Here is a 72,089-nt window from a genome sequence, read left to right on the forward strand (position 1 = left end):
TCCGATGCTCGAACGGGTTTCGCCATGTCAATCTAGATGTTTCCACGGCCCTTTGGAGAAAAGTTAATATTTTTGAGATTTTTGGAGTCCGACACACAAATTGAGAGTGGACAAAACACAATATCTACACCAGCTTTCTTAGCGGTAGAGAAACTCTTTCAAATAGCCATTGATTATTAATTAACTACACATTTAATAGCAATTTTTAACGAAATTGGACAAAAGACCTGAATTGAATAAAGGACAAAGTTTGGCTACAACTTCCACTAAAAATCTAAGGCTATGTTTGGTAACAATTTGTATTTTCTATTTTCAAAAACTTATTTTTGGGAATATAAAGAAAAAACAATTTTCTTGTATTTTTGAAATCAAAAACATGTTTGGTTAGTTGAAATTAAAAGATAGTTTTTTGAAGAAAAAAAAATAGAAAATACTAAAATATGTTGTTACTAAGATTTGAATTCTAATACTAACTCATTAAATGAGACAGATTCATTAAATTAAATGTCTTTATTCATTGACTTTTGAAAATTACAAACTAAAAATAGCATTTTGCATGTTTTCAGTTTCCTTCACAAATTAAGTTTTGAGAACAGTTTTTGTTTTCTGTCCATTTTTTATTGCCAAACAAGTTTTTTAGTCTCAAAAATAGAAAATTGTTTTTGAAAACAGAAAATAAGGGGAAAAAACAATTACCAAACATACCCTAACCATTTAATTGTAAGTTCTTTATATTCTTGACACACATGACAATTTTATGTCAATCGAATATAATTTACTATTTGATCTATAAAATTATTGAAGACATAGCTATTCATCTTTTGAAAACTTGAAATTTTGATTGATGACATAGCTATTCATCTTTGATCTTTTGAAAATATTGAAAATATGGACGATATAAAAAGAAAATGTAATCTAATGGCGGATTTGTCAAATTCATTTCCAATAAAATAAAAAAAATTAAAAAAAAAAAAGAGTGAAGTTGTAGCCTAATCAATTCTTTGTCCTTGAATAAACATTTGAAACTTAGAAAATTCAATTGAACATAAGTAAAATTAGAAGACTGAACTCAAAGGGTGCAATTTGTATTTTAGCTTCTTCATTTTTTCTTTTCTTTTTTAAATGCTTGAAGACACAGTTTTCATAAGAAGTTGTGAACAATGAAGGGGACGCCCAACTCCGCAAAGCCATGTCAGCATTTTTTTTGAAGGCTATATTTTCACCATTTTAAGTTTTAACTAATAGATATTGAAAAAAATATATATATTAATTTACAAAATTCTCTCTAAGATAACACATCGAAATTTTTTTGGCCAAACATCACACATCATCCATTTATTCAAATGAAAAGAGTGCTGCCCAATTTGACCAAATTCGGCAACCTTTTTTTTTTCTTTTTTTGCTAACTGAGAAACTCAATGCATTTGTTAAACGCTCAAGAAAGAGCAAAGCGTATCCCCAATGTACTTGTACATAGCTCATTAAAGTTAACGGAACAGTATATGCCTCTCCTCTTTTTCCCAGATTAGTTTACTGGGACGTGTTCCATGTTAATTTCTCTGTTTGACTCGTTACTTTAACATAGAAACTTTTTTATTTTTGAACAAATAAATATACAAAAAATAAATAGCAAAACATATTATCTGCAACAACGTTGAGAGACTTGAACACATAATATAGCAGAACTGAGAAGGTAAATCCGAGAGAAATAGCAATTTTCTTATTTACTTTCTACTGTTACAGGCATGCACTCTGCAAGCAACTTTATCAAGAGAGTACAGCAAAATGCCCCATGCAAAAATGTAAAATCCCATTCAATCAGATTTAAATACAATGAAAAAGTTTTGATTAATACAAGAGAAAACTTGATATCCTACTTCTACAAATAAATCCATAGCAGTTATCCTGCTCAATCAGAACCAACCACCGAAATTAAGCGTTGAAGGTCCACAGAAAATGTTTGTGGCAAACAGCAGTCCACCATCTCTCTGTTGCTCTCTCTCCCTCCCCACAATCAAGAGAACACGACACCAATTTTCTTGGCAAAGTCATCCCCATCTTCATCATCGAGGTATTCTTCTTCAGGGTCGGCATTATCACCTTCCTCATAATTGTACTCTCCCTCCTCATCAACTTGCTCATATTCATATTCACCATCCACATCCCTCTGATCATCAGCTTCAAGTTCCTGATCCTCAATATTTTCATCAAAAATCATCCCATCTTCTGCCTCAAACTCGTTCAGATCAGGTGCTTGTGAAGGCTGGCCAGAAGCTTCATCAGTTTTTTCTGCCACTGTTCCAATTGAGACATCTGCTGCAGACTTGAAATCTTCCTCACTGCCAAACAAATGGCTGAGGGCTTCTTCCTTAGCACTTTGTGTATATGCGTTCTCGGAGCCACTAATCAAGCTTTCCTTGATTTCACTCTGACTGTTGTCTTCTTTATAGACAGATGATTCGCCACTCCCAGAAGCTCCAGCTCCTCTTTTTCGCTTGAGAATCTCACTAAGAGGCTTTGGCCCTTCAAATGAAAGATCACCTTCAGATTGCTGATGATCTTCCAAGTTCTTTCGCTTTCCAAGGGATTGCTGCTCCTTGCCATCTGAACTCTTCACAACTTTCAGCTCTGCAAGACGTTTCGGACGAGCGAAATCACCGCTTTCATCTGTTATTTCTCTCCAAATCCGTGGACCCTTGATATTTCTTCCCTCAATATTGTAATCCTCTTGCACCCGTCCTTTTATTCTGTCTCGAAGCCTTCCCTGATGAGAGATCTGTGGCCTTCCAGGTGACAACCTGTCCCGATTTCTTCCCCTGTCCGATTCCCTTTCTGGACGCAAATCAGTACCATTCACTGGAGATCTCCCAGGAAGTTTTATTCTACCCCGGAGGCGATTACTGAGGGAGCTCTCATTTGGGGGCAAATTAAGTGCATCCCTTCTTGAAGAAGACCGGTAACTCCGCTCCTCAACATGGTTGTTGTGGCCATGACTGACAACAGATCTCAAACCATTATGTCTCCTCTGCTTGGATAAATGATGTCGTAGATCTGACTCATCAACATGATCAGGACTATCAGACTTAGGGTAACCCCTCCGCCTTTCCAGATGAGCTGGTTCCACGAACATTCTCTCAGATGAAGCCCTGTGCTGCTCCCAGGCATACTGCCCTTGCATGTGATCATATGAGCCATGGCCTCGTGGATCAGGGAACCTTTCTCGATCAACATCAGCTATTGAATTGTAATCAGCAGAATGACTAATATCATACTCATTCACAGGGTTTAAACTCCTTCCTTCATGAGCCCTTGTTCTACCGAATTGATCTTCACCATGGTAGTAATCTGAATCACCAAGCTCATTATCGACAAGAACATCAAAGCCAGGAGAGGACTCCCTTAGAAACTCATCACCATCCTTACCATTTGGGAAGCTATAATCCTCAGGTACATGAGCCTGCTGTGAACGACTGGACCGGCTGATGGAGTTTCCATTAATAACAGGAGGAACATGTGTTGCCTTGTATCTAGAAGCCTCATCATCCAATCTTGTAGGTAGTGGTACATTCCTCTCCACAACAACTACATTTCTTGGAAAAGTAGCTTCCGTTTTTGGAGAAGGTTTAGCTTCAGGAGGTAGTCCAACTGACTTTGAAACATTTATTTGTGGAATCTTCTGCTCTTGAGTAAACTTTTCAGGGCCTCCAAAAATCTTTTTAGGAGCTGAAGATTCAGTAACATGAATGGCTGCTGGCATCTGTGGAACTTTGTTGCTGGTGGTGGGATTTGGTCCATGTAAGAAGGCACATCTGTCACCTTTTAAGCAAAGCCCCTTTTGGTAGAAAATGCAAGGGACTGCTTGTTTACTGGAACCATAAGGAGCCTGTGCAGCAGGTGTTGCAGCAGTCGGTGTTATAGGCAGAGAAGATCCAGCAGAAGTTGCTGCCTGGGTTCCTAATGCAGCATCAAGAGGCTGAAGAGAAAATAATAGGCAGTTAGCAAACATTATACAAATAAGATTAATGTCAAAGCATTCAAAGTTCAAGTAAGAGCAGAGACTTACTGGATGCCGGAACGAACATTTGGGATTCAAGCAGTTACCATTCAACCAGTACCAGCAATCCCTTGGGTTAAGCCGGGCATAATCACTATGGCGATACTCGCATTCACTTCCCTATTGATCACAGAGAGAAAGGAGTATCAGCAACACTATCAAATCATTATTGATGACACATAATTACTGCTGATCACAAATTTTGCAACTGTACAACATTACAAAGACAGATCCATCTATGTGTATTGATGCAATAAGAGGGTTACATCTTAAAGAAAGTAAAAAGACATTCCCAAATAAGTGCCTAACCTATTTGATTCCTACTAAACCATTGTAGATTATTAGATAGATTTTCCTCACACATAGGTAGCACTTCTTGAGTATGAAATTGAAGTTAAAGCACCTAGAATTAAACAAAAACGAGCATAAACATAACCAATAGATGGAAAATTAAATGGGTCCAGAAGCCCAACACATATTATGCTAGATCATTTTTTGCAAAGCTTGCTTTTAGAAAAGAGGGAAAAACAAAGACAAACACATTGTCCATGTTTTAAACTAGCCAAAGAAGGATATATTCCTCCTGCACAAACATAGCCATGATTGAGAACAGAATTTATTCTCTAAAGGCATCATATCATATCATAATCTCCTTTTTTTCTCCTTAAAACGAGTCTGAAATTTTTTAATTACACAAGCAAAGTGTATCAAAGTTGCCTAGAATAGAATGCGTACACAGCACGTCCACCAAGACCCTCCTTTCTCTGGATTTCAGCATAATCAGATATACCATTTCACAAGAAATATAAACCTGTGCCATTTTAGTTACTAAATCTGGCGCAGATAAACTAATTAAGCCCCTCAAAATAAGGTCATTGCTATACAAATCTCTGCACACGGTGAACAAGGTTCAATATACTAATATGAACAGATTGCTACCTGTATATCAATCAGCGTGAACCCATTTGAGTAATAACAATCCTGAGCTGAACCCATTTTGAGTAACAACAATTCTAAGCTATATAACATCAAATTTTCGCATCATAAAAATTCTAGGGTTTGGTTTCTTTCCCCCCCTAAGAAACTAAGATCCACCCAAAACAACACATAAAGACCTCAACAAGATCTGAATTAGACCCAAAATCCAAACCCCAATTATCTTCTAAATTCAAATTGAAAGCTTCACTCCCCAAATCCATCAATCAGAAACTTTAATTATAAATCTGAAACCCTAGCAAGAAAAGCTGGAGCCCAAGATCCCAGAAAAACCCTAAAAAACCCAAGAATCACATAAAAGAAAGAATGAAAAGGCAAACCTTTTTGCATGTCAAAGGAGATGCAAGAAAGTAAACGCAATCGGTGTTGCTCTTCAAGGCCTCTTCTTGAGCCGATGATATTGTTGAAGCTGCTGTATTGGGAACTTGTTGTTGTTGTTGTTGTTGTTGTTGAGGTGGTAGTTGTTGATGTTGTTGTTGTTTCTGATGTTGGTGTTGTTGGTGCTGTTGTTGTTGTGGCTGCTGTGTAGCCGCAAACATGGCGGTTCTTGAAGGAAAAAAAATCCCAAACGGATCTCTCAGTTTCAGATCGAAAAAGTCACCCCCAAAGATTTAAACGCAAAGAATGAAACACAAGCACCGATCCAATCTCAGAACCAAACAACAACAAGAGCCGCCACACACAGAGAAAGAGAGAGTTTATGAGAGAGAGAGAGAGAGAGAATGTGTTTTGTGATGACTGTTGAGGCTTTAAGCTAAGCCTAGTTTTTGTTTTTGTTTTTTCTTTTTCTTTTTTTTTCTTTTTTAGTTTTTGGGAGAGAGTTGTTGTTGACGATGTTGTCTATTTATGTATATATATATGTGTGACATTCACATTCACATTCTCTGTGTGAAACTTGTGTACGTGGATTGTTCTGATTCGTGCTAGTTTCCTGGGTTTGATTTTCGAACGTGTGTGTACACTGTTCTCCCAATGTCCTAATCTGGAAAGGAAAGGGAAAGGCCATAGGCTGTAAATACATGTTTTTGAATGTAAACTGCCCGTTGCTATTTACCCTTTTTGTGGGTAAAACTACTATATAAAGTGAAGTTTTACTCTCAAATCTTGTAATTCACCTCCTACATTCTTATGCTTTTAATAGAAAAAATAAAGGATTTTAAATTCCTTTTTCTGCAACTATTGAATTATAAAAAATGAAAAAAGAATTATAAAAAATGAAATATCTGAATTTTAAAATTTTTTTTACGAAGAAAATTGCTACCCTCCACAATAGTTTTGCAATAAATTATAGGTGATTTGGTTTTAATTTGAATTTACCATTGAAATTATTTTTTTAGTAATAATAACAACTTGTCACTTAAGATTTATTTTGAAAGTGTTGTGAACATAGTATTTCTCCTCTTTTATTAATTTTATATTCAAGTTTTTATCAAAGTCAAATATTATAATAAATTACAAAATAATCATAAATTTTCATTTAAATATCTTTAAACTTTTTTTTCATTTTAGTAATAAAATTTTACTTAAAACAAACTATGTTAATAATTTTAATGCACGTATAATGATTGACTGGGAAAAATTATGTTGTACAATTTGTAATACTTATATTGAGTCACATGATGCAAACATAATGTGTATGACCTAAATTTTTTATTATTAAAAAATAATGATAGATTATTAAAACAATATAAAATATGTAACTTCTCTTGAATTTATCATGAAATGGAGAGAGAAAATGAGAGAGTGCGCTCTGTGGAGGAAGAGGATTCTTTGGCTTGGAGTAACAAGAAACTAAAATATCACCACCATTCTTCGAATAGATCGCATAGTAACATCCCATCCTTCCCTCCAAGGACTGGATCATACAAGTCCCTGAGATTCATGTTCTTATCATCCAAGATTAGAGAGTTATGAAAGCCTGTTGGCCACATTGACTGTATCAATCTTGAGAATGATTTCTTTCTTAACAAGTTTGAAGTTCAAGAGGATGTTGATAAGGTCCTAAAAGGAGGCCAATGGTTCATTGGACAACAATTCCTTACTATCCGTCTATGGGAACTTGAGTTCAAAGTAGCTACAGCGTCCTTCTCTAGCGTTGCGGTTTGGATTAGGTTACCAAATTTACCAATAGAGTTTTAAGACCCTGAATTTATGAGAATAATTGGTGAGGTAGTTGGCCCAGTCCTCGGAGTTGATACTCACACCGCCAATGGGGCAAGGGGAAGATTTGCTAGGCTTTGTGTGCAAGTTAATCTGGATAAACCGTTGATCAAAATAGTAATGGTTGGAAAGATGGCCCAAGCAATATTGTATGAAGGTTTGAATGCACTTTGCTTTGCTTGTGGTAGAGTAGGACATAGAAAAGAGGGATGCCCATATATAATTTGCCCTGCTCCAAATAGCAACTATTAAGATGGCTCTACCTCTCAAGGGGGTGCTTCTGCATCAGGTAAGGAAAAAGGGGAAGAGCTAGAGGGAGTTCGCAAAGAAATATCAGATATAGAAGAAGATGCTTATGGCCATTGGATGGTGGTTGTCAGGAGGAAGAAACCCTTAAAAGCCTAAGCAGGAAGCAAATTGGAGGGAAAACCAAAATTGGGGAAAGTACCTTGATTTCAATTGGAGGGGAGATGGCCTTGACTAGAAAGGACGGGCAAGCGTAAGGCTCACATGCCTAATGACAGCCCAAGTTTAGGGGAGGTTGAAAAAACCCAAATGTCTTTTCAAAAAAAGAAAGGCACCAAAGGGGGGGAACCGAGGTCAAGTAAGAAGCAAACTAGCAAGTTAATGCAAGGGGGTAAAACCAACTTAGTTACTCCGAAACAAAAAGACAATCCCTTTCAATTTAACCTTGGGGTAGGCCCAAGTTCTTGGGTCAAGCCCACCACATCTCAACAAAGCCCAACATCAGTTTTTAAGGGGAAAGGGAAAGTGGAGTCGGACTCAGTGTTTAGGTTTGGATTTTTAGACAAAAAATCTCCAGACACAATCTCAGCCATGGATCTCTCTCTGGGAAGGTGGGCAATCTTCTACAAGGGGAAGGTTATAACAATTGGAGACACAGTGATTGACATGATCAGGAGAGATCCAATGGACATTACGGGGTGGTTCGACTGGGAATTGATGAAAGCATGGTAGAATCTTTTTCCTTTGACAGAGCAGAGCTACAGAGTGGGCTTCCTCCCTCAATCGAATGCCCTCTATCAGACGAGACATGGATGTTGACACCAAATCCTTGGTGGAGGATTCTAATGGACAGACCTGTTGTAGTCCCCAGAAACCTAAGCACATCAGCTTAATTCGAGACAACCTCAAGTCCCTACCTCTCGAAAAAATTTATGACAGAGCTAGAATAGCCGAATGTAGAGCCATTGATAACAAAAAGGAAGATCCTTAGGGAGATTCCAGTGCAATGTGTGTTAATAGGGTAATGTTCACTGAATCAAGCTTATACAGTTCTCAACACCATTGATCAACAGGACTGTGTTAGTAAAGACCAATCAAGTGGAGATAGGAATTTTGAGGCACGCTGTGACAATCTTCCTAGAGGCGATTCAAACGAAGGTGGCATTGATGGAGAAATGGATATAGAGGGAGATAGGGAACTGATTGGCATCTGATATGTTAATCGTTTTACTAAACCACACCTAATCATGAATATTTTGATATGGAGTTGTAAGGGTACCTTGAAACCCAAATTCAAGCAAACATTTAGTGACCTTGTCAACTGGTGTAGGTCCATTATTTTGGTGATCATGGAGACCAGAATAGGTGGAAATAAGGTAGAGGAAGTCATTAAGAGCTTGCCCTTTAATGGGTAAGTCTTCACTGACACCATCTGTTAAGTTCTAAAGATTTAGGTTTAAATGTTTAGAATCATTTTTTTAGTGTGTTGGCAAACCGAGAACAAAACATGTCTAATCCATGTATTAGGCAATGCTTAAAAGTGGTTGTTTCAAGGTTCAAGTTCAGCTGACTGTAGAAAACTGAAGAAAGTTTATGTCAAGCTTAACCGATCGAGAATTAGGCTTGACCGATCGAAAATCGCAGACACAGTTTTTCTGTAGAATTTTTAAACAAGCCCAAGCCCGCGAAAACATTTAGGGTTTTATCTAAACTTCTCCAATATAAAAGGGAAGCCCTAGCCACGTTTTGAAAGTGCTAAAAAGACTTGTGTGTTACTCTTTGTGAGATCTAAAAGGTTTTGTACCTTCTAATTGCACAAAAATCTACTGGAGCAAAAACTATAATCAAGCGTTTGGTAGAACATAGTTGCTGCATCAAGATCATTACTGATGGTGATCTGAAACCTTTGAGTGAAATCTCAAAGTCACAAGCAAGATGGCTTGTGTTGGTGTAAATCCAAGAAGAGAAGGAGTTCGTGAATTTGAAACTTGCACGTGGTTGTGTCAGTAAGTCACTACTGGAGGTAGCAATAAATTTAGTTTTAAATCTGATTGCAAAAACTTCAATTCTCTTATAGTGGATGTGTTTACCTTGAGGATAGTTAGGTTAAATCCTCTCCAGGTTTTTACCTTGAAATGGTTCGTTTCATTGGTTTTCTTGGGTCATTATATCGTGGTGTTATTTACTTTTTCGTATCTTTGCATAATATGATTTATTTGTGTTTAACCTAGATCTGAATAATTAATCTAAGTAATCACTTGGTTAATATAATAGGTTAAACAATCTGGTTTTAGGAGTTTAAACATAACAAACACCATCGGTTTTGTTGGGGATATTTGGCTTCTCTGGAACACGTTTTGATGCAGGTACAATCTCTATCTTTCTCCTAGATTCTTAGTGTTATGTATGCTAGTCCTAAATATGAAAATAGATGTCTTTTGTGGGCTAATCTAAAAAAGGTCTTTAAACACCATGACCTGCCATGGATTCTTATGGGAGATTTCAATGAAATGGTTGATGAAAATGAAAAACTTAGGGGAAATCCCATAAGCATTTGAAGAGTTAGAGAATACAGGGAATGCATGGATTGTTGCAATATGCTGGACCTTAGTTTTTCTGGCCCCAAATTCACTTGGTCTAACCACAAGGGTATTGGGGATCTTATCTAAGAGTGATTGGATAGATGCTGGGTTAATCCCTCTTGGAAAGCCCTTTTCCCATAAGCAAGTGTGTCCCACTTGGCCTGCTTAAACTCAAAACATTGTCCTATTTTATTGAAACTTCTAGAACCTCCTTCTTCCAAAAGGGAGAGACCTTTCTGATTCCAACTAATGTGGAATAGCCATCCTGAATTTAAGGACATAATCAGGGGAGCTTGGAGAGAGAACATCTTGCATGATGCGATTGCTGAGTTTATTGTCAAGGCAAAAAAATGGAACAAAGATGTCTTCGAAAACATATTTGCCAAGAAGAAGAGACTCATGGCCAGACTCATTAGAATCGCCCTAGCCAATTGTTCGAATGCTTTCCTCTTGAATTTACAAAATCAGCTAACTGAAGAGTTCAATCAATTGTTATAGTGGGAAGAGGAGCTTTAGGCTATGAAAGTCAGGACCAATTGGCTAATTGCTGAAGAAAGGAACACTATGTTCTTTCATCTGTCTATCATAGATCAACTAACCAGATTTCTTGTGTTAAAAACGAGGATGATGAATGGATATATAATGTTGAAGAGGTCAAACAATACTTCATAAAGGGATTTCTAAAGTTATATTTGACTGATCTTGCCTCAAGTTCATGGGATAATAAGCTTGAGATGAACTGTTATGTGCTCACCAATAAGGAGGCGATGAACATGGTAGTGCCACCTTCTTATGGAGTCCACACTGGATTTTTTTAGAAGCATTAGCTTTGTGTAGGAACTATGTGAAGGCAAAAGTAAAAAATATTTTTGAGTCTTGCGAAATGCCAAAATACCTCAACCAAACCCTCATTTCCCTGATTCCTAAACAGAAAGGCCTAGAATCTTTGAGCCACTACAGACCTATTAGTCTATGTAATACTGTGTACAAAATCATTACAAAAATTCTTATGCATAGAATGAGGCCTTTCGTGCTAGCTCCAATATCTCCCTGTTAGATTGCTTTTATGGCTAGTAGGTGTGGTTGTGATCATGTCATAATTGCCCAAGAAATTATCCACTCACTAAGGAACCGAAAAAGGAAGGAAGGATTCATAGTGATCAAAATAGACCTAGAAAAAGCCTATGACAGACTCGAATGGTGCTTCATTAGAAAAGTTCTCCATTTTGGATTTCCCATGAACATGGTTAAACTCATCATGAGTTGCATATCGTCATCCTCCTCTTTCTTATTGTTCAATGGAGAAAAACTTCCCTCCTTCTCCCCCACAAGAGGAATAAGACAGGGAAACCTCATATCCCCCTTTATTTTTCTGCTGTGTACAGAGTATTTGAGCTCCCAAATTAAGGACCTGTGCGATTCTAAAATTTGGACTAAAGTGAAAGCCTCATTGGCCCAGGGGTCTCTCACTTTTTTTTCGCAAACGACTTGATGCTATTTGCGAAAGCTTACACTAGAAATTGTGAAGCCATTTCCTTGGCTCTAGGTTCTCTCTATAAGTTGGTTGGGTAGAAAATCAATAAGCATAAATCAAGAATTTTATTCTCTCCTAATGTGAATGTACAAACAAAGCTTGATATTTTCCATCACCTAGGTATACAGGCAACCATGAACTTGGGGAGATACTTGGGGTTCCCGTTATTTCACCAAGGGAGAAATGAAAATGCCTTTAACTTTGTGATTGAAAGAGTACAAGAAAAACTAGCTAGTTGGAAGGCTAGGGTACTATCCCCAGCAGACAAGAGAATTCTCATTAGCTCAACCTCCACTCCAATTGTGGAGTATTATATGCAGTGTTGTGCTCTCCCAATTAAAGTTTGTGAAACAATGGATAAGCTAAATAGAGATTTCTTATGGGGCTTAACTCAAGAGAAAAGAAAACTCCACATGGTCAATTGGAGCATTGTCACTTTACTCAAACATCTTAGGGGACTTGGCATTATGGAAATGAGAACTAGAAATGAGGATATCTTGGCAAAGCTGTGCTAGCAGCTAGCCAATGAGCAAAAGGCACCTTGGGTGAAAATGCTAATGAGTAAATACTTCACCAATTCAAGAATATCTGAAGGGGGAAGGAAATATCCATGTTCCAAGACCTGGACAGCGTGTAAAAAGGGTAGGCCAATATTTAAGAATGGTCTTAAATGGGTGGTCAGGAATGGTGTCTCTACTAATCTCTGGGCAGATTTCTAGTTGCCCTTTGGACCATTGAGATCTATCATCAACGAGCCCTTGACTAGAGAGGAAGCTAATCTCACGATGGCTGATATCAAGGGTCAAGGGAGCAATTGGTACCAAAATATTCTCTTGTTTGACCTACCCAATGACATGTGTAGAATAATCCAAGCTATCCCTTTTTCCTTGGACTCGAACTCAAAGAATTCCTCATGTTGGGCTTATTTCAAGGATGGATCCTTTTCACTCCAATCTACATTTATGATTGCAAAAGGGTTAAACCCCTTGAACCCATCTATTGACTCTTGTGAGTGGATATGGAAGATTTCAACAACACCTAGAATCATGTTCTTCATATGGTTGTGCTGGCACAATAGTGTCCCTACTTGCGAAGTGTTGGGTTCAAGAGGTTTTACCCTTGATGGTAGTTGTTCAATCTATTATCAGGGAACTAAGTCACTCATTCATATTCTTAGAGAGTGCTCCTATGCTAAATCTTTCTGGAGTAAACGGGGAATCCCCACTAAGTGTAAAGGCTCCTTTGCCGAAACCACCATGATATGGATAAAACTTAACTCCACCTCCAAAGCTTTTATAGATAGGTATGGCTTACCTAGGAAGGTCATATTTCCGATGAGTATTTGGCATCTATGGTTAATTCAGAACGCTTTTACTTTTAGAACGGGAAAATTTGATGAAAACTTCCACATCCAATGTCTAAAAAAAAGCTGCAAAATTCTTCGCTACGGCAATGGAGGGGAAGGGAAAACCTAAGAAACAACTGAAGGAGGTGTCTTGGTAGAAACCACCCATGGGTTGGGCAAAATTGAATACAAATGGGTCATCCCTGTACACACACACACACAAACTAACCTTATCACACGCGCTTTGCTCATGCGATGATGCTTTTTTTTTTTCCTTTCTTTTTTTTTCTAGTGTCATAATTTTCCTTTAAAAAAAATGGATAAGTTTTATTTTATTTTATTTATTTATTTTTTTATAATTAAAGGAAAAGTTTGTTTTGAAAATATGGATTAGTAGGAGAGTATCCTATTTTGTAGGCATTTTAATTGGAGTTGGAGATATATTTTACTGGTTATCCTCGAGTTTTTTTCCCTATTATACATAAGATTTAGGAGTATTTCTGAACCACATAAAAGTATAGTCTAAAAAGGGGAATCCTCTTTTAAATAGTATAGATACACACACACACACACACACACATACTAGCATTTAAGCATGCACATTGCGTGTGCTCAAATGCTCTTCTATTTTTTTGGATAAAGGTTAATAATTTGCATCCATTATAAAAAAAGAAATAAAAAAATGTTAAATTTTAGGGAATAGAAAGATGAATGTAAAGGGAAAAAAATCCTAAATTTTAGGAGTTCTCTTTTGGAATTTAAAATGAAATTTGTTATTTGACATTTATGACCCTATTTCTAAGAGAAGTTACTTTTCATTAATGAATGTATTTTTGAACCATATAAAATTCCAGTTCAAAGAGGAAAATCCTTATATATATATATATATATATATATATATATAAATAAATAAATGAAGGAGTTCACTTATAGTAAATACAACGTGCAAGACACAATTTTTATTGTGTAATATATGATATGATATTATTTGTACATGAACTTATATAATATACAATTTTCTTTGCAATTGTACCTAAATAACTTGATTATGGTTGTAAGGACTAGATTTTGCTCCCTAGCCCAAAAGATGGATGAATTTAGGCCCAAAAAGCCCAAAATAATGAATTTGTAGAGAGTGGGTTGGAAAACTGGGTTAAAATAAGTTAGACAACAAATAAAGTGGGTTCAAATGATGAGAACAGAAAGATTGATTGATTTAACCCAAAGAAAATCGTCCTCAGTATAGTCCAAGGAGATCCATTCTTATATATTTCTACTAAGTTTGATTACAAATTTGGTTCCTAATTGCTACAGTGTTTCTCTCTTGATTTCTCGATCCCCTTCTCTCCTTGCCTCTCTCCCCTTTTATACTCTCTTCCCCTTTCATTTTTACCCTCCATGTGCAGGCCAGATGGCTGGTGTAGATACTTGTCTCATTAGCACCTCCCTGAAATTTTCATGTAGTAGCTATAGGCTGAAATCCACTATTCAGGTATCACCTTCACATTAATGTAGTCAGAAAGTTAGCTGCAAAGCATATCTTCTTGAACGTTCCCCTGGATGGTAAATCACCCACTCGGACCTTGGCCTTGGTTTGCCGAGGAGGCACCCATCCTCGGACCAACCTCATGGGCCCTTATGACCAAAACTAACTTCTTCATTCACTAACATGGACTCCTCTGACAATGTTTACTCCTCCTTGGATGACTTCGTGCCCTTGGATTGGGCCTCAGGCCCAACATATGCACAGATAATGAGCTCTTGGGCCCAATACCCTTACAATGGTGTTTATCAAAAAATAAAAAACACTTGATTATGGTGGGTTCTAATTAACTCAACTAGTAAAGTCCATTGTCCTCAAATAAGAAACGTAGGGTTCAATCTCCCGTCTATACCAAAAATCAATTGGTGTCTTGGTTTAATGATAAAGAGCAATCATCAAGAGTGGACATCATACATTAAAAACTATCTCCCAAAAAAAAAAAAAAAAAAACTTGATTATGATATAATTTCACAATCTCGTACAGTATGTTAGAGGTCTTATCATTCCACATGGAACACTTATTTTATGTTTAGGATGGTTTTCGTCAGAAGTTGTGTGTTTGTTACTTATAGTTAATATAAACTCATTTGAAGATGTGAATTGAAATTATTTTAAAAAGTTCATGTTCTAATCTAAAAAATATTTAAAATTTAGGTTTTTATTTGAAGCCACCATAAACTATGGGGGATATTATATAATTTTATAAAGTTTTTTTATGAAGAGTATCACAAGGTGAATATATCTACTTGACTTATAAAGAAGATAGACACATCCGACTTGTAAGATTCAATTTTTATTATATAATTTATGATTTAGGTCATGATTACAAAGCTCCACATAAACTAGGTGGTCAAGTTGAAAATATTTAATGGAAAAAAATAAATTATATGTTCAATCTCAAATATATTTCAGTTTATTTATAATAAGCTTTAATTTCTTCCCTAGAACGTATAATTTGATAAATGTTCATCATATGAGTTGAATTGGTGATGTGATTCATCTCAATGTTTACCTCATCATAAATTATGTAATAACATGATTTTCAATATGAATAGAATATTTTTATATTGAAATTAAAAATTTTAATCAATAAAATTGATTTTTTTAAACATCCATGACAAAATTGGAAATATAATATGCAATTCAAGTAGGGACCAAAATAGCATAAGACGGGAGAATTATGTATATAAAGAAGATTTTAAAATATGGATTCAAAATATATATTTAAAATTGGCCTATAACAATAAAGAACAAAGTTTAGCTACAAAATTGGTTGTACTCAATATCTTTTTATTGGAGGTGAATTTTGAAAATTTCACCATTGGATTACATCTCCTTCTTATATCCTCTATACTAGCAAAATTTCAAGAAAATTAAAGATCAATAGCTATGCTATCAATAAATTGTTTTAATTGTTAGTTTTTGTAGTTTAAGATTATGCATAAAATATAAGATTATAGATCATATACTAAAAAAAATCTAATCGACACAAAATTTTAAATGTGTATTAAGAGTGTAAAGAGCATGCAATTCAACAGTTAGATTTTCAAAATATGTAGTAATATTTATTTTATTGAGTAAGGTAGGCTACAACCAATTTTGTAGCCTTAGGTTTGTAGCTAAACTTTTTCCAACAAAAAAAAAAAAGCTCGACTAGCCTATTCCTCAATCGACCGCTCCTAAAAAAAACAAAGAAAAAATTATTTTAGCAAAGCAAATCACAAATCCCTAACACCTTTAGCCAAAAAAAAAAAAAAAATCAAATCATGAAACCCAAAAGCAAACCCTAATCAAAGGACAAATCTTAAACACACCTTTATCCATTTTGACGTCGTGTAGCATTTCCTTGACTTGAGGGGGAAAAATCTTAGATTGATCTAAGACAACCACTGGCGTTCTGTGTAGGTGTGTTTGGGTTAGTGGCATTTGCTTTGTATTATGTGTGTTTCTATCTCATTCCTCCTCCTCCTCCACACCGAGCGAGTCACGACCACACCAATCACCCACCAGGAGCAAGATGCGCTGGATTGCACCTCCTCCTTCAGTCCACCATCCACATGAATGCCAAATTGGTAGAGATAGGCAACTCTCTCTCTCTCTCTCTCAAAATGATTTTGATATTCATACCGCTAATGCTATATTCCTAGTAAATATTTGTGGGAATATGAGATTATGAGAAGTTGCCAAGTTAAGAAGTGGGATCAAACATGCCTTTATTGGAAACACCAAGAATGTCAGTTAAGTTACAAGCCTCATGACATTTTATGGATATATTAATATATGTTACGTGATTAACTCAACCGGTTTATTAAAAAATTGACCAATTTAATTGCTTTGGTAATAAATTACTAGCATTAATTTATTTTTTTCTTTGAGCTTTGTGAAAGAATTGAATAATTATTATTTGTGTCTAACCGCAGTGGTGTTATTGGTAGGGTTGTGCAAAATATTTGCTTGTGCAAGTGTAGTACGAGTTGGGCTGTTATGACCATCAAATTAGTGTGCCAATTGACTCAAATGTGGAGATTTTTCTAACCAGCCGAGAATCGAAAATTGAGAGAACAAATAAAATTTTAAAATAATCTATATATATAATAATAGGTGAAGCAGAGAGAAAATCCAATTAGATTTCAATTGGATTCTCAATTTTGCGCCACTTGTCCTAACCAAAACTCAAAAAAAAAATTAATTAGATTATAAATTTGACTTCAATTTTGTGTCATGTATCTTATCTAAATTTTCTAATTTTTGTGCCCAAATAAATGATGCATTAACATTTAACACATAAGCCAATAAAACCACAATAATAATGCTCATTGGCCTCAGCAAAAACATCTTACCTGCACACTTTCATGGAGATTATAAATTGGACTCCAATTTTGTGTCATGTATCTTATCTAAATTTTCTAATTTTTGTACCCAAATAAATGATGCATTAACATTTAACACGGAAGCCAAGAAAACCACAATAATAATACTCATTGGCCTAAGCAAGAACATCTCACCTGCACACTTTTATGGGTGATCTCAATAGAGTCTGGAGCTCTTCTAATCTCACAACCAGAACCAAGGAGTCCAACGAGAAAGACTATAAAAGTAAAACATCATCTCCTCCTAATTCCATATCTTCATCCCATGTCTCCTCCTCTCTCAACCTCTACCAACTAGATCCACACACTGCCCTCTCCTCCTCCTTACGGATTTTTTAGAGCAAGGCCGGGTTCAAACACAATGTTCAATCCCACTCTTCCTTGCTTCACACTCTCATACATTAGCGCTTCATTGGCGCCTCCAAGAAGATTCCAAGCTCAATGATTTGTTCTTATTTTTTAATGAGTTCTTATTTTTTAATAGTTTTTAGTGTGTCTGGATTAAGATTTTGTTAATTTGTTAAAAGTGACAAAAATATAATCATATATATTATATTAAGTTGAAGTTCAATTTTAGAATTCAAATTGAATCAAATTGATTTCTAATTGTAGTTTAATTTTGTGCTATGTGTCCAATTTGATTTTTAAATGTTGGTGTTAAGTTACTTCCATTCATAATGCTCAATGTGGAAATTGAATCTACTAAGATAAACATCTTATCATCACAATTGTTAATATTTCCGTGCGTAAGCACGGACTACATGCTAGTACACATTAAAAGGTCAACTAAAAAGCTCTATTTTATGGCCGAATTAAAGAAGACCTAATTTAAGTAAATGTATATTGTATAAACTTGCCAACCTGCATAACCTGTCGAGCCGAAATACCTAGATTTTTAACTAACTCATTGGTTTTTAAAAGGTTGGTGGTAAATTGGAATTTTTCCAACCCGTCAATGGTAGTTTGGTTAAGAATATTGGCTTCAACTCACCCAATGATATCCATGCATAATCCAGTTACTAGTGGTGTGTATAGTGCACAACATATTGTTTACTTGTTTAGACTTCCGTGAACATCACATACCACTATTCATATATCTATATATCCATTTTCTTGTCTTGTTTTTGTTTAACTTTTTTTTTTTAACATAATAGATTTATAAATTTTGAAAATGATGAAAACATTTTAAAATTAAATAAATAAGAGTCCGATTAACAAGTGTCTTTAGGGTATTTGGTAATAGATCATTTTAAGAAATTTTTTATATTATTTTTATGAAAAATATAAAAAATTGTAAAAAAATTAATTATTTTTTTCTTTTTCCATAAAAATTTCTAAAAATATTTCATAATCCATGTACTTAGAACATCCTTTAAATTTTCCCATAAATCAAGAATGGAATTAAAAATTGTTAACATAAACTTTTAGGCAATTATTAATGCATGCCCTATAAGAGTATTAAATGCACCATTGACATCCAATTAACTTTTAGGCAACCATTAATTTTTTTTAAAGAGTATTAATTGCACCATTAACATCTAATTAATAGATAGTTTGCAATTAAAGTTTACACAAGTATTTGTCATAAATGCCCCTTGACCCTCATAACTCTCTCTCTCTCTGTATGTCTGTCCGCGGTGGTGGAATTGAGTATGTCTTTTATTTGGGGTGATTATGGAGTCAAGTGTGTCTTTTGCTTGGGATGGTGGTGGAGTCGACCATGTGGTCCATGTCTCTAATGGTTGAGTTTTTTAAAAGGTTTTTGTGGTATATGATTTTGATTAATCCATTTTTCAATAAAATGTATTGGGTATATCATCCTTAACTGGACCCAGTTTTATCACAGCTTTACAAGTCACGAAACTATTCAAATTATAATTAAATCAATTGAGCAACATAATACTTAGGTAGAATAAATCCCTATAATCGATTGGTGTCTTTTTTTTTTTTTTTTTTAATTTAGTTTTTAATTGTTACAAAATTTAGTACATAATTAAACATAGAAGATTTTTGGGATTTTAATTAACGTTAAGTTCCGTTTTGATAGACAATTGCGTTGAAATGTTGATATTTTGTTTTTTTTTTTAAATGAATATTTTTCAATTAATAATAACAAGAGCAAGTTAAATTTTACAGGCTGCCAGCTATAAAGCAAAGAATTAAAAAAAAAAAAAAAAAATGCAACCTCCCAATCAAAGTCTGGCTAAGGGCAGGTGCTGTCTAAAAAGTGGCAAGTCTCAAAGATAGCGTGTGTACACAGGACAGAAGGGGGACAAGACTCAAAAATACGTTCTTATTTTTCGTTGCTGCCAAAAGGTAAGTATATATACATGTTGCACCTCGATACGCCAATCCCAATTTAGGACATACATGCATGTTGCACCTCAAAGCCATGCAAGCTGCAAAGCAAATCCTACCTCCCACAATTCTGCTTGAATGATGTTCATCCAAATTAGAGTACGTTAATTTGAGAGCCTAATTTTGCAATAGCAACTCCTCGTAACTTTTTTAACGCGTATTTTCAATCCGAAACTTCACAACAACTTATATATGAATATACCCTCAGTCTAAGTGAGAAACCCAAATAGCAATATATACCATATGCAAAAAAATCCAGACCCAAAGGCCCTGGGCCTAGGTTACTTCGCAAGCTCCATTGATGTTGTTAAATTTGAGGAGATGCAAGGGAGGAGGCGTACATAAGACCTATACAAACTTACAAAGTTTCTTATTTGGTTTCGTCTTAAGGGTCACATGTGAAGTAAAATTATTCAGATGCTATCCACATGGATGGACCCAGGATTTTAAGCTAGCGAGGCCGGAGAAAAAAAAAAAAAAAAAAACTCCAAATAAGCATCCATATAGTATTAAAAATTAAAAATACTTAAAATCATTGTCTCTAAATACATTAAGATGCAATCATTTACCAACGAAGACAAACAAAAACAAAATAATGTTTTTAAAAAAAAAATACTTGGCTAGCTATGATTTCTTTTTTTGCTTGAAGCTAGAGCATTCACAGTGGTGGTGCTAAAAATTTTAGTTTTTAGCACATCCAAAAGCTATTTTATCTATTTTATCACCTCACTTTACAATACACCCAATATCAAATGTTCTATTTTTTTATCACTTCATTTAAAATAATATAAACAACTCATTATTAAAATAATAAAGGAAGTAAGAGAATTTGAGTTTTTTAATTGAAAGAAGAGATATAATCTTAATAAAATATTGTATTTTATTTTTAACAACTTGTTACAATCAACTGGTATTTATACTAGTTTACTATAATTGCAAAAAAAATAACTTTAGCTTCTCTAATAACCCAAGTGGGGCCAAGGTGATAAAATTTTTTTTTTCTAAAATAAAATCACCATTATGAATGTTTTTATTATTTTTGTTAAGTTTTTTTATTGGATAGTTGCTATTTAAGTGAGATTAGTTAGACTTATTAAGGAGAATGAGAGCCTAAGATTTTGGAAGGGGGCCAACTATAAAAATAAAATATATTATAACTAAAAAAATATTGGACCCAGGGGCACGGGCCCCCTTGGCCCCACTTGGGTTCGTCCCTGGCAATCCAGCGAGAGTATTAGATTCATTGTTCTAGCTATTATTACATTACATCCTTATGTTTAGAAGAGTGGTGATAACAATATACTTTGTACGGAACACACAACTGAATTCTTGTTTTGAATATAGTTGTATATAACTCAGTGTGCGTTCCTGGGGGATAAGAAATTACTTTGGAAGGGAGATCAATGGAGAGAAGATGTGACTTTAAAGTTTAAACTAACGTTTTTTGATAAAAGGTTAATTTGTTGCTCTAAGATTTGCTTCTTTGAAAATTAAATGGTCCTTGATTTAGGGCCCATTTGTTACTGTTGTTTAAACAACAGTTTTCAATGTTTAAACAATATTATACATATTTTCACACATTTTTTCACTTACACGTATTTTCAAAAAATACAAATAACATTATTAAAACAACATTACCAAACAGACCCTAAATTTCCTACTATCAAAAAGGAGTAATTTAGAAGAGGTGAGTTAATTAAGGTGGTTGGTAGTGTTGATTGGATTTTCTAGTAGACAAAATATGAATTCCCAAATATTTTCCTAAACAGTGATTTGAATATGTACAATATTATGTTAATAGAGACAACAAAGCCTTTTAGTCTTTTATAACTACTTTAACAAAACAAAACAAAACAGACGTGAGATAAAACCCCGAAGTGGATGATGAATTTTACGATAATGGACAACTTGGTCGAGGAAAGAGAGAGATGTTTGAGGCATAAAATGATGAGATAAAGGGATAAAGTATCTCCTTTATCAAGATCCAGCTTGCTTAATTGCTAGCTAATATCTCATTTTCCTTTTAGGTGTCTACATTTATGAATTAAAAAGTTATCCGAAGCCATACGTTCCAAGATGAAACCTGAATAACAAGAGTAATGCTACAAACACAAACTATTTTACAACATTTTTACAAACTATTGATGTGAGAAATTTTTACAAGTTCTAATATGGGCCCATTACTAACATCACATTTTTACTTGTAATAACTATTTGGAAAATACTAAAATCACATTAACAGTTTGTAAAAATATTGTAAAATAGTTTATATCCGTAACATTACTCGAATAACAAAGGTGGATTAATTGGTCCAAGAATGGTTTGATTATGACAACGATAAATTTCGTTAACACTATATAGATAGTGCTATAACTTTTAAGAACGAAACTGTGAGATGAATTTACCTTGCTAGTGTTCGGGAATTAGCATCAATTGAGTTTTATTAATATGGGAAGACCAATTTAGAGAAATCTCCTCCAATCCATTACATGGTGATTTTATATGATTATTCTTGTGTTATTTAAACCAGTTACACAACTCATTAAAAAAAGTCATTCTCTTCAAATGTTGTTGGGTTGTAAGTATACTTTTTCCATCAAAGATGTCACATAAATTATGGGGTAATTACACTTTACTACTCTAAACTATATCTCGATTACGCTTTACACCCTAAACTTTTCAAATTAGCATTTTGCACCATGAACTATGACTCTAATATTAATGTAAAATGTGCAAATTGGTCCGCCCAAAAAGGTTTTAGGGACACCGGACACTGATTAGCATGCCTGAATTGTAAGATCATTCTTTGGAGTCTGTTGTTGAGTCTTCTTCGGTTACCATTTTTTTATTGAATTAAGACAGTGGTGACTGCTTCTGCTTTCACACGCACTTATTATTGCCTTGATTAATTTTCTTACGCATTTGCTACACAAGTTGTTTGTTTATTTTTCTCATATACTAACCCGCAAAGTATTCATATTTGAAACACTCCCAGATTTTTATTTATTTTTTTCTTCCAGTTTTTAAAGTGAAATGATGCAATTGTCTAGGTTAGCGGCGTGCATATTAACATTGATTTATTCCATGTAATGCTTGCTATGTCTGATCTCTGAAGTACTTTAAATTTTCTTCATAAGCTTTAGCAAAAATAGGTCTTTGTTTTTACACCAGGATTGTTTGATATCAACACGATCTATAAGACGCACAGGATATGTGATAAAGAACATGATATACACGAAGCATATGCCAAAAAAATTAAGACAAGATACACAGGCAAAGCCTACTCAACAAAGGGTATTTCAAATTTTAAAAGCACCAACCACAACAGGTAAACGAGGATGGGATGCGACCAGTTTGGCGAATATATTCTGATTGCTGCTCGGTTTTTGCAGCTTCCTGATTTCTCTTTGCTTCTGCCACTGCTCGCTTTTCTTCAGCCTTGTGCCTTGCAGCTGCTAATTTATTCATAAGCCTATCATGCGCTTGTCCCCTCATCCTTTCAACCTCTACCTGAAAGTTACACATTGTCAGTCTTGATTAACCGAATGATTTCTGTAATATCATAGATGTGAAGGCAGGACTTGCTTGTATTTTAAGTTAACAAAGTTCTTGACAATCATAAATGATGTGCTTCAATATTTACCATCTATTTGATATATTTGAACATACTGAATACTCATGTATCAAGAAGCCTGTGATAAGTACAGATATTAACTCAAACATGTTGACCTAATAGAGGCTATCTAGTATTCATTTTCAAGCTCATTGAAGCGGCAAAGACAGAAAGGTGGCAAACAAAAATAACTAGCTATACTTAAAGTCCAAAAGATTTCAAGGCAAGAAAAACCTTCTTCATGACAAGGCAGGGGGCTGTTACTGATGACCATTCAAATATAAGTACAAGAATTTCTTTTCAATCTCTACCTCAAGTCCTCAACACAGTTGGGCACAAATACAGCATCAGGTGCATGACACACTTGCATAGTGTAAATACCCATATTGTGTCATGTCATGACAAGCAGCCACTCCAGGATTCCAAGTGAAGACACCCTAGAGAATGCATTCCTTGTTTACCACACATTCCCAAACTTCAAATAATAGTATAGGATCTAGAGCATGTACCAGTATGACAATGAATAGAATAGCATGTTGCCATCTCCTCCCCAATAAAGAAAGGGGCAAGGGTGAGGTCACGAGTTCAATCTTTTATGGATGTCTGGGTTGGTTTGCCTACTAAAAAAATGAATAAACCAAAGTTGAGAATAGAATGCCTAACACATGGATCCGGAAATGAAAAAAAGAGCAAGACGCATCATACTGCCCCTTTAAAGAGTTTTTCACAGTAAGGATTTACTTTGTGGGAATACCAATATGAGAAGTATGTCAATAAACAGAAGGATCTCCCCAGAATAGAGTAAAAAATCTTTTAGAACCATTCATCTATATTAGAAGGTTCTACTTGGATTTGATTTTCTTTGTTTAACATGCTCCCATAAAAGCTTGTCCAAGAAAATTTAAAGCATTCATCCGAAGTCCAGTGAAATTCCAAAATCAGCTTTCCAGGCTTTTAGAAAAGCCAACAAATACCTTTTCGGTATTAGAGTGAACCTGAAAGAAAATACGTGTGATACTATTCACTTTGCTTCTCCCTCCACCCCCCCCCCCCTTCTCTCTGGTCTTCCTAACAATTTACAACCCGAAGGATTTATTGTAGAATCCCCAATTCTCCACATTTTAATAATCACTATTTTTAATGTAATTTGCACACTCAATAGATATGTAAAAACGTACAAAAACTGAATTAGAAATGCACCTCAAAATGTGATTTGCATGTTGCAACATTTATTTATCAAATTCTCTTTCCCCCTCCCCACAAAATTTTGCTAAGCAAATTCAAATCTAATAAACTTTGATAATCTACACCTCTAAATATGACAGGTCAGATTTAATCAAACAAAGGTTATTTTAAAATTTCCCAAGTACCCAACATTATGATTTGTAGGGAGCTGTAGCTAGGCACCTGCATGCCATGTGGCTATTACCACATATCAGTGCTGAAAGAATCCCAGATTTGACTCTGACTACCAACTACTTGTCATTGATTCTGCATGTACTTTACCACTATGATACATGCATTCATCAAGACTAAACACGATTGATAGTGCTTAGTCTAACTCATAACTCATAAGAAATTCATTTTCTTTGACATTTAGTTGCAACAAACAGAAGAGGATGTCACAGGGTTTGATTTGCCTAGTGTGACAAGATATATGTGAGCTTTGCCATTCTCCTTGATTTTGACATATTATAGGCCTCTTTCTGGTTCTGTGCTCTTAAGATAAACATTAAAATAAATCTCAATGCAACTCTGCAATTTAATCTGTATCTTTATTGCTTTATTGAGAACTTCAAATCCAAATAGGAGGCATTAACAGTTGGCACAGCTTGGTTAGCTCAAACTAGAGGGGGAATAAAAAATAAAAACTTAATTTTGTTATGTACTAGTACTGCTGCCACACACACTTTAACATAAAGAGAATTTTTACACCATCTTATGTGAAATAAGATGTTAGTTTTACCTTATTTTATGGCTTCAATACATACTCCTTCACATTTCTAGCTGTCCAAAATAATTTAAGTTTTTATATAAACTAGTTCACATAGCACTATTCAATACCATTGGTATTGCAACTGATGAGTTTGATGCAAGGAGCTCCAAAATCAATTAAGATTTTATTTTGTTTTTTGTTTTTTGAATTTGAATTTTGAATTTGGGTTTTTAATGTTGAGGGTTTCATGGGATTTAATTGGATATTTCCAAAAAGTGTAATCCTTGAAACCCTATTTAACTAAGGCTCGGTAAGCTTGAACGACACTAGAATTTGAATAAAAATTTTACGAGTTAAGAATGTGTTTCTCCCTTGTTTGGTGTTGATGCCAAACACTCTTAGGTGCTGATTCCAGGCAAGCCCCTAAGTGCTGATTCTTAGGGTTTATCATTTTCCCTGTTGTTCAGTTTTTCCATTTATCCCCTATTTGATATTATCCGGCATCAAAGTTACAAGTCCAACTATGATTAGAATATGATGCATCCATCATATCTATAAGCACAACCAAATAAGTAAAGTTTTGATGCTCATGGAAGGTAGAACCTACTAGTGGTATGCCCAGTTGCTGTCTGGTAACTTTTTTTTTTTTTTTTTTCAATTGGTAAGTTACACTACAGTTAGAAGGTTTTAAACCTATGACCTCACCCTCTACCGACTCTTGTGGGAAAGTGCCACTTGAGCTAGAGCCTATTGGCAACATGTTTAACCTTTATATTCAAAGTAATGTAGGGCTTGCATCACATGAGTATTGTTTCCACAATTTTAATAAGAGAATTAAGTTATTTAGTGAACCATTCACCCTAAGGACTTGGGTGGATATAAAATATCAGATATTGAGGAGGTCATGCAGGCGGATTATATAGAAGCAGAACAACCAAGTTACAGGGTTGATTTTCCTAGGGTTCATATTTTAGACAATAGAAAGAAGACATCTCAAAATGAATGAAACCAGCATAGCTAGGAAAACAAAAGTTTTTATAGAAAGAAAATATAGAGTACCTCAATTTTCCTCATTTCAGCTTCTGTTTTAGCTTTTTGATGATTCTCCCATGCCTGAATCTTCATCTCTTCACGTTTGAACCTAGGTAATTGAAGTCATGACTTTGCCATGTCAGACCACAAACTGAAAATTGGTAACAAAAACAACTTCAAGCACATGTAATACATTTATTTTGACCAAGCATATGGGGTCTTGCCTGGGAGAGGGTAGAGTGCTACTATGGTCACTCCCAGGTAGGGAAGCCACACTGGCCCCCTCTACCCTTTTTTTTAACCAAAAAAAAAAACAGCATTTATTTCTTTATATGGCTGATGCTCCTGTGAACAAGTATGCTGCTCCAACAATCCAGTTGACTACAGTAAGAAAATTTGAGCTATTTTCTTATGTCACTCGAAGCACATGTTAGCATTTCCATATGTATCTATATCCAAGAGGCATAGCGCTAAGCATAAAGCATAATACTACTTGGTACAACTCAATAAGCTTCAAAGGTAATTAGATTATACAATGAACCAAAGATTCACTTGTTCCCCTATACCTAACGCTTGATAAAAATTGACAAAGGAATAAAAAATAAACTGAGAGTACAACAAGAGATAAGAGAGAAAAGAAAATCAGAGAAATCTTGTGTATTATTGATCTCAACCAAACTATACAATCGTGCTCTGGGTTTATACTTGACAGAGGCTTAAGGGAGTTTCCCATCAGTTAAAACTGTTTATTGCCATTTGTGAACAGTTATATAAGAAAAAAATAAAATAAAATTTCTTCTAACAATCTTCAATAAACAAGGTGACCCTGTTGAGACACATGTCCCAACCGTTACCAGATCCACTAAACGATTATAAACATCGTTTGTTAGACACGCTTTAATAGCAATTCACAGAGTCATTTACCACAGCCTGGCTTACATGATCTGTCTTTTGTATTTTCCAATGTGTAGTTTTCTTGAATTTTACATACAGGACCTATCATTTAGGCATCTGTTTGTTTATTAACACAACATTTTTTGAAAATGTTTTCTGCATTGGTGTTTGCTGCAGCAACAACTGCAAGTCAACATCTCAAAGCATAAACGTCTCTCTCTCTCTCTCTCTCTCTCTCTCTCTCTCTCTCTCTCTCTCTCTAAAAACTAACTTTTGACCAGCTGTTGACCGACCATTGACTTTAATAAAAAATAGGAAAACAAGTCCATTTTTCAAAAAAAAAAAAAATTTCTTGAAAGCGATATATAGAAGATACCAAACAGTTTGAGACATATCACCCAAAAAACAATAATATATTGTAGATACCACTCATTCTAAATTCTGGGAACTTGTCAAATTCGATATATGTGAACCTTTTTATTTTGTTGACAAGAATCAGACACTCCTAAACCAGTCGCTTGTTAACACTTGAAATATACTGAATAAAGGTGTGAGTGAGAGAACATGTGTGGGAAGTTGAAAACAAACCCTGCCTCACCAGGGGAAAAGCGATCTAAGGGGAAAGAGAGGGATACCCCTCTTGTATAGCTCAAAGTCCTAATTGGCCTTTAATGTCATAGGGCTGTAAATGAACCAAGTTTTTCATAAATAATTTGGGCTTAACTCAACAAAAAACTTGTTCATGTTTGTTTATTTACATGCAAGTCAAGCTTGAGCATTAGATTTAGACTTGTTTAATGAACAAGCTGTGCCTAAGCAAACACACACACACCCCCCAGAAGGAAAAAAAAAATGCTCTAGATATGGGCAATTCATTGGGAGTTAGGACCACCCCTCCAAACCAAATGAGCTTGATAATATGCTTAATATGAGCTTGATAATGTATTTTTGTTGGATCTTGAGCTCAAGAGCTTGATATTGAGCTTAAGTTTGAGCTTGAGCTCGGCTTGACAACTGAATCGAGCTGAGCCAAGCCGGGTTCAAGCTTTGGAATTTTTGATGAGCTTAAGTTCAAACATCGGTTACAGGCTTGGTTCAAGCTTGAGCCAAGCTTCAACATTTTACTTTTGTTGTCATCTTGAGCTCTAACATGCAATACTTGACAAGTTAGGCTTGTTTACAGCCCTATTTAACTGACCAAAGGAAGGGTTAAAAAAACTAAAAAGGTGTGAGAATATATATTAGACATCCATATTGAAATTCCAAGGAGACATGAAATGAAAAATATATATATATATATATTCTATGTACGAAATTACCTGGCCGTATACTTGGCTTTCTCTGCGTCCTCCCAAGCTGCTGCACGTGTCTCAATGACACTTTTAGCTGGTTTTTCTCCTGTTATATTTTTTAGCGAAGTGGACGCATCCTTATCCTCCTCCTCCTTGCTAGCCCAGGCAGCAATGTTCATTTTACCCAGCTGTGTCCCCAGGACCATTATCTCTCTCCTAGTTTTCATTTGTAGCTCCTTTTCGGACAACTCATGCTTGTGAGTATCTGGATGGCCATTTGGTGGATCAGTTGGAGACAAAGCTGGGGCAGCTCTGCCAGGAGTAGATGGTCTAGAAGAAGTTGGGCTGCGCATTGGTGTTGTTGCCCTCACAGGAGTTCCAGTTCTGGAAGGTTCTTGGCTTGCAATAGGAGTCATTTCAGTGCCCATATCTCTCATTGATACAGACCGAGCTGTTGGGGGGGGTGGTAGAAATGTAGTTGCACTTTGTATGGCCACAGATGAATCATGCCGGCTGAGGTTGACTGCTAAAAGTAAAGAAAGAAAAATGCACAGAAACCAGTAAGTTCCAAGTTATTATATGTAGTGCATTTTCTACAATATCTTGCATGAAAGTATATTCATATTCAGAGGAACAACACCCACATTGCTTAAAATACGTTTGCTGTTACAAAATATACTTTTCTCCCGAAGGAATCACCAGACATTAGAACAATTTTAACAATAATGGACCAACTTTTCCATGTCTCATTAGCTGTTCATCTTTTATTATATTTCAGTATAAACTGTCTTTTTTATAAAGAGGACTGCATTCCTGTCAGTTTCTACCAAATTTTGTACAAGGTAGGTTAGACATTTTCATCCCCAGCAACACTAGCACAGCCACTTTATACAACCATCTACCAAACTTAAATTCAAGAGTGTTACTAAACTTAGTAGATGATTCAGAGAATATTGAAAAGTCCACCACTGTGAAAACTTAACTTTGATCTAAGACAATGAAATTTTAAAAAGCTTTACCAAAATGGGGCCCATGATCATTCCAAAGGCTCCAGCTTCTCAACATATATTTCTGCAGCGAACCACTGAACAATAAGAAGTGGGGGTGATCATGTCTGTGCCTTTGGAATTCTTCTCTTGCCAGATCCTTTAATTAAATTTCTTAAAGAATAAATTATACTATAAACTAAACAGACAACAATTACCTAAGCAGTACCAGAGAGAAGACTAAAGCAGTCAATTGGATCTACATGTCCAATAGGATGTGAAAGTCTACCATAGAGCTCAAAAGTTCTCTCTCTCTCTCTCTCTCTCTCTCTGGTGTAGTTCAAGCTACTTGCTGCTCACACTGGTCCAGAGAACACATTTTTTCAGCCAGAACCTTACTCAATTGGCTATAATTTTGGTTACATCAGCAGCTCAATCTAACTAATGAAATAACAAGAAAAGTATGAATTCAGGCGGTTTAATTCGGTAATTCCTAACTTGTCCAAACTAAAAGAGATATGGAAATACCACAGAGGAAATGATAAAGTCATCATTCTTAAAATGCATTAGACCCTGACGAAGACAAACACAGATGTCTAGTCATTTTCTTTTAAGCAAATATAAGGTAATCACATGGCCCACAACATTAGATGACTAATTATAGAAAGCATATTACAAATTGTTCTTGAAAACAGAACAATATATTTCCCTTTGGGATTGCATTCTTGGAAGAGTAAATATTTTTCTGCAAAGAATACAAGTATCCAAAAGATCACAAACAAAACACAATACTTTGAAAATAAACATGATAGTGAGAGACTACTGAGAATTTGAATCAAACTTAATATAATATATCCTTACTTGCAGACTCTCCAACAGAGTTCTCAATCATGAGGATGGGTTTGCCATATGAATCTGCACTTGGATATGGGTGGTCAGCCTCCCAACTGACAAACTTATTTCCCCCACACTCCAACTTAGCTTGAGTTGTATCAATCCGCTTTGTATCAGGCTCTTCAAAAGCAACCACGCTTTGATCTGGAACTTCAACAACAACCTTCGTGGACGGCTGCCAGCCCCCATAACCAACATTACCTCCCTTTCGTGATCCAACATTACCTATCTTTGGCCGGTTTGAAGTCGGGCTCGCTATCCACTTCTGGGCATCATCCCATTTGGATGGCGCCGGTTTAGAGAATGATCCAAGGGGAACTCGCCGGGCACCTCGTTCAGCCTTCTGAAACTCAAAAACTGACGAGGACACACTCATACCATCATGGCCACTATCATAATCCAAAGAAGAAGGGTCTTCTTGGGTCCTAATCCTCGAATTTACTAATGTATTATTTTTCATTCTACGGTCACTAATTATCTCCAAACCTAATGAATCGGCTGTAATCGAAGCAGCACATTCAGGAAGAACACTCACAACATCTACATCTTTGCAATGATCAGAACCCATACCACCACCTGATCAAAGTTTTCCATAATTAATTAATGGATTTCAAAAACTCACTCTTTACTCTTTTCCTTTCTAATAAAATGTTTCCTATTCTAACCTACCTAGTAAAATAAAGAATCATTGAAACACTTTAGAAAAAGTGAACACTCAAGACCCTTTATAACAAAATTCAAAGTTTTAAACTTTAAAGTTTAAACCAAAAGGCACCGCTTGTTTAGATTGTAAAATATTTTCCAGAGAAAAAAAAAATTACAAAGAAAAAGAGAAAAAGTCATACAAGTACCTGCATCATGAATCTGAGCTAAAGAATGAGATCTGGAAGTGAAATCAGATTGAAGCTCTTCTCCTTCCTTTCGCTTCCTCTCCACTCCCACTCCCAGAAGCATAGTCCTCAACTTTCCTGGAGACAATCCTCCACCCTATAATACCATTTTCTTTTTCTCTTATAAAAAAAAAAAAAACTAAAAATACTCATACACTAGCAGATCAGATAATTTTGACAATGACAACAAATGCATTGGGAAACGTAAAATCAAGAAAGGCAACATTACATACATAATATTTTATTGTATACTTGTATAATTTATATACTATTGCATTTATTTCACAAAACAAAAAGAAAAAAAAAAGGGGGGGGGACCTGAGGTTTTTGGATCCTTTTGTACTCCATGCTTGTGGGTTGTGTGACCTGTTATGTCACAAAGCTAAATTCGGGGAGATTTGTTGGTTGTGTACATTTTTTGTTTTGTTACTTTTTCTGGGTTCTCTTCGTTTTGTTTTATAGCTTGGTTTTAAGCTTGAATGGAGTTTTACACCGAGTCTCGTGTACAAACAATGAAGTGACGAATACAAAGAGAGAGAGAGAGAGAGAGTTTGTAGTTTGTGTTTGTGGACTGTGAAGTCAAATCACTTCTTTGCTTTCTTTTACTAAAACAGACACACAGACAGTACTAGGCTTAAGGGCATTGCAGTTGTAGCAGCTCAGTGAGTAATAGTACGGCTTCCAGAATCGGCTCCCCTACGGTTCTCTTTGGTCCAGTTCTTTTCAACTTTAATTTTACAGTACCGCAAACTTTCACTCGGGTGAGAGGAAAAAATAGTACGTGCGCTCATGGCATTATTATTAGTGGTTAGTGGTTAGTTTAGGTGAAAATTAATGCAATAGTATATAAAAAGTTACGTTGGAGTCTTGGAGATGCAAATTTTAGGGTCGTTTATAAATAAAAATATGATATTAGTGGTTAGTTTAGATTAAAATTAATGAAAAATTACTTACAAAAATAGTTGATAAAAATATTGTAAAATAATTTATAACTTTAGCATTACTTTTAATTTTATTTAACTGATTCTTCAATTTTCAAGTTTCTGATTTTTTTTCTTGTTTTTAGTATTCAATAATTCAAGTTGCTTTAAAATACGTTTTTCCTTTTTTATTGAGGTTGTACTTTATACAAGTACCATGATAGCCGAAAGCCGCACATCATGCATTTAATTTAACAATTCATAGCATTGATTGTTCTTCACTTCTTTGTTTCACATCAATTTTTTAATTTTAAAAAATATATATATAATTAATTGTATGAAAATAGTTTCTTTAATTTCTTGATAAGGTCTAAGATTCAACTATTTTTTAGAGAAGAATCTAAGATTCAACTTGTTATAACTATTTTGAGAAGTAATTATGTAATATTTCTTATTTTAATTTTCTTCTTCCATTTTTTTTTTCTTGAAACAAAATTTCTTCTCTCATTATTTAGGTTAAATCACATATTGCATCTTCTAACTTTAATCTATTAAGTTAGTCTATTTTTATTTTAGTTATTATAGTTTCAACTTTTTTTCCATAACTTGAATCTATTTCTATTGTGATCCTGGTTTGTTCAATAGATTTAATACCACCCATAAAGGCATGGTCAGTCTTTAAATGAAACCACATAAAACACCTACAAAACCCATCTAAGAAAGCCACCTCCAAACCCTCACACACCTTAATACATTCAAAATTTCAAACACATTGAAGTCCCAATAACATCATCAAACGCCAAACCCAGCATTCAAGCACCTTCAATCAAATCCCAAAAGCCATCAATTTCACCAAACACATTAGAGCATTCACAACAAGACTTTTAAAAGCTAAACAGTCAAAATTTAGCATCTTATTCCAAAAAAAACACCCTACAACAAAGATGTTATTCCTATAAATTTTGACATATGAGCTATAGTAGACTACTATCTGTAGCTCAAATCTTATAACAAAAAATATTATTATATTCCTTAGATAAGTGGCGATGCTTTTAATGTTTATAGAGGTAGTTTTTTATTATTATTTTAATAAGTTGTTTATATTATTTCAAATGAAGTGGTAAAAAAATAGAACCTTTGATGTAAAGTGTATTGTAAAATCAGTGGCGGCTCTAGAATTTTTTTCTTAGGGGGTTAACAAGAAGATGTATTTTGGGTAAGAGATGAATTTTGCGCTTTACAAAAATTTCTTATTACATATTTGCCCATAGTATGCATGAGTAAAAGAATAAAAGATAAACTATAAGTTCATTTAACACATTATTTCTTAATATAATGAACATATTAATTATTTTCATAAAGTGAACTTTAGTTATTACTATTTAAAATACTTTTATCTATTAGTTTAGGACAACGATATGTTAATATTGTACTATCAATGTAAGATTTATATTGTAAACTAAACAAATGTGTGTAATATATTATACAAATTTGCTAAAAATGTACAATACACATTTGTTTAGAGACAATGTAAATCATATATATGCAATGTAAACTAAGAATTTTCTATTAGTTTATTTCAAATTTGTTAAAATCTAAATAGGCTTTTTTTATGTTTAAGATGAAAATTTTTTTACTTTTGTTGTTGGGCTTTTTTTGTGTGTTTAAAAAGACCAAAATATTATTAAGAAAATCATATTTAAGCTTATTTCAATTGTACTAAAAAAAAATTAGGGCCAGGATGTTCAAATTTTCATTTTAAGAGGGACAAATCAAAAATTAAAATATAAAAATATTAATTATTATAAAAAAAAATGCCAGCTCAGGGGGTTTATTTGAACCCCCTGAACTCTACATAACGCCGCCCCTGTGTAAAATAAGATATTAAAATTGATAAAGTGATTTTTTGAGATACTAAATGCTAAAATTTTTAAAAGATTTGATAAGAATGTTCTTAGAGTTTTAGACCATTAAATTTGAGCCACCTTAGTAGAGTAGTCCTCACTAATTGAGCCACCTTAGTAAATAGTATTGTAGAGTCCCCATTAATTGACCCACCTCACCTCAATCAATACATCAAACCGCCACCACCAAGTAGCCTAAATCCATGAACCACCCATCCACCCGGTCCAAGACATAGGGTCTGTTTGGATTAAACTTATTTTTGCTGAAACTGAAAACTGAAAACACTGTAACAAAATAATTTTTAAATATGTGAATAGTACTGTAACACACATTTTTAATATTTTTTTTTAATAAAGTGGTTGTGGGTCCCGCATCAACAGTACTACTACTGTGCGTGAACAGTATTGCTATTGTGCATGAACAGTGCACGTACTATTCATGAACAGTAGATTTTGTCTCTAAAGGCATAAACAAGTGCAGGAAAAAAAAAAAAAAAAAGGGAAAGAAAACGCAAACTTGTAAACGTAGACGCCCAATCCAAACCGCACCATAATGTTTGACTCAATTATATGTTTTTTTTTTTGTAAATATAAAAACTAATGAATTTTTTAAAAAAAATATGTTTAGATAAAATACTATTTTGGTTCTTAAATTTTAATAAAAGTTCTTTTTTTACCTAAACTTTATAAATAGTTTTTTTAATAATTTAAAGACAAAAATAGAGATAAAAAAAACTTTTTTCAATAATGTAGGAATGAAAAACAAACTTTTAGTAAATTTTAAAAATATAAATAAAATATTTTTAATAATTAAGGAATGAAAAATGAAATTTCAATAGTTTAGATAAAAAAAAGAATTTATTAAAATTTAAAGATAAAAAACAAACTTTTAATAACATTTATAGACCAAAATAATATTTTATCCTGTAATGTTTTTTTTTTTCAGGTTGATTTTTGAGTTTGTCCAATTACAGCACAGTTATTTTCAAATCTAAGAGGCCGTTTGGATTGCGTGTTTTGCGCGTTTCAATTTCAGCGTTTTGGGCTTTTTTTGTTTTTTTTTATAGCACAAGAATAGTAAAATCACATGAAGTTACTGTGTAGAGAAAAAATCACTGTTCATTTATTGTAGTAATATTGTTTATGTACGGTAGTAATACTGTTCATGTATTAAAAAATATTAAAAAAAATGTTTCACGATACTATTTATATATTTAAAAATTATTTTACTATAGTATTTTCAATTTTTAGTTTTAACAACAATAAATCCAACCTAAACGGACCCTAAATGTACAGGAGATGACAGTATGACACGAGAAAACAAAGAGATGCTACATGAATCAAAATCACTTCAAGACGGACCCCACGCTCCACGAGCAACATTTTTCAAGAAAAAATAAAAAGGAGAAGAAGAGAGAGAGTCGTTTGTCCAGAGGAAGAAGAAAAGTATGTACGAAGTATCCAATGACTTTGACTGGACCAAATTAAAGTGATCAGAGGACGATACTGTCATTGATACAAAAAAGACAGCCGAATCAACCTATTGAATCTTACGAATTGAGAAAGATTTCAAATCCTTTCCTACTAGCATTGACCAGAAAACATTCCATAAAGGTGAGACAATGCAGTGAATGTACTGTCACGTTAATCGAGCCAGCCGATATCCATGTTCTTTGTTGTTCTTTTTTTTTTTTTTTTTTGCCAGTCATGTTCTTTTTGGTAAATAAGCCAATATCCATGTTACCTCCACTTCACTTTTGACCAATCAAATCTCATTCAAACCCGTGAATTAATGATTAGTTTTCATGATTAATACTTTCTTATTTTTGCTTTGGTAACAAACTTCATTATTAATCTAATAAAATAATTTTTTTTTAAAGTATTTTCACACAAATTTTTAAACTCCCTAAAATATTCATATTTTTTAAATTAAATAATGTTAAATTTAAAAACATAAACTGATCAAAAGAGTAATTTTTTTTTTTTGGTAACAAACTTTAGATTAATCTATATTATTAATAAAAGAATTTTCTATTTGGGTTTCATCGTGGACTAAAATATTCTCATACAAATTCTTAAACTCACTAAAATATCCATGTCTTTTAGTTAAATAATTTTAAATTTAAAAACACAAATTTGTTAAAAGAATAATTTACTATTTTTTTTAGAACTCCTAAATTTTAGGCTTTTAAATTTTTATCAATTCTCATGTAGAGAAATATCCTAAAAATTAAGATATTATCTCTATAAGGACTAAAAAAAAAAAAAAAACCTCAAGCCCACCTAGAATAGTGGCCCCTAGTCCTTCAAGCCAAGCCCAACACAATATATTTTTAAGAAAGTAGGCTTCTAAATCAATTGCAATGCTTCAAGCCCACCTAGAATAGTGGCCCCTAGTCCTTCAAGCCAAGCCCAACACAATGTATTTTTAAGAAAGTAGGCTTCTGAATCAATTGCAATGCTAAGGAAATTACAAGTTTAGGACCAATAGAACCGAAGTGATTAGTATGAGTGAAAAGAATAACAATTCAATATAAGCTCCTCCTCAAGCAAGTCCAAGGATGTGTTTCTTATTAATAAACAAGGGTGATGTGTTTACAAAATGATGCCATACTCTCTCTCTCTCTCTCTCTCTCTCTCTCTTATCTTGTAAGGTGTTCATCCCCTATTTCTGTGGGATTTTTTTCCTTATATAGTCTATTCCATTGCATCTCAACCCTCCATTTGTACGTCTTTGGGGAACAATTTGGATATTTTTCCCATTAAGGCCCTTCTGGAGGTGGTAAAGAAAGTTCTAAGCTGTGAAGTCATTGTTCAGGTGTCTTTTCCTTATAAATGCGATCAGTTTAATTGGTGTAGTGCATTAAATGTGGAGGTGGTAGTCACCTTCCCAGATATTTCACCCTTCCGTTGCTTGCACGACTTTGTTATCTTCTCTAAAACTTTACTTTCTAGTGTAGAGAGTTATATAAAGTACTCCTGAGGTGCATTTGCTGTTCAGGATTCTCGATCGGCGAACCAATTTGCCTTATCTCCTCGGACCTCTCATTCACAACTTTTGTTTGTTTCTGAATGATCTTGACGTCTTTCCTCCTCAAACTTGGTCCACGTGTCAGACTTTGGTTAACATATATGTGGATCTTTGATCATCCTCAAACAAGGCCCATGACCTAAAAATGTGCTCGAATCATTTACTCCCACAATCTCTATCTCACTTTTAAACATTATTTCACTAAATCCAATATATATATATATATATATATATAATCGCACACACAAAGCGCATATGATAAGTCTAGTATACTTAATACTTATATCCTCTTGTTATAAAGGGTTCTAGCCTTCTAGGTTTATGACCCTATCTCAAACACAAGCAAATATTTTACAATTTTTTTTTTTTTAATCTCAACAACAGAAAATTATTTGGAAGTAAAAAAAAAAAAAAAAAAGCCTAAAAACACTTTCATTTATCAAGATTTATTTGCCTCTAGCTAAACTTCCATAGCTTAAGAAACACACACAAAACACTCAAAAATTATCATCAAAATTTTCTTTTTATCTCCATGACTCATACCAATATCATATTAAATACCTGTGGGGGGACAAGGATCCAAAGCAGTTAATAAAATAAGTAAGGGCATTTTCGAGGAGGTGAACTTTGCAAAGTATCCTTAGAAAGAACTTATCTAACTAATAAAGAGTTCAAACTGTTGTAGTTGATAAGGGCGTCGAGGACTCCTACTTAACCTTGAAAGGCTGAGAATTAGGAATAAAGGGAGCATGGTACAGTCCGAGGGGGGACAAAGGTAACTTGGTATTGAACGAGGAAGAGAAGAAAAAAGAAGGACAAGGCAGCCATCCCCTCCGCATTAAATGCACTGCAACTACTTAACTGACCACATTAATGAGGAAATTACCATGAATAATGTTCCCATAACTAATACTCTAGTGTAAAAACCTTCTAGTAAGATCTTGATGGGACAAGTATCAAGAAAGTATGCTCATAACCCTCAAAATATAAGATCCAAATTCATCTTTGCTAAGTTATATAAAGCCAAGAAGCACCTAGATCAATGAAAGGTCCAGTTGGAAGAGGAAAAGAGGGAGAGAAATCATCCAATTGTAACATCATCCTCAGACTAAACCCGAGGACGAACACTTAGCCATTTTTAAGCTATTTCCAGTTGAATATTAATCACTACACACGTAATTTTGATTTGAATTTCACCTTTTGTCTAATAACGAGTACTTAAAGGTTGACCTTGCATCCCATTTCTATAAATTAATTGTGTGAGCGAATAATAACTGGATTAAAACCAACCCTACTTATCTGTTCCACTTTTCGCCCGCCACAATACCAATAAAAAAACTACAGAGAAACTTATAAATTTTGAGTTCTAAAACATAATAATTAAACAATTAACCTCGTCAATAATAAATTATAATGTTTCTTTCTCTTTCTCTTTAGTTCTAAAATGAAATATATGTATGTCTTTTCCAAACCAATATCCTAAACACTTAGGGCGTAGGGAAGGGGGCGTGATCATCTTTTCAAAAATCACCACTCTCCCTTATATTTTTTGGTAATTTTTTTTTTAGTTATAAATTCAAATAAAGGTCCCAATAGATATTTCCTAAAAATGTATAATGCATTTATATAGACGAATAATGAATCATTCCCACCCCCACCCCCTCTCTAATTACTCTTATACCATAATTAGCTCATTGAATCATAACTCACCTGTGGTTAGATCGGTTTTAATAGTTTGTGTGTGTATATAAATAAATAAATAAATAAATATACACACACGCACACATGAATACAAGTATACAACATAACATGTGTTTCTACAAAAACTTGTAAACTAAATGGTGTAGGGTGTATTGCCAAAGAAGGGTTTGTTACTTAATAGTAACCACTCGAATTGAGGTCCCATGCAATAGCTTCAATATCAGCCATAGATAAAATCTAATATTCAGAAAATTGACACATCACATGTCTAAGTTGGTGTGGGTTCTTATTTTGGATGGTACCCAGGCCCAATGATGACAAAGGGTCCTAGACCTCCAAAGATGGAGGATTGATTGTTGGTGAACTAGGTCAAGTTCTCTGCGGCCTATTGGGGTCGTTATATGAACCGGTTTGTGTGCAAGTCACATAGAGCTCCACAAGGCAAAAAAGCGACTTCCTCCTAAGCAATAAAATATCATTGTAAGTGTTTTAATATCTTAAAATGACCTTTTATCCTTACAAAATGAGTAAAATAATATTATTCATAATATTCACAATGAAAATGAGTTAAAAATAGAGTATTTAGGGTTTATCTTTTATTATGTAAACATTTAAAAAAAGTTCCTTCACTGGGTTCCTCCATGATGGTTCCTTGGGAAAGATGTTGCAGTGATTCCTCCACCAGTGGTTCCCCAAGCGTGATGTCGTGGTTCTCAGGGGTACTAGGTCTTTAATCCGTGGAACCTAAAACGCTGGTTCCTTGAACCATGAGGCCTTTAACTTGGGAACCTGAAATGCTAGTTCCTTGGCCACAGGATCTTCCTCCATGCTTACTTGATTTTGTCCTTTTTCTTTACCTTTGTAGGTTTTGCATAAGAACTATACAATACAAATATTGTCAAGTAATTGTTAATTCCCAGGTTAGGATTTACATTATAAAACATATACATATATGCAAATGAACTTCATAAAAATGAGTCAGCCACGAGGATCTTGGCCCTAATTCTCAAAAACTTAGTGCTTTTGCACAAGACTTGTGAGATTTGGAACTCAAGTCCAAGTAGCTTTACTTGGACATTTCCTTTAAAGGTAGTCAAGTAAGGAGGATTTTGTGGGAGAGAGTGATATCTAATGTGTGCATGTTTTTTTTATAAGTTTCTTTAGAGGCTAAGTGATATTTTGAAGGATCTCAAGGATATGGGACGAAGTCCTCCTCCTTGGCTCTTGTTTTATTCTTTCTTTCTCCCCTCTCCCTTGTTGAACTCTTATAATTCTTAGAAATCTCCCCTGAACCCCCTTTTTGCTATGTTTTGGTGTTCCCTTTATAGTGGACATGGTTTGGGACCCCCAGGCAAGGACGTCCTTGGTCTACTAGGTAAAACCATGTCCTCTAACAGGAATTTGAAGGAGTTCCTTGGGCAGAGTTTTAGCTTACTTTGGAAATTATAACTCAAAAGAGTATTTGACTTTAGCTACAAATGGAAGATGCCTTCTTGGAAAATCAAGGGAATAGGTGGAATATATTCAATATAATGGATGACAGCTTTGATTGATAAGGACAACTAAGAGGAAGTTATGTGGAGATGCCATGCACATGGAGGAACTGATATAGGCCTTTGGTTCATGTATTCCAAGCAAATACATTAACTAAGGGAAAACTTCAAGATCCTCTTTTTACCAAAAATAACTCCCCTACCAACCAAACCATTTCTCCCTTACTACCAATTCAAGATCCCATGGGCTTGGACCATGGGTTACAAAGATGATACCTGGTTTGCTAGGTACTTAATAGCTTTTGCTGGGGATTTGAACATACACCTTGGCTTTCCCATGTGTCAGCCAAGGTCCTCTTCACAAGGCTTTAAAAGGACACATCAAGGTCTTAGGGCCTTGATGTTGACTCTTCTTGGTTTGGCATTTTTTCAGAAATGGCATAGATTCCTTATTACAATGGGTGAGCTTGGAAAGCCTTTGACCATCCTCTCATTTGCTACATGTCCTCTACGCTGATCGAGATCCCTCGGTTCCTATTTCAAGTACTAAACCCGAGGACACCACTTGTCCCTCTCACTTATCTCTGCCTGTTGATTTCAATAGGACATCTAACAAATCTTTCCATCTTTTAAGGATACATATGAGTGGCTTGTTCCCATACTATATTTTGGGTCGCCCGTCTCCTTCTCATGATCTTATAGACTACCCACGTCCTTCTCAGGATCTTCTAGGCTTTCTCTTAAAGGGTTTTCTTTCTAGATGATGGAGATCCCGCTCGTGGCCTAAGTCTGAATCCTCTTCTTTTTTTACTTTTTTCTTTCTTTTTCATTCTTTTTGTGCATTTTGGCCTTTATGGTCCTTCTTAACTTCACGAGTTCGGCCTTCTTTTGCTAAGGCCCATGGTCTTTCCTTACTTTTCATGGAACAGGCTTCCTTGTCACATTTTGGTCTTCAACAATTGGCGATCTGTGTGCTTCAATTTCTCTCCTTTCTCTTCTCTTTTCACTTCAGAAAATCCTAGCATTCATTCTATGGGCCGCATTTAAAGCTAGACCTCATGGTATACAAATAAGGGTTCCCTCTTGCTAGTGCTACCTTTACTCACCCGTACTTTCTTTAAATAAAAAAGAAAAAAAAAAAAGTCAAACACAAAAAAAAGGTACTTTTACTTATAAACATTGAATTTTAACAAATGTATTTTTATTTTTAAAAATTGTGTATTGTAACTGTGGGGATCGTTCGATTAATGGGCCCCTAGGGTTCAGAATGGGGTCAGGACTGTTGGGCCAGTGGCCCATCAGAGACCGTATACCCGTCCGAGGATACCCTGGTCCTCGGCATAACTCGTCCGAGGACGATCGTTTCCGAGGACGATCAAGACGTGGGCTCATTACGATTAGAGCTCCGAATTCGGTCATCTCAGAGGGTAGAGTAGCCGACTAAAAATGAAAGAGATAAGGCAAACAAATATCTGAAGTTACAGCTACCTCCGCATTAATGACCTCTCAACCAACTCTCTGGCCGTATTAATGTGGAGGTGATACCTGAACAGTGGGAAGGCAGCCTTACAGCTGCCCATAGGAAGTTCCAGGAGGTGCCAGATGGGACAGAAAGAAATCCTCCGAACCCAACCTACACGTGTGCGGCAAGGATGAAGCGCAAAGGGAAGTATATAAACTAAAAGAAGAACCTGAAACGGAGATCGGGAAAAAAGAGGAAAAGAGGAGGACGAAGAAACAAAGAGAAACAAGAGAGAAGAAAGTAAGAAGGGAAAGTGGTATTATTCACCGAAGAAAAATATTTGTGAGACCGACCTTGTACCTGAAACTGGTTTAAGGGAAATCTTGGAGGGAAATGCTATAGTTAACCTAGTTCTTTACACCCACGCTCTAAAAATTGTATTGTCTGGGCCTTTTATGTGTGAACCCAATACTGTTAGGTTCGTCACTAAATCGTGTCCTTACAATTGGCGTCGTCTGTGGGAAGAGCTTGTGTTAGCTTGTATAACCTCTAATACAACGTTTTCGATGGAAGGAGTGGAACCGCCTCACCCCGCAACAGGGCTGCATCAGGGTGATGTTAGCCCGCATCAGGCGGAGTCAAGGGGCTCTCAGCGCGGTGGTCCTCGAAAGAGTCCCGAACGGAGGGAAGTCCAGGAGGGGAGCGTGCATACCACTCATACCACGAGAACCCGTACACGCGGGAAGAGTCACGTGTCCCATGCGAAGTATGATGGGGACCTGCAACGTGAGATTGCGGATTTGAAGAGAGAGTTACGCCATGTACGACGGGAGCGTTCATCACTTCGCTCCGAACCATCATCCGGGGAGTCGGATGGGGCTAGCTACAGGCGGAGGTCGAGGACCCCGCAGAGTGAGACTTTCTCCTACGAGGAGGAGCGTCATCATAGGCGGAGGCGTAAAAGTCCTACAAGCAGGGGCTTGGGAAATGATGCGATGAACAAAGCACTGAGCCAAATTTCCAGATCACCCTTTACAAAAGGCATTGATGATGCTACTCATCCTCGGCGGTTTAATCAACCTACGTTCTCACTGTATGATGGCCACTCGGATCCGGTGGAACATGTAAGTTATTACAGCCAGAAGATGGCTATTCATTCCAGGGATGATGCTCTGATGTGCAAGATTTTTCCGTCGAGTTTGGATCCGACGACGATGAGATGGTTCAATGGTTTAAGGGCCAATTCTATTGGATCCTTCAAAGCACTGACCCAAGCTTTTGGCGCTCGCTTTATTACGTGCAGCAGAACTCCCTTGCCTCTGGGCTCTTTGTTGACCTTGTCCATGCGAGAGGGCGAAACTCTCAAGAGCTATTTGGATAGGTACTGGGAAATGTTTAATGAGATAGGGGGGAAGAATGACGCTGTGGCTATAACCACCTTCAAGGCAGGTCTCCCAGCTGACCACGACTTGAGGAAATCCTTAACGGGCAAACCTGTCACCAGTGTGCGCCAGTTGATGGATAGAATAGAGAAGTACAAAAGAATAGAGGAGGATCAACTTCAGGGGAAGGGAAAGGCCAAAGCGATACCTCAGGAGAGAAGGGATTTCAGGTCGGATCGTTATAATAATAGCCGACCAAGGAGGGATTTCGCTGTGCAGCCGACCTCGGCGGACGCCCAGGTTGTTAATGCAGTGTTTCGGGAGCCTGTCCAGCAGGTGTTGGAAAAGATAAAGGATGAGCCATTCTTCAGATGGCCAAACAGGATGGCGGGAGAACCTACGAAACGTAACCCGAGTTTGTATTGCCATTACCATCAAGACCATGGGCACACGACAGACAACTGTAGGAATTTATGGGACCACCTGGAGCAATTGGTCCGAGAAGGGAAATTAAAACAACTCTTGCACCACTCCAGCGGAAGGGGGAGCCAGACAGGTTCTGAGGTGCGGGGGGATGCTTCGTCAAGGCTCCCCCGAGGAACGATCAATGTCATCTTTGCGGCCCCGGGAAGAACTGGTTCTTGCCCCACTAGAGTGTTGTCGGTGTCCCGATTCCCCGCTGAGGATCGCTCTCAAGCATCGAAGAGGGCCAAGAGGCGTGTCCCTTTGATTTTGGGTTTTTCAGATGAAGATTTGATTGGAACTATACAACCCCATGAGGATGCCTTGGTGGTCACGTTGAGGATTAGTGGGTACGATGTCCGAAGAGTGATTGTTGATCAGGGGAGCGCAGCGGATGTGATGTATCCGGATTTGTACAAGGGGCTAGGTTTGAAACAGGAGGATTTGACAACTTATACTTCCCCTCTAGTCAGTTTTGAAGGAAGGTTGGTCACTCCTATGGGGCTAATCAGGTTGCCCGTACAGTCAGGCACGGAGGTGGTAGAGGTGGATTTTATTGTCGTAGATGTTTATTCCCCATATACGGCCATCCTGGGCAGACCTTGGCTTCACACACTTAAAGCGGTTTCATCCACCCTACATTAGAAGGTGAAGTACCCATCCGGAGACCAAGTACTGGAGATAGTGGGGAACCAAGCGGCTGCTCGGCGATGCCAAGTAGCGGCCATTCAACATCGGCCAGAGGCCGAAACCTCGGCTACGGCCGACAATGATTCATAGCAATTAAAGCCCCCAGCGTCAGGTCTAGACATACTAACTAATGGGGTGGAATGTGAAGATCTGGAAAAGGTGATTGTCGCCGATGATCCGGAAAAATTCTTCCGGGTTGGGGCTAAGCTACCTCTGCAAGAGAAGGCGAGTTTGCTGGAGTTCCTCCGAGCCAATGTGGACGTTTTTGCATGGGACCCGTATGAAGCCCCAGGAGTAGACCCAAGTTTCATTTGTCACCGGCTCAATGTGAACCCTGCCATTCCCCCTAGGAGACAAATCCCTCGGCGACCGTCGAAGGAGCATGTCGAAGCGGTCAGAAGTGAAGTCATTAAACTGAAACAGGCTGGGGCTATCAAGGAAGTCTTTTACCCCCAATGGTTGGCCAATACGGTGGTGGTGAAGAAGAAGACGGGGAAATGGCGAGTGTGCGTGGATTTCACGGATCTTAATAAGGCATGCCCCAAGGACCCATTTCCTATGCCGAAGATTGACCAGCTGGTGGATGCAACTGTGGGCCACCTTAGGATGAGTTTCTTGGATGCCTTTCAGGGGTATCATCAGATTCCGTTAGCCACCGATGATCAAGAAAAGACCGCTTTCGTGACCCCGGTTGGGAACTACCATTACAAGGTGATGCCCTTCGGTCTCAAGAACGCTGGGTCAACCTATCAACGCATGATGACTAAAATGTTTGAGCCACAGCTGGGCAGAAGCATTGAAGTTTACATTGACGACATGGTGGTGAAAAGCAAGGTAGTGACTGAACATGTGAAGGACCTCACTAACATCTTCGGGATATTGAGAGAGCATAGGTTGCGCCTAAACGCCTCGAAGTGTTCCTTTGGTGTAGGCTCCGGGAAATTCTTGGGGTACATGGTGACCCATAGGGGAATTGAGGTGAATCCAGATCAGATTAGGGCCATTAACGATTTGCAAGCGCCTCGAAATCCAAAGGAGGTGCAGAGGTTGATGGTGATGACTGCCGCTTTGAACCGGTTTATCTCCAGGTCGGCTGAGAGGTGTCGTCCTTTTTTCCGTCTGTTACATAAATGGAAGGGATTCGAATGGACCGAGGAGTGCGCCGAGGCGTTCCAGCGGTTGAAGGACTATTTATCTAAACCACCTATCATGTCTAGCCCTGAAGTGGATGAGGTGTTGTATGCCTATCTGGCGGTAGCTCCTCACGCCGTCAGTTTTGTCTTGATGCGAGAAGACAAGGGCGTTCAGAGGCCTGTTTATTATGTGAGTAAATCCCTCTATGAAGCCGAGGTGAGATATCTGTCGTTAGAGAAGGCCATACTGGCAGTCGTCCATGCAACACGTAAACTTCCGCATTATTTTCAAGCTCACACTGTAGTTGTCTTGACCCAATTGCCCCTCAAATCCATACTTAGAAGTGCTGATTATACCGGCAGAATAGCCAAGTGGGGAACGATTCTGGGTGCTTTTGACATCAAATACATGCCTCGCACCTCTGTGAAGGGTCAAGTTCTTGCCGACCTGGTAGCTGAATTCGCTGAGTGCCCTGAGGAGATTAGTAGGAATCGAGATCACATGGATGAGAAAGCGGTTGGCACAATATCTGCGTCAGGATGGCCGGTGTGGAAGGTATACGTGGATGGGGCTGCCAACCAACGGGGAGCTGGACTGGGATTGGTTTTGATATCCCCCGAAGAGGTCATCATAGAGAAATCATTAAGGCTAGGGTTCTCAGCTACTAACAATGAATCAGAGTACGAAGCTTTGATAATGGGAATGAGCATGGTCCGTAAAATGGGTGGAAAGGCGGTGAAGATGCTCTCGGACTCAAGGCTGGTTGTCGGCCAAGTAACCGGAGAGTTGGAGGCCAGAGACCCAAGGATGCAAGGATACCTGGACCGAGTAAGGCGAATGCGAGCTGAGTTTGAATCATTTGACGTACTACATATTCCACGAGGGGAGAATACCCACGCTGATTCTTTGGCGACCCTCGCCACTTCCTCAGTACAAAATCTCCCTTCGGGTAATTGTCGTCGAAGACTTGTGTACTCCCACCTCACCAGAAAAGGAGGTTCGCCAAATCCGTCTAGTTGGTCCATCGCCAAACTGGATGGACCCTATATTAAAATTTCTCGAAAATGACACATTGCCCGAGGATAAGGTGGAAGCCGAGAAAATACGAAGAAGAGCACCTCGGTACTAGTTATCCGAGGATAAGAAGCTGTACAGACGGTCTTTCTCTGGACCATACTTGCTCTGTGTGCCTCCTGAGACAGCGGAATCAATCCTGGAAGAGTTACATGAGGGCATTTGTGGGAGCCATACCGGAAGGAGGTCTCTATCATACCGAGCACTAACGCAGGGTTATTGGTGGCCAAATATGCATAGAGAAGCGCAGGAGTATGTTAAGAAATGTGACCAGTGTCAAAGATATGCCCCGAATATTCACCAGCCAGGAGGAGTTCTTAATCCTCTCTTAAGCCCTTGGCCTTTTGCGCAATGGGGACTGGACATTGTCGGCCCTTTCCCAAAAGTTATAGGAAACAAGAGGTACTTGCTCGTCGGCACAGACTACTTCACTAAATGGGTTGAAGCTGAACCCTTGGCGAACATCCGGGACGTGGATGTGAAGAAGTTTGTTTGGAAGAATATTGTTACGCGATTTGGTATTCCACGAGCTCTTGTTTCGGACAATGGGCTTCAGTTCGATAGCAATGCCTTCAGGAAATACTGTTCAGAGCTGGGAATAAGAAACAGGCATTCCACTCCAGCTTATTCGCAAGGCAATGGGCAGGCTGAAGCTGTTAACAAGGTCATTGTCAATGGGCTCAAGAAGAGACTAGACGATGCGAAAGGAAAGTGGGTGGAAGAGCTACCGCATGTGCTTTGGACGTATCGGACAACACCCCGACGTTCGACGGGAGAAACTCCTTTCTCTATGACCTATGGGGCTGAGGCCGTTATTCCCCTAGAAACAGGATTCCCAACGTTGAAGACCAATGCATTTTCTTCTAGCAATAATGATACAATGTTGGGACACAATCTAGATCTGATTGAAGAACGAAGGGAGAGCGCAATGGTTCGGCTAGCTTACTACCAGCACAAACTCAAGCGGAGCTACGATAGCAATGTAAGGATGAGGCCGTTAGCCATAGGAGATCTAGTGCTGAGAAAAGTCCTGGGGGCCACTAAGAATCCAAATTGGGGAAAACTGGGGCCCAACTGGGAGGGACCATACCAGATTACTTCTGTAGCAGGAATAGGGGCTTACTATCTGGAAGACCTAGATGAAAAACCTGTACTCCATCCTTAGAATGTAAATAATTTCAGAAGGTATTATTACTAATAAAGCAGTTTCAATTCAGATATCTTTTTTAGATTTACGTCGAATATGCATTCTATAAATTTCGCATCTTGTCATATCATACTGAATTGTTGAACAGAAACTGAGTTATGCCAGGTCCACGGATCGCAAACTTAGTGGAAATTAACATCCTATCATATTGAATTGTTGAACAGAAACTGAGTTATGCCAGGTCCACGGATCGCAAACTTAGTGGAAATTAACATCCTATCACTCATACTGAATTGTTAAACAGAAGCTAAGTTATGCCAGGTCCTTGGATCGCAAGCTTAGTGGAAATTAACATCCTACCATTCATAATAAATTGTTAAACAGAAATTAGATCATGCCAAGTCCTCGGACCGTAAACTCGGTAAAAATTGGCCTGCTAAGTGGTGTATCGAGGTATTGAACGGTAAACGGAGCAGTGATGAGTTTTCTAAATCATAAACTTGGTGGAAATAATGCCTTACGGACCTTTATAAAGAAGTCAGAAAGAGAAAGCTTCGAATGCAAGGGTGGCGTATAGTGAAAAAGGTGATTGAGATGGACCCCTTTAAAACTACGGCAACAAAGTAAGTGTGGGTGAAGATAATTTAGAGTCATCAGAATGAAAAGAAACTAAATGAGAAAGTACTCTATTACATTTCTAGTTAAAATTACAAAACGATTTCTATATTTTTCTGCTAATTGGCAATGCCCCCAGTTAATTGGACGGTGGAGTCCAATTCTTGTTGAAAATCGTGTGAGGTTGTCTCTGATTTGGGAGCAGTAGTGGATTTATTGGGAGAATTGCGAGACGGAACCTCCCCAATAGAGGGGTTAATAGCTGGGGAAGGGGTATCAGCTTGGTACGACTGAGGAGCTGAGGAGCGTATCGCTTCGGGATAATACACGTTCTCTGGCTTGCGTAGTTCAGATGAGGCTTCAACCCCAGCGCGGTTAAGAGCCTCACTCCAGGTTCTCGCGCAGAAGATGCGGCACACTTCTGGAACTTCGGCTCTTAGGGCTTTTTCAGTTTCAGTTATCCCAAGTTCGTAGCCCTTTTGCTCGGCTTGTTCTTTGAGCTTTTCAGCTTTCTCCCTTAGCTTCTGAGTCTCTTCTAGATGCTTCCTAAGAACAAGAACTTGCTCCTGAGTCTTTTTCAGCTCGACGTTCGCTTCATGCAGAAGCTTGGTTTGTTCCTCGGCCTGCTTCTGGTAACCTTCTGATGCCAGTTCAGCACTCTTGCGAGCTTCTTCTTCGACTTGTAGTTTTTTCCTTGCGACGGTTAAATCCTGTTCAGATTTGGACAAGGTTTGTACAGCCGATGCCCTTCTTTTCCTTTCACCATCAAGTTGGGTGGAGCAGGCATTGAGCATCTCATCGAGCTTGAAAGTATTTTGGATGATCTATAAGAAACGGGGAGAGAATTAGCGTTCTAATTAACGGGAAACAAGCATTAGTAAGCCACAGTCGCACAATGAAACAGTGTAAAAAATGGTTTCTCACCATGCCCAAGTGTCGTTTATTGTCAAGGATGAGTTGGTTCTTCCTCACGTTCTTTATCTCAGCCATATCCTTTGGGAGCAACAAGGCCTCCTCTATGGCCGAGGCTACGTGACACCCAATGCCGCCATTGAAGTCCCTTATGGAGGCATCGTTTCGCAGAGGCTCCCCACCGAGCATAGGGGCTGGCAGCCACGCCTGTGAGTCGGGATGTGGGGAATCAGGTTTCTCTTGACCCCGCGTAGCGGGGTGCCTAGTTTTCTGCTGCTTTGCAGCTCGTTGAATATCCTCCTCTTGAGAGCGGTGAGATCTACTTGCATCTGCCACCTCCCTACTTTGCTGTTCCTTGTGCTTTTCTTGCTCGGCAGCATTGATTGGCATTGGTGGCGGAGATGATTGGGGAAGGTGTCGAGGAACTGTAGGATGAGACCTGGCTGGAAGAGATGAAACCAGGGATGGTATTGTCTGGGCAGGTGCAGCCTTTCCCTGTTGACCTTCCATTAGCTCCATCAAACTTTTCTGGGGTTTTCTATGTGCCCCCATCTCGTCAGAACTTTCCTCGGGACTTGTGGGCTGATCGAGAACCTCTAAGTCGTCTGTGGATTCAGACACTGTTACAACGGTTTCCTTATTTTTTCCCTTTTTCCCTTTCCTATTGATTCCTTTCTTTTTGAGGGAAGATAAGGGTAAAGAGGGCCTAGCCGAGACGCTGGCCACCAAAAGAGGCTTTGTGAGGGGTGTGTGTTTAGGAAGTGGAATACCCTCTGGAACAACGAACCCTTCGTAGGCAACACTGATACGGCGAAACCGAGGATCGCGTGCCCTAATCACGTACTTCGGCGCCTGAAAGCCGAAAGAAAGGGGGGTGTAGCCAAGGATTAAATGTGCTGCCCGTAATTGACCATCAGCCTCATTCACGTATATTTCGGCTCCCAATAATCTGTCTAGACTCGCTTTGTTGACTAATCTGAGATTGGGCTTCGTGTAGCGTTTGTCTGCAAAACCAATAATTTCAAAGTTAAAATTGTGAGACCCGAAGATAATAAAAGTTAGTAAAATGTGTTCATGAGTTAAATGGCGTAGGTTTGCAATTTTGCACCCACCTGGTGTTCCTTCTACTGTCGGGCAAGGTAGACCATCATGCCATTCCCTAGAAAAAATAAGGAAATCCTCTTTTAAGTGCTTATTTGAAGTGGGGAGGCATTGAATTAGCCTTACCACAGGATATCTCGACTTGAGATAATAATCCTGGTCAGCTAAGCGGTGAAGGCTATACACCCAATTCACATCATGATGGGATAGGTTTAGATCCATTCTCTGATTCAAAGCGTCTATACTACCCAGAATCCTAAACATATTGGGGGCGCATTGGGTGGGGGATAGCCTAAAGAAACTAAGATAACCCCTAGTGATACTGCCCATAGGGATGGTCATCCCACCTTCGATAAAGGCGATCATGGGGATAACCACTTCCCCTGTTTGCCTGGCGTCAACCCACTCCCCTTGGGCTGCATACCTCATCCCTACCGTTGGTGGGATATTGTACTTAGAGCTAAAGTTTCTAATACCCTCCTCGGAGTCGACAAGACGCCGAAAGGGATTCCACTGTTTCCCCATTTTTCTAGAGAGGCTTAGTAGAAAAGAAACTTTTTGGTGATTGAATAACAATAGCAAAAGCTTCAAGAGGACTTACAGGTTCAAAGGAAGGATCTCGGACAACGTGTGATTATTTGTGGTCGCCAGGAGAACAGAGAAGACTGGAAGAAGGCAGATTCAGTTTATGAGCTCTGGAACTGCGTAATCATCAGGGATAAAGGTGCAGGTTCAATTTGGGAGCGCCTTTATAGTCATGTGAAGGTTGTGAGCGGTAAAATTCCCACTCACAAAATAAGAGAAACCCCCTACCGTTTGATTTAGATCTCGCCGTCGAACGTGGGAGACAAGGGAGTCGTCAGAATTTAATGCTACCAAAACCGGGGTGCTGAAGCGTCAGGGGCATGCCCCGAAACGCGCACAGGTGCAGGCTTATGACGTCAAAATCCACCTTTTCTCCTGAAGAGTCGAAAAGTAGGATTTTGAGGGGCTATTGTGGGGATCGTTCGATTAATGGGCCCCTAGGGTTCAGAATGGGGTCAGGACTGTTGGGCCAGTGGCCCATCAGAAACCGTATACCCGTCCGAGGATACCCTGGTCCTCGGCATAACTCATCTGAGGACGATCGTTTCCGAGGACGATCAAGACGTGGGCTTATTACGATTAGAGCTCCGAATTCGGTCATCTCAGAGGGTAGAGTAGCCGACTAAAAATGAAAGAGATAAGGCAAACAAATATCTGAAGCTACAGCTACCTCCGCATTAATGACCTCTTAACCAACTCTCTGGCCGCATTAATATGGAGGTGATACCTGAACAGTGGGAAGGCAGCCTTACAGCTGCCCATAGGAAGTTCCAGGAGGTGCCAGATGGGACAGAAAGAAATCCTCCGAACCCAACCTACACGTGTGCGGCAAGGATGAAGCGCAAAGGGAAGTATATAAACTAAAAGAAGAACCTGAAACGGAGATCGGGAAAAAAGAGGAAAAGAGGAGGACGAAGAAACAAAGAGAAACAAGAGAGAAGAAAGTAAGAAGGGAAAGTGGTATTATTCACCGAAGAAAAATATTTGTGAGACCGACCTTGTACCTGAAACTGGTTTAAGGGAAATCTTGGAGGGAAATGCTATAGTTAACCTAGTTCTTTACACCCACGCTCTAAAAATTGTATTGTCTGGGCCTTTTACGTGTGAACCCAATACTGTTAGGTTCGTCACCAAATCGTGTCCTTACAGTAACTGATAACAGATATTTACATTTCTTTAATCTATTTAATCTATTACCTTAGGACCCTCATTAACAAAACCCAAAAACAATAGCTAGATTTCATGAAAAATGAGATTAGAAGGTGCCCAAATTATGGTGTAAGCACTGTAATACTGTAATTACTTTTTCAACCTAGGCAATCTCAAAGAAAATTCTCATCAAAGCTATGACCAACTTGATGAGTTACATAGGAATACAATACTATCACATTTTGGGTCTGTTTGAGATTTGCTTATTTTGCTGAAACTGAAAACTTTTTGCTGAAAGTACTATAGAAAAAGGTAAAAGTTAACTGAAATAGTACAGTGGAACCATGAATAGTACCAAAAAGTGTAGCGTGACTCATGAATAGTAACAAAAATAAGTTAAATAGTAAAATAAGTTGGCAAAAATAACTTGCCAAACAGACACTTTATTGGCTAAAAAATAAAAAAAGAAACTTCAAACAAGTTTGTCAAATTGAAAAGAGGTTTGCCTTATCTCCTTGTGAATAGTACAAATCTTTTCAATGTAGAGTTTGCCTTATTTTATAGATAAGGTTTGTTATTTTGGCTATCCCAATTAATTAAAAGATAATACATTAAGCTAACTCCATTTTAATTGAGATTTTAAAACTTCCTTGAGTACAGTTAAAATTTTGTATAGGTGAATAATGAAGTATAGGATACTTCAAATTTTATACACAAGTTTAGCAAGATTTGTCATTAACTAGAAAAAATTAATTAAATGTTTATTTGTTGTGTTGTTAAAATGACACTAATGATATTAATTACCTTTTATAGTAAAATTTGTAACATTTTTCTAAAGTACACAAATGTATTCTTAGCTGAAATTCCTCTACTTTCTCATATGATCCATGAAAAATGAGGTATCATCTATTACTACCAATTGTTTATAAACTTTATTATAATTAATGTGATTGGTATAAAATCAACAATATAGTACATACAATTCTTTTTCTTTTTCTTTTGTTATATAAGTGAACACACATACAATACTTATAAGTTATAAGCACTGCAATTACTTTTTCAACTTGGGCAATCTAAAAGAAAATTCTCATCAAGGCTAAGAACCAACTTGATGAGTTACATAATTCAATTACCACGTTTTATATGCTAAAAAAAAAACGAAAATCCATACAAGTTTGTCACATTGAACAATGTAATATGAATTAAAAAATAAAATAAAAAACCTCAATGATATGTTAATTTATAAAATATATTTTATAGAAAGGGTAAAAGAAAAAAAAAAATTAATGACCTAATTACAACTTTGAAGCCAATCTAAAATATATAGATGGTTCTGTCAATATATATATATATATATATATATATAGATGGTAGTAAATTATAGTTTCCAATAACAATAACAATACTATATAGGTTATACGAAGAGTTCTACTTTAGAAGATTACAATAACAATATAGCTATTGTATGTTGATTATTGATTAGAACAAATTAATAACAAAGTAAATAAAGTGCTAAGTAAAAATATAAATCAAATAGAAAGATGAAATGTGGAGGACCAAGAAAGCAAAAAGTATATATATATATATATATATATATATATATGTAGGGTCACGATTCGTGGCGGACCGTAACAGTGTCGGGTTCGCACGTAAAACGGCCCTAACAATATCATTTGTAGAGCGTGGGTTTGAAAGGCTAGGCCTTGATCGATAGGCGGTGGATTTTTCAGGGGGTTCATACAAGGTTAAATGATCGTCACCCCTAGAGTACTTCTCATGGAGGTGGGCTGGGAGGCTCTCGTTTCTTGGCCATTTTTCCTAGCCTCTTCCCAAGGTTACTTAGTTTTTCTTTTATACTCGCCTGTATCCATTTATCCTTCATCCACGTGTAGGGTCAATCTTTCCAAGGCTGATACTTGTCCCATCAGTCTATCCCCCAAAGTCGTTGGGAGTGGTTGTAGAAGCCAAAGAATGCGGCCCTGTCGGGTTCAGAACATTAAATGATAATAACAGCAGCTTTCCCCGGATATTTTAGATCTTTTTTTCCGAGTTTCAGTTTTATACCATTTTTACCCTTCTTTACGAGGGGGAACTTTGGGTCTGCCGAGGACTGAACTACCCTCAGCGGTTCCCAAAGGCTATTTTGTTGAACTTGGGCCATAATCCTCCTCGGCTTGGCCCATAAATCATTTACGCCCTACATTAGCCCCTCAAAACCCGGCTGTCCAACCTCTGGGCTGGACAGGGGGGTTTTGGCGACGCCAAACTTCTTCCTGTGGCCCAATCCATTTGGCCTATTAAACATGCTGGCGGTTCCTCATATGCCCAAGAGATTCACTGGTCTACGAGATAGTTTTTAATTTCGCGCTTGAGGCGTTCTTATCGCTTGGGGTATCCAAAACGCGCTTTGAATAATCACTATTTACGAGACTACTTTAATTCGACGGTTTATTTTGATGGGGTGGAGAAGTGGAACCGGCGTGTTTGGGTTTGCTGATTCCTTTGGAGATCTGAACCTATTAAATGCCCCCCGCTCCGCCCTCTGTATAAGTAGGACAGGAGGAGGTTATTGTTTTTACCAAAAATCCCTTTTCATCCCCCTGCGACTCTGGAATACTTAGCCTCCCTTAGGATTCGGTTTACTCGCTGGTTTATACACTTAATCGTAAAATACTTTACCATAACAACAAGGGATGCAAAAGCCCCACCCCTCCCAAAAACGCCACGTTCCGATAAAGCTTATCATGGCTCGATCGGGACAAGGATGACGAAGACTCAAAATCAACCTCATCCTTCTTTCAGTCAAAATCCGAAGCAGGGACTCGTCACATCAAACTTTCGACGTGACTGAGTCGAGAACACCCAAGATCGTTACCATCCGGCTCCTCACGAGCGTACCTAATATGGCACCGGCGTGTTAGGAGTTAGGGCTGAGGCAGGGGCTAAGTGCTTCTGCTTCTCCCTCTTTTGCTCCTTGGTGCCCTCCCCCTCCCTCTTCTTATTGTCTTCCCAGCACCAGTTCCGCCCTGGTGCTGTTTCTTTTCTATCTTTTGTTCCTCTTTTTGTCTCTTCATCTCTCTCTCCTCTTCTCCTCCTTCTTTACTCATGTCCTCCATTTTCTTTATTCATCCCCTTCATCTTCGTCATTGATTTCTTCCTTACTATTTCCTTCTTCTTCATTCATTTTCTTTTTTAAAGTGAGTCCCTCTCTTAGTATGAGCAGCAATGAGGCAGAGATTGGAGAAACTTTGAAGACGAGTTTAAAAGACGCTTGACAGTTTACTTTTTTGTACTACAGATGTAATGGTTGCTTAGGCAGTTTACATTTTGTATAGGCTCGTTTGAGCCCCTTTTTGTATGTTGTAATAATTTTTTTTTATATTAATAAAAATTGTTGTCTACCTTATTTCGCATGTTATGTCTCTATGTTTTCATAAATTTGCAAGCGCTGCTCGGCACAATAATATAGCATCTAAATCAATGACGACTAAGACCAAAATATTTGATAATAAAATGATGTCGCCATAGCTTTAATAGAAGTGCTTGGCACAATAAGGCCGACCCGTAAAAAATAGTACTTACCCGAAACTAGCCGAGGAGAGAACCGAAGGCTTGATGCCGTGTGAGAAATAACCGTTCGAGGACATATCCCCTGCCAAATGAATAGCCCTCTTATACGACTAAATGCTGGGACGTCCCACCACCTTCCTTACCCCCTTATTGGCCTTAACCTTTTATGGTGTTTAAGCCGTAGACGAAGTGACTTGACGTTTTTATCAAGTAGCCCATCTTACGAAATTCAAACATTTACTTACCCAAGTATTTGGTTTCCCCATAGGCTTGAGTCCGAGGACCATGCAAGACCTAGGTTCTGTCCAACACTTGTAATTTTCATCTTTTGTACTTGGTTTCCCATAGGCTTGAGTCCGAGGACCATTCAAGACCTAGGTTCTGTCCCCGGGCCCTTGTGCTGAATCGGGCCTGGGCCGTGAGTTGACTGGGCCCAAAATTAGGGGGTATTTCCGTATTCTCAGGCCACGCGATACTTTTTGGGCGTCCCAGTATTCGAGGTGCGCCTTCTCGAGACTCCTCTAACTTCAGGGTTGCAGACGACGTTGGAAATCGAGCCAGAGACATTTTGTCTGTAGCGTTCCTTGGGACGCTGCGTGAATTAAATGCTACTATTTTATCTTTTGATATAAAATAGGAGAGAAAGTTACTTTTCCTACGCACAAATCCTTCAGCTTCCTTCTTTAGGAAATCATGTTTGAGGCGAGGGTTAGGGAAAAAGAACTTTCTCCACCGCGGAGGCGCCGTGTCCTCCCGAGACTCGAAGGAGTGACGCACGGGCCAAGAAAGCATAAACTTAAGAGAAATTTACACTTCTACGGAGGGGGGAGGGTGTCTCCCCCCCTTTCAGTCAAAATCCGAAGCAGGTTCTGGTCATGCCAGATTTTTGGTATGTCCGAAGAAGGAATTTCCACCATCAGCACTGTCTACCTTGTAACCGGCAAATTCTTGCGGGGGCTTCCCAACTTCCGGCTCCCTGCGCCTTTTCTGTAGATGGTGTTAGCCTGAGGTCAGGTTCTTTGGCTGCCTGAGTTATGGGCATGCAGAAGTGTCGAGGAATAGTTTCCTTAGACAACAACTTGGCGCAGTAGCCAACCTCTCCTCTGAGCTGTCCCCACGGCTTTCTCTCCACTCGCTTGTATTTTCCTTTACTTATGTAGTCAGCTTTAGTGTAAGCTTGTTTCAGCTTTTCATTGTACACTGTACTGTTCCTTTGTCTTAATAGAACATGAGTCCATTTCTCTATACATATCTTTCTTCTCCGTAACAACTACTTTATGCATGAATATTAAATGCAAGCTTGCTCTTAAGGATATTCCGAGCAGAAAAAATGCTTTAATACAGGTTCCTACTAATTCAAACTCACAAATATTATCAAGTATAACAATGATAACTTTCAATAAATTAAATTCTTGGAACTAACCGAGATAAGCGCTGAGTACTACGCGATGCATGCTAGGCCAATGTCCGAGAACGATAATCTCTAAATAATTCGTCTGAAAGGGTAGCTAAGTAGCGAGGGACTTTGATTGTGTTTTTGGGTAATGAATTGCGTCGTACCGGATCAACCCCTTTGACACTAGGGACCCGAGGGCAGATTGTGGAATCTATGCATTCAAGGTATTAACCCATTTGTGAACTAGGAGTCCTCCTTGGATGGATTTTGAGGTTTACGTGCCATAGTTGGTTCCACATCCAGGTAGTTGGTTTTCCCATAGGCTTGAGTCTGAGGACTATGCAATGCCTTGGTTCTGTCCAAAACCTAGTTTTCCACATCCAGGTAGTTGGTTTTCCCACAGGCTTGAGTCCGAGGACTATGCAATGCCTTGGTTCTGTCCAAAACCTAGTTTTCCACATCCAGGTAGTTGGTTTTCCCACAGGCTTGAGTCCGAGGACTATGCAATGCCTTGGTTCTGTCCAAAACCTAGTTTTCCGCATCCAGGTAGTTGGTTTTCCCACAGGCTTGAGTCCGAGGACTATGCAATGCCTTGGTTCTGTCCAAAACCTAGTTTTCCACATCCAGGTAGTTGGTTTTCCCACAGGCTTGAGTCCGAGGACCATGCAATGCCTTGGTTCTGTCCAAAACCTAGTTTTCCACATCCAGGTAGTTGGTTTCCCCAGAGGCTTGAGTCCAGGACCATGCAATGCCTTGGTTCTGTCCAAAACCTAGTTTTCTCTTTGTATGGGGCCTTGGCTCGCCTTTAGCTCTAGGGGAGCTAGCTCTTCAGCCAAGCCCCTTAAGTTTATCTATACGGTTAACGTTACCAAGCGCCTAGCTTGTTCTGTACGAGGAGCTTTAGCTTTTAGGGGAGTCAGCTCTTCAGCTAAGCCCCTCGTCAAGAAACGTAGCCCCTAGTGAGATTTTATACTTGAACTCTATAACCAACGGTTAGAAATAACAGAGGAAGTGTTTCAACCTACCGCCTGCGCCAACACGCAAGCCTTTCCCATAGACGGCGCCAATTGTAGGGTCACGATTCGTGGCGGACCGTAACAGTGTCGGGTTCGCACGTAAAACGGCCCTAACAATATCATTTGTAGAGCGTGGGTTTGAAAGGCTAGGCCTTGATCGATAGGCGGTGGGTTTTTCAGGGGGTTCATACAAGGTTAAATGATCGTCACCCTTAGAGTACTTCTCATGGAGGTGGGCTGGGAGGCTCTCGTTTCTTGGCCATTTTTCCCAGCCTCTTCCCAAGGTTACTTAGTTTTTCTTTTATACTCGCCTGTATCCATTTATCCTTCATCCACGTGTAGGGTCAATCTTTCCAAGGCTGATACTTGTCCTATCAGTCTATCCCCCAAAGTCGTTGGGGGTGGTTGTAGAAGCCAAAGAATGCGGCCCTGTCGGGTTCAGAACATTAAATGATAATAACAGCAGCTTTCCCCGGATATTTTAGATCTTTTTTTCCGAGTTTCAGTTTTATACCATTTTTACCCTTCTTTACGAGGGGAAACTTTGGGTCTGCCGAGGATTGAACTACCCTCAGCGGTTCCCAAAAGCTATTTTGTTGAACTTGGGCCATAATCCTCCTCGGCTTGGCCCATAAATCATTTACGCCCTACAATATATATATATATATATATATATATATAATATCATATAATAAGTCTCAATAAAAACATATTAAATAATATGTAATCATTATTTGGGAGCTTGTACTTGCACCTGCGAAAATGGAATAACAAAATTGAAATCACCTGCTAATCAAAATTTAACTCATTCAAAATCTATGATAAATGGTCTAGAGTACACCAATATAAACACAACAATTAAAAAAATAGGCTAAAATGAAAAAATTTATTTCTAAGTTTTATCAGAATTTATTTCAATCCTTTAACTTTTCAATTTAATCCTCTAAGTTTCAAAAGTGTTTAATTTAGTCCTCTATTAGACCTTAATTATTAAATTTATTATCTTAATAGTTTTTCTAAATTATTATTATTTTTTTAAAAAACCAAAAATTAAAAATGACGTCGTGAATTAATTAACCCGCAAGTCAACTTTGAGAAAGAGAGAGAGAGAGCTATTAGTCCTCTCTCGACTAGTACCTCAAGAACCCTAATAACTTTTTTTTTTTTTTTGGGAGAAACAGAACCCTAATAACTAATAGACAAGGTGACAGTGAATTGAGTCCATGACTCATGAGGACACAACGTTGTAGGATGCACTATGTATTTTTAGCTTGCCTATTGAAATTTTCCTAAATGGTTGTCTGAGATTTCTTATAAATCCTATTGTATTACGAGGTGCAAATTGGGAATTGTAGATACATGGTATTTGTGACATGATGGCAGGGAAGATGGATGCTGTTGTCCTTATTATCTGTGGCTGAGGCTTTTTATTTTTTGGATGTGAGTGTTGATACGTATTTGATGGGTTTCATAGGTTGTAAAAGTGATGGAAAAGATTCATGGTATGTTAATGTTTTTGAGTAAATGATTATTTCAAGGCTGAATTTTTTTTACTCCATCAACTGTCATATTGTCCGTTCCTAAATGGTTTTTAGAGGCGTCAAGGCAAAGATGGGATGGTGGGTGTAGGGGTGGAGGGACGGGATCGGTGAAGTGAGAACTGGGAGTCTGGGAACGACAAATGAGAGAGCCTAGGCTAGGCTCAGTGGGTAACGTGATGTCGTTTTTAATTTATGGTTTTAAAAAAAATAGAAATAAATAATTTAATAATTAAATATTAAAATATGACTAAAATGACATCATTTTGGGGGCCTAAGGACAAAGATAAACGGAGGTCTAATAAAGAGCTAAATTGAACACCTTTGAAATTTAGACTGGATTTAACATTTTTAAAACTTAGAGAATTGAATTGAACCAAATTTTTGGTAAAGTTTAGGAACCACATTAGTATTTTACCCCTAAATCAATCAATCTTTGGCCACAAAATCCTAAAGTCTATATATGAAAAAGGCAATTTTAAGGTAATTTTAATAGGCACTTATCATGACTGCATTTGTATAAAAAAAATGGTGATGTGACAATATTCTAATGGAGTATTTGAATCTCAATTCAAAATATATTTAATAATAATGGCATGTAAAATTATGAGGTTTCGAAAACTTAGGTGACAAAATATTATGAAATCAACTAAAAGTCAAACGTTTGCAATTTTATATATAATATATATTGAGCATGTTTGGATCCAATTTATTCACGGCTACGTTTTATACTCTGCGTTTTTGTTCTTTTTTTTTTTTTTTTTTTTTTTTTTTTTTTTGGTTTTCACGCGTTTTTGGAGTATTGCGGTTACTGTTCATTGAACAGTAACCGCAAATGTTGACTTTCTGCAGTGAACAATGCACATGTGCACTGTTCACGGACCCACAAATTTCATTTTTTATCAATTTTTTCATTAAAAATGGGTCCCACAGCACTATTCACACATTTAAAAATTATTTTACAACAGTGTTTTCAGTTTTCAGTTTTCAGTTTCAGCAAAATAAGTTCTATCCAAACACACACATTATAGATATAGATAAGGATGTTTAGGCCATTGTAGCTGGTTTTGGGAGGGCTTTTTGAGCCACATTGACGTGTTGGAATCCTAGAAACACTAATTATTGTTGCCATCATTGGATCAGCTTTTAGATGCAATTTTTGTTAGCATAGTGGTTGATTACCACTGGTCCCCTCCTATAAGAGAGAGAGAGAGAGAAAAAAAAAAAGAAAAAGAGAAAGGATATCAAATTTGAAGATATTTGAATCTCATATTAGATCCAAAACCACTTCAAGCCTAAAATACTACATCAAATCCAAAACCTAAACTACCACATCGTATCCAAACCATTGCATTAGATCCAAAGGAGAGAGAGAGAGAGAGAGAGAGAGAGAGAGAGAGAGAGAGAGAGAGAGAGAGAGAGAGAGAGAGAGAGAGAGAGAGAGAGAGAAATCAAATCTCATATTGGAGCTTGACTTGAGGAGAATCTTAGTTCTCAAAGTCAAATGATTTGTTTAAGTTGTATAGTTTTTTTTTTTTTTTTGAGAATCCGGCTTCAAATTTTATAAAACTAAAATCAGCCAAAATCGGCTAAAAGTACATCAGTACCTTGTGGTGGAACATCCTCCATCCACACAGAAACACCATCAATAGTTTTTGCGTGTTTTGCTAAAAAATGAGCAACTGAGTTTCCTGACCTACGAATGTGAAAGAAAGAAATGCAATTACAAGAAACTAAATAGTGCTTAATAGAAGAAATTAGATGACCAAAAGAAGATAGAGATTCCTCTTTACTTCTTAAGGCTGAAATAACCACCTCCGAGTCTCCCTCGACAATAAAAGAGGGTAGGTTGAGGTCCATAGCAAGGGTAATAGCTCGAATAGTTGCGAGAGCTTCAACTTCGTCTGAGGATGAGGGGAGCGTGATCTTCTCTGCCAAGGATGCAAGCACCTGACCATGTGAATCCCGGACAACCACTCCTAACCCAACCTCCTCTGTTTCTCTGAAGACTGCACCATCAAAATTAATCTTAAGGAGCGACGGAGGAGGTGGTTCCCACCTTGGCCGAGACTGTTGAGGAGAAGAACTCTGCACCGGAGCAGCTGGATGCACTTCGTTAAATTCCTGAAGCATCTGCTCAGCTGACGGTATAATCTGGGCTAACGGGAATGGCTTGTTGCTGGTTCAAAGTTGGTTCCTGCGAAACCAGATCGTCCATGTGATTGACGCAAACAGCTCTGGTTTTCTGTCATTCTCCAGCACGAATCTTGCAAGCTCAAAAAAATTTGAAAACTTCTTAGACCTGCAAAACAGCCACATAACGTCAGTTTTCCAAATTGCTGAAAGCTTAGAGCAGTCCCACAAAGCATGGTAACCATCTTCAACTTCTCGTTTGCAATGGCAGCACACGTCTTCCTCGAGGACTCTTCTGCGGACCAGATTTTTCTTGACTGGCAGAGCTTCCTTGCAAGCCTTCCAAAGAAAGTTTTTGACTTTGTTTGGCACTGAAAGCCTCCATATACGACTCCAGATACTTGGGCCTACACCTTGGGAGGAATGATACGGCAATGGGCCTGGTTTGTCTTTGACGAGGAACTTGTAACCGGACTTCACAAAATAGACACCGTTAGATACATGAGGCCAAATGAGCTTATCTTCAACTTTGGTTGGGCTGAGTGGAATTTTAAGGATCAAATCAGCTTCCATAGGAGCAAAATCGCCAAACAATACATCCCTATCCCAGCTCCTAGATGTGGGGCTAATGAGACAATCCACCGTTGCATCATGCAAACCATCTATGACTGGGGATAATATTCGTGAGTGCTCTAAGCTAGGCAGCCACGGATAATCCCAAACCTTAATGGTTTCTCTAGTACCCACTCTCCATCGAGCCCCTCTCCACAACACTTCCCTACCCTTGAGAATACTACGCCAAGCATATGAGCCGCTTGAATTATCTGGGGCTTCCATAAAAGAACAAGTAGGGAAAAATTTACTTTTGAAAACTTTGTGCAAAAGTGAATCCTTATTGTGAAGAAGTTGCCAAGCTTGTTTGGCTAACAAGGCATCGTTAAAAAGAGCCAAATCTTTAAACCCCATACCCCCTACAGACTTGGGTTGAATAAGAGTTTCCCATTTAACCCAGTGAATCTTGCGCCTGTCTCCTCGCTGATCCCACCAAAATTTTCTGATTAGGCTTTCCAATTCATTACAAAGGCCGAGGGGAAGTTTGAAGCAACTCATGGTGTAAGTGGGTATTGCTTGCACTACTACTCTGATCAATATCTCTCTCTCGGCCTGTGAAAGCAATTTTTCCTCCCACCTCTGTAATTTCCTCCAAACATTCTCCTTAATAAAGTTGAAACTGGCTTTTTTCCTTCTCCCCACAAAGGATGGTAGTCCTAGAGTATATATACATATACACACACACACGGATGTGTGATCACCAATAAAAGTAATTTATGGCTCTTGTCGAATGAAGATGCATTTGGATTATTATTATTTTTAGCTTATTAACTTATTTACTTTTATACAATTTTTAAAAAAGAAGAAGGCATAATTGTACCTTTTTTCTTTCTCTTTTAGGGCTAAAAAAAGAAAGAAAAAAAGAAGCCTAATCTAAATGTGTACCATGTATTCAACAAATTATGTTTGTGTGCAACATTAGTGCAAACTCACTTTATCAAAACCAATTAAAAGGTTATGGGGTGGGGGATATGTTTTGCTCGTCCCGCCCCTCCCCAAATGTAATATATACTTATGTTATGTATTATATTATATATTTAACTTAATTTACATATAAAGTAATTTTTTTAATACTTATCCTAGTAATATTGTACACATTCTGATGCTATTTTAAAAAAACCTTTGTCTCTAGTTTTCTTTCAGTAATCTTACGGTCATCATTTTTCTTCATATTTCATCTTTATCTCATCAATGCCATAGTTATTTCATTTGGATTAATAAAACATTTCCAAACCACTCCGAACCCAACTTGCCTTGTTTTTCCTCGCTTTGAAGAAAAAACAAGGTGGGGAAGGGGTACCCATGATCCAACCCTCCCCATTGCCATCTCAAGACACAGAGTCCCGTATCATCTAATATAACCTTCATCTCTCTCTCTCTCTCTCTCTCTCTCTCATAATATGGGAGATCCATGTCCAACATAATCAATTGAAGTCATGATCACCAAAACAAAAAGTTTAAAGGTTAGAGGTGAATAGTTTTCTTTCGTCAAACAGTGTTATCCGCTCACTGGGGTTCCATGGACTCTGACTTTATAGAACGACTACAACACATTAACTTAACGAAGGAGGAAGGAGAGGTCATCAGTGTTTGATCAAACCACAGAGAGAAAATACTTGAAGAGTGTTTCCTAAGCCTACTTGGTCGTTTCCTTACGACAAAACTGATCAACACTTGGGCTGCCAAGAACCTTTTACGATCTGTGCAGACATTTGGGCAAGACCTGAAGATTACGGATATCGGGGATGGTCTCTTCTAGTTCAAATTCTCCATGGAAAGTCAATTGACTTGGGTTCTAAACAATGGTCCATGGAGTTTTGACAACCAACTGCTGCTGTTACGTCGTTGGGAAAAAGGCATGATGGCATTTTCGGTGGAATTTACGCATATTTCGTTCTGGGTATAAGCAGTGGAATTGGCAAAGTCCTCGATGTCAATTGCAAGTCTATTGCTTCTGAACAGGCCCGGTTTCTCCGTATACGGGTAGAGGTGCCATTGGATAAACCAATACGGAAGGGAGCTCCAGTTCGTAGTTCGGAGGGGGATGAGGTGTGGGTAGCTTTTCAATATGAAAGGCTGTTGGGGTGGTGTTATAATTGTGGTATGTTAGGACATGAGGCGAGGGCTTGCTCTGTTAGTCCGGTAGTAATGGAGGAAAGACCATACGGTGAATGGCTAAGGGTTGGTTCTCGAAGGGGAAGAGAAGCTTGGGGAAGAAAATCGAACAGTCCACCATGCTGGAGCAGTGAGTTTCAGGGTGACTTGGTGGCAAGGGACCCACCTCAACCAAATCGTGCTTAGCATGATGAGGCTTCGAATGGAAATCCCGCAAACATTGCAAGTGGCACGAGGATCATGGATCATCAAGTTGCTAATTTCACGGGATTGGAGGGATCGGAGGAACCTAAGGATTCTACTCCGTTCCAAAATGGGATTTCTACTCACTTTCAAACTGCAACAGATCAGGATAATCCGGATATTTGGATGCACACAGATAGAGGAATGGAGTATTATCCAGAAAATATTGGAGATAACTTTATTAGTGTGCCTATTACGTATGAGGATATTTGTGGGGAGGAGGTTTTGGCACATTCTGAGGAAATCCTAGCCACAACATCAGGTGCTTTACAGTCACGTAGCTCCTCATGTGAGAATAATAAACAGCCTCAGACTAGTCTACGCAAGTGGAAGAAAATAAAAAGAAAAGGGAAAAAACAAGCACCTGGCCGCAAAATAGATACGAATCACGATGAAGTAGCTGTGGGGTAGAAGCGAAACATGGCTTTCAGTGGGAAGGAAGACATATAGGAAGGAGGTAAATGACTCAAGGCTCAAAGCAATGATCAACTATGCACAATGGCAGAGGCTGAGATCTAGCCCCGTCGAGCACAATGAATATCTTAAGTTGGAGCTGTTGGAGACTTGGAACCTTCATGCAGACACTGTACTCTCTCACTTGGTGAGAGAAAAAGCTCCCAATGTTTTGTTTCTAATGGAGACAAAACAAACGGTGGAAAAAAAAAAAGAGGAAAATTCAATCAGACTTACGGTATAATTCTATGCTTGCTGTTCCTTGTGTACATAGAGCTGGGGGATTAGCCATGTTTTGGAGTTATTTAAGACACCTACACTCTAGAGATTCAATACTGTGGGTTTGTGTCGGAGATTTTAATGAGATCTTGAGCTTAGATAAGAAGCAAGGGAGGATTCCAAGATCAATTAGGGCTATGGAGGAATTTTGAAGTACACTGTTACATTGTGGATTGATAGACCTTGGGTATTGGGGGAATATATTTACTTGGAGAAATGGTCGCCCCGGTGAAGCTTTTGCCCAAGAAAGATTGGACCGAGCTTGTGCATCTATCGAGTGGAGAGAGAAGTTTCCTCATGCCGTGGTTTGGCACCTTCAAGCATCATACTCGGATCATGATCCAATTTTTCTTACTCTTCAAGGAGATCATGGGCAGAGTAGTAGAAGAAAGAGGATCCCAAAAAGGTTTGAAGAAAAATGAGCCACCGACCCTAATTGTGAAAATGTTATCGAGAAAGCATGGAATAGAGCTACTCTGATGGGAAGCCCTATGTTTCGACCATTCTCAAAAATAAGAAATTGTAAAAAAAAGGTTTTAACTTTGAAGTTTGAAGACATCCCCAATCAATAAGGAGATGTGCAATCCGTGTGCTCCGTAAGTTAAAAAAAAAAAAAAAAAACCCATGTAGTCCAAAACCTCAAGCTAAAGCCCAAAAGCAAGCGATATTGGGCCAGATCAACCAGCCTATCATTTCCTGGGCGTTACAGCTCGGCCCCACTTTGCTTTCTTACTCGACGCTGACTTCTCTCCCATCAAATAAAAAAAACCAGAAAAACAAAAATCACGCGTTAGAGAGAGAGAGAGAGAGAGAGAGAGAGAGATTTGTGAAGGTAGTAGTAGAAAAAGAAGAGGAAGAAGAAGAAGAAGAAGAAACGCAGAGAGAGAGAGAGAGAGAGAGAAAGAGAAAGAGAGAGAAAGATGATGTCAGGGGGCAATTACACAAGCTTAGATAACCAAAAGGTCTCAGGATCTGTTCCTGTAAGTACTCACTCATTTCATTTCTTTAAATCTCTATTTCTTATTCCTTCATTTTTACCTCCAATTTAGTTTTCTATAAATGTTAATATGTAGCATTTAGATCTCAATCTCTCTCTCTCTCTCTCTTTTCTTATTTTGTTGCAGGCTGTACCAGATCCAGGCCAAGTCACCGTCAAATTCGAAGGTAAAAAATGAAACGTTTTATTTATTTATTTATTTTGTGTATTAGGCTTTTAGCTCGGTGGACTCACTGGATTAGTTTTATAAAGTTGCAAGATTGAATTAATTTTTAATGTTATTATTATTGTTGTAGTTTGTTTTTTGTTTTTGAATGAATTGAAATTTATTAAATTTGTAGATTCAACACTTCAAACGTTTCCTCCATCCGGAGCGCAAGGGAAGATCTCCGGGGCTTCTCTCCCTCCTCGAGATGCTGACGGTATATATCATCTGATTTTATTTGAAATTTCATTACACATTTGGTCTCCAATGTGTATATATATAAGGAAATTGACTAGTTTTCGTGTGTTTAGTCGCGACCCTGAAAATGAGCTGCTGAAAAAACATTTATTGGTGCTGGGTATGCCTGGAAAATCGGGTAATCGAATCCAAATTCAGAACTTGCTATGATCAAATTATACCTTGAAACCAACACATCCAAAGCAAGTCTGAATGATTATGATAAGTTGATAACTAAACAAATCATTAGAAACACGCAGCAAAAAACTAATCAAAGGGATTGAAAAATTGCACAGATCAGTTCACAAAATGCATAGATCTATTGTCAAAATTCACAAACACATAGACCGGCATTTTTGTTTTTCCTTTGCAAGGGGTTGAGTTTGAGGTCATGGTTTCATTGCTGTACAAGTGCTTGAGTTGCAATTATCTATAAATGAATAAATAAATAAATAAATAAATAAGCTAAGATGCACAAAACAAACACAATGACACTAAACACACGGCAGGAGATGGACACTGCAACTAGAAAACATCTTTAAAATGAGGACACGAAAAAGTGGGGATACATCAGTAAACAAATGCATATTATATCATGCTATGTATTAGTCAATGAGTTCTAGCTAAACTAGGAAAATGGCACCTCTTTTTGTAAGAGTAAGGTGAAGGGTGAGCTTGTGGGTTCAAGGGTCATCAGGTGCTTGTGTAATAAACATTTATTGATTCATTTTTATTTAAATGGTATGATGTTCATCATTTAGACATTAACAAATGAAGACATCATTTTTAAGTGGTATAATTGATGCTAGGGCTTGTTCAGACTTCAAACCACGATTAAGGATGATTGTTGTGTTTAGTACATTTCTAAAATTTTATATTATTTTATTTGAAGAGTGTCTCAGGAGTGTTCATAAAGTGTCAGACCTGAGACATGACACCTTTGTTTATTGTTTTTGTTTCATGGAAAAGGGGTTTAGATGGTTGGGTTTCACCATGTAGAACTTGGTGCTCTTGTTCTTTTGTAGTAGGCAACTGCTTTTTAGTGTTTGTTTGTTTAATCTTAAAATTAGTTTATTTTGCTTATTGGGTACAACCTTTTTAAGCATTACTTTCTAGGTACAGTTTATTTAAACCTCACTTATTAAAACAGGCCTCCACAAAATTTTGTATCTAATGGACAGGCATTTAGATGTGTTTTTTATTTGTTTATTAATGTGGTTCTTGTGAACTGGATCTATGTGGTAATGGGAAGAAAACTCTCGTACGTATGCTTGAAATGCTTTAGATGAGCTAACAAAGGGTTGAAATAGGCACAATAAATTTCAAATGAGCTCTAGCTCAAAACACTCTCCTCCCCTATAAGAATTGGAAGAGTGAGGCTGTGGGTTCCATAATCATTTCAGGTGCGTGCATAACTTACCAATAGACAAAAGGATAAAAATATCAGGATAAGCTGAAGGTTGGGGGTTGTAAAACCAAAATATGGCATTGAGATGCAGGATGTCAGCAGAAATTCTAGGGTTCTTGGAATTAAACATTAGGGCTTAAAAGATTTTTTGATGATTAAAAAATTTCCATAAGGTGAGACTGCTTATGAAGAAATAAAAGTATTCACATCTGATTGTGATTATTGAAATTGTAATGAAATTGAATTTACTTATCAAAAAATAAATAAATTGTAATGAAATTGAATTATTGAAGGGTGTGCAAAAGTGAGAAATGACTGCCAGCATCATGTCAGTAGTTTCATAGGTCTTACTCCTAGAGAAGAAACCATTTCACTTTAAGTGCCTCTCTTTGTGTTTCTTTAGGCTGGCAGTGGTAAAAATAAGTACCAGCTATAACATTTGAATGAAGTCAGTCATTGCAACATTTCTAGATTTTCCATTGACATATGAATATTCAATAGAAGAATTTACAGACAATCATTATATTGCTTGTATCTGGTTCAGCTGCACCCTATCGACATCCAATCAATCTTGACCTCAAAAGTTAAAATAATATATCTGGATCACACATTGCTTACTAATTAGAGCACGAATAAACACTGAAAAATCACCCACTTAGCCAGACACATGGCACCATGAAGAGTGCCTCACTATGGTTTTTTTGAAACAGTACTGCTGCAGTAAGAGCAAGTGTAGTAAGATTTGATTTGATTTCCACATGGGGCATACTTCATGAACTTTCCACAAAATTGGACCTGCAGGCGGAGTGGCTGACTCAAAGTGATTCAGATAAATAGGCAATGTGTATTTCAATAACAGACCTCTGCTAGTAGTAATGACATTGTTGTCAACTGTCAACAGGCTGATTGAAAGAACATTGATGGTAATTTGTGATTTAGTGTTTATAGGACCACTAATTTATCAGAAATATTCTTAAATGGTGTAGGTGTGCAGAATAACCCATACAACCTGCCCATTATGCCTCAATGGTAAAAGTGAGAGCCTAAGCTAGTAAGCTGTAAACCCAGACAGGTTTGATCCCTAGCTGTTGCATCTGAGTTGCAATTACCTGATGTGCAAGCTTAAGGGGGGACCCATGTCCCGAGTTTTCTCTGGCCACCACAAGTCTGAAGGGCATGTGTTGTTCAGGTCTCGGTGATTGCAAAAAATGAAAAAATGAAAAACCCATACAACTGATCTTAGAAGAACTTCCAATAGGGGAAAAAAACTAATCTTAGAACTATGGGCTGTGATGACAGTGACCTCATTACTTCCTCTCATGATTTATCCCATACATAATTTGCATGTCTCTTATGTTTCGGTGTGAAGTAAATAATACTTTGTGCAAAAGGTGTTGGAACAGTTGAATGTACCTTCTCATACACCTGGCACACTGTCAATATTGCATTTGTTAACAAATAATGACTACTGATTAATTTTAACTGGTGCAGATACATTTTCAAAACCAGTGGCTGGTTCTGATGAACCCCAGCAGAGTGGTTGGTTTCGGACATTCACAGTTGCTTCCTACAAACCATACTTTGATGTTGACACTACGGATGTTGTGGAGAGAATTAAAGATTCACTCTTTCCATTTAGGGGAACTTTTAATGAAAAAACTTCTAGCAATCCAGATTTGTAAGTAGATTTTCTGTTACTTCACTAATGAGTTATCCTTGAATAAAAATTTAAGTTGGGATCCACTGCTTAATTTCTTCATAAATTGTTTAAATCATTTTAAATTTGAGGAAATAATGAAAATCAAGTGTTTCACTTTTTCGATACACAGTGTCATATATATATATATATGTATGTATGTATATGTATGAATGTATGTATGTATGACACTGTAAAATTCTGTTTGGCATTTGCTAGTGGTGCAACTCTCATGGTCTGTGCTTGGTAACAGTGCATTTATTTTGTTTCTCAATATATTTGTTTATGTAATAAATTCTGTAGCCATAATTCATTGAGATTAATCATGAAGTTATGGTCCATTCAGTAGCAGTATTCTTATCTACATTCACCCTAAGAATGAACTATCCTTTGTTTCACGGGATGGATTTCATTGACATGGGTAGATCAGAAGTGCTTTTTGCGGGCATACCACTCTCATTTCAAGAATCAATAGTGGCTTAAAGATAGAATATTCAGCATCACAATGATCTCCTGTCATCTCTACACGAATTCTGACCAATAGCTTTTCATCTTTGATTGGCATTACTCTTAGCAAAAGCTTGCTTGATTTAATAATAGCTGTCTTGACTTGCTTACTAGCTACCTTCCTGATTTATCATACTTTTACTGGTGGATTTAGAGTTCTAAACTGGTACATTAGGACAACGGTGGCTTTCTATTTTCTCCTTTCTGTGAACTTATGATAATCAGCATATTTAAAGATCCATATTTTGTTTCTGTTACAACTTCTAGTTTCAGATTTCCAGTTATGATTTGTTTTAGAAAATAGCACAAAATACTCTATTTGCAATTTCACCAAGTTATTGATTTTTGTTTAACAATTATTTTACATTAGTTGACAATCTTTTTCCTTCAGTTATGAGATTAAGATATTTCATTCTCTGTTATTCATGTGTTTATCGTATTTAATTTAAGCTTAGTACATATCCATGTGTCCCTAATAGGCTAATATATATAAGTTGTAAAATTTTACTTTCTTTGTTGATCCTTTTCACGCCTTTTGGTATTAATGCCAGGGTGATAGTGGGTTGTGTTTTTACTCACTAGGTGAATGTTGTTGTAGGTATTAGATGTGCTCATTAAGTATTAGAAGTTACTTAAGAGTTAGTTTCATTGCACCTATTTGTGTGCACCCATCCCCCGTCATATGATAAAGGCACCTGTTGTATCATTTTAAATTTCAAATGCCATGCAGGTATGGACCATTCTGGATATGCACTACCCTCATATTTGTAGCAGCTTCTATTGGCACTTTTGTGACCTATGTAGCACACAAGCTGAAGAAAAAAGAATGGAATTATGACATAAATTTGGTAACTTGGTCTGCGGGAGTGTTCTATGGTTACGTCACTATTGTACCTCTTGTATTGTACGTAATCCTTAAATACTTCTCAGCTCCATCTGGCCTTGTTCAGCTGTTTTGTCTCTATGGCTACTCCCTATTTGTCTTTATTCCAGCTCTGGTAAGTCTCTGATTTTCTTAACTAAATTTTCCAATTACACCCATTTTCCATATTAACACTGTCGTCAGTAGTTCAGTGAGACTAATTCCTATACAGAAGAGCCCATGTTTTGATATTAGGTTCACATGAAAGTCGAGTCTAAATTTTATAATATGTTATAATGATGAGTCTGTCTATTTTTTAATGTTTTATTATGACCACCTTGTTTAGTAGCTTAATATTCATGGCATATTCAGTAAATATTAGTGACTACTATTATTACCGTTTGGTTGCAGTGTCTCTCTGTTGTGCCATTGGAAATCTTTAGATGGGTTGTAGCAGGTGTAGCTGGGTTAATGTCAGCTACATTTGTGGCTCTTAACCTCAAAGCCCACATTAAGTCAGCCGGTGAAAGGTGGTTCATCATAGTGGCTGGCATCTTTCTATTGCAGCTGGGGCTGTCTGTTGTACTAAAGCTCTACCTATTCACTGTAACAGTGTAAGGACGAACTGGTTATACCTCAGGTGGAATGAACAGAATTGTAGATCGAAGAAAAGAGTTTTTTGGTCCTTTGGCTTTCTATTCTTATGATTCATAGTAGAGATGTTATTAGCTGATCAAGACCTCATTGCTATTCATTGATCTGTAGCAAATATAAATTCAAATGAATATTCTTCTATCGACACAATTACAATCTCGTCACTGTCAAACTTTATTGA

The 72,089-nt window shown here is 37.5% G+C and overlaps 4 protein-coding genes across 7 annotated transcripts in view; 1 reads left to right on the forward strand and 3 right to left on the reverse strand.

The window, feature by feature from the left end:
- Window positions 1-1,696: 1,696 nt before the first annotated feature.
- On the reverse strand, window positions 1,697-5,865 carry LOC115981772 (zinc finger CCCH domain-containing protein 17). The gene is made up of 3 exons (XM_031104123.1): window positions 5,371-5,865; window positions 4,064-4,174; window positions 1,697-3,973 (listed from the first exon to the last, which is right to left on the reverse strand). The coding sequence occupies exons 1-3, from the start codon at window positions 5,587-5,589 to the stop codon at window positions 2,015-2,017; spliced, it is 2,289 nt and encodes a 762-aa protein (XP_030959983.1). The 5' UTR covers window positions 5,590-5,865; the 3' UTR covers window positions 1,697-2,014.
- Window positions 5,866-22,791: 16,926 nt separating this feature from the next.
- LOC115981775 lies at window positions 22,792-31,832 on the reverse strand. Of its 4 annotated transcripts, none has more exons than XM_031104125.1 (6): window positions 31,544-31,749; window positions 31,187-31,322; window positions 30,303-30,911; window positions 28,483-28,981; window positions 26,297-26,378; window positions 22,792-23,198 (listed from the first exon to the last, which is right to left on the reverse strand). In XM_031104125.1, exons 1-6 carry the CDS (start codon window positions 31,571-31,573, stop codon window positions 22,995-22,997), a joined length of 1,560 nt encoding a protein of 519 aa, XP_030959985.1. In that variant the 5' UTR covers window positions 31,574-31,749; the 3' UTR covers window positions 22,792-22,994. The 4 variants fall into 4 exon arrangements, with proteins under 4 accessions (XP_030959985.1, XP_030959986.1, XP_030959988.1 ...); XM_031104126.1 differs by having other exon boundaries at window positions 22,901-23,198; window positions 28,483-28,978; window positions 31,544-31,832; XM_031104128.1 differs by having other exon boundaries at window positions 22,901-23,198; window positions 31,187-31,303; window positions 31,544-31,831.
- A 16,527-nt stretch (window positions 31,833-48,359) lies between these two features.
- Window positions 48,360-49,704, reverse strand: LOC115980906. The gene is made up of 3 exons (XM_031103105.1): window positions 49,165-49,704; window positions 48,978-49,064; window positions 48,360-48,740 (listed from the first exon to the last, which is right to left on the reverse strand). Exons 1-3 carry the CDS (start codon window positions 49,702-49,704, stop codon window positions 48,360-48,362), a joined length of 1,008 nt encoding a protein of 335 aa, XP_030958965.1.
- Window positions 49,705-66,175: 16,471 nt separating this feature from the next.
- Window positions 66,176-72,089, forward strand: part of LOC115981777 (protein YIPF1 homolog) — a 6,104-nt gene continuing 190 nt past the window's right edge. The window contains exons 1-6 of the mRNA XM_031104129.1: window positions 66,176-66,322; window positions 66,467-66,506; window positions 66,681-66,761; window positions 69,681-69,867; window positions 71,123-71,390; window positions 71,666-72,089. The exon at window positions 71,666-72,089 is cut by the window's right edge and continues 190 nt beyond it. Of these exons, the coding sequence (XP_030959989.1) occupies window positions 66,263-66,322; window positions 66,467-66,506; window positions 66,681-66,761; window positions 69,681-69,867; window positions 71,123-71,390; window positions 71,666-71,872 (843 nt within the window). The 5' untranslated portion in view covers window positions 66,176-66,262 and the 3' untranslated portion in view covers window positions 71,873-72,089. The remainder of the gene's footprint in view (window positions 66,323-66,466; window positions 66,507-66,680; window positions 66,762-69,680; window positions 69,868-71,122; window positions 71,391-71,665) is intronic.

Source organism: Quercus lobata, chromosome 3 (assembly GCF_001633185.2).
Source record: "Quercus lobata isolate SW786 chromosome 3, ValleyOak3.0 Primary Assembly, whole genome shotgun sequence".
Classification (NCBI taxonomy): Eukaryota; Viridiplantae; Streptophyta; class Magnoliopsida; order Fagales; family Fagaceae; genus Quercus; species Quercus lobata.

Excerpts from the sequence above, each read along its gene's own strand:
- LOC115981772 (XM_031104123.1), bottom strand. The coding sequence starts at position 5,589 with ATGTTTGCGGCTACACAGCAGCCACAACAACAACAGCACCAACAACAC. Across the intron at positions 4,175-5,370 it reads CTCCTTTGACATGCAAAAAG|GGAAGTGAATGCGAGTATCG; the intron begins GTTTGCCTTTTC and ends TGTGATCAATAG. Across the intron at positions 3,974-4,063 it reads AATGTTCGTTCCGGCATCCA|CCTCTTGATGCTGCATTAGG; the intron begins GTAAGTCTCTGC and ends TTTTCTCTTCAG.
- LOC115981775 (XM_031104125.1), bottom strand. The coding sequence starts at position 31,573 with ATGGAGTACAAAAGGATCCAAAAACCTCAG. Across the intron at positions 31,323-31,543 it reads AAAGGATCCAAAAACCTCAG|GGTGGAGGATTGTCTCCAGG; the intron begins GTCCCCCCCCCT and ends ATGGTATTATAG. Across the intron at positions 28,982-30,302 it reads CTCTGTTGGAGAGTCTGCAA|CAGTCAACCTCAGCCGGCAT; the intron begins GTAAGGATATAT and ends CTTTACTTTTAG.
- LOC115980906 (XM_031103105.1), bottom strand. The coding sequence starts at position 49,704 with ATGGGGGCACATAGAAAACCCCAGAAAAGTTTGATGGAGCTAATGGAA. Across the intron at positions 49,065-49,164 it reads ATAAACGACACTTGGGCATG|ATCATCCAAAATACTTTCAA; the intron begins GTGAGAAACCAT and ends CGTTTCTTATAG. Across the intron at positions 48,741-48,977 it reads GGAAAAGAAGGGCATCGGCT|CTCAAAGAACAAGCCGAGCA; the intron begins GTACAAACCTTG and ends AAAGCTGAAAAG.